We start from the raw sequence: 72,089 nt of genomic DNA, 5'->3' as shown, positions 1-72,089 counted from the left end.
AAACCCCAAGGAATGGAGGGTCCAGGAGGATAGTATGGTCAAAGGTATCAAAAGCCGCAGAGATCTAAGAGAATGAACATAGTCACACTTCCCTTGTCCATGAGGACAAGTAAGGCCAATTATATCCCCAAACTAGGATGGAAATGGTTAGAGATAATCAGTTTAATCCAAAGGTGTCTGCTCCTGAACTGCTACCACCCCTCTTGCTCATCCAAATGACTATGCTATTTGACAGAAACCTTTGGCAGCTGTGTGTGTGTGTGTGTGTGTGTGTGTGTGTGTGTGTGTGTGTAATAGCCACACTACTGCCTCCTTTAAGACAGCAGGGACCACCCCATCCCATGATAAAAACAAGTCACTATATCCAGTCAACGCTCAGTGGCTGCCATGAACCAGCAAGGATGCGCCTAGGTGAAGAGAATATATAGCTCTTCGCAGCCACAAGAGTCTTCTCAACATCCTCAGGCATCAATAGTTGGAAGATCCCACAGAATCAAATGTGATGGTGCACACAACACATCAGCAGACTTTGTATCAATGGTGGCACTGAAGTTTTGAGGGCTCCAAAACTGAGTTTACTGGGGTAGATGAAAGCAGCCTTTGTGCCACTGAGAAAAGCTCCACTGGACAGCTGCACCAGTGGGCAATGGGAGGGACCAAGGAGGCCTTCAGCCCCTTCACTGCCACACAGGGGGCACAATCTCATGCTCTTTGGTACATTTGCTTGGCCACCCACGAAATGTGCAGACAGCAAGAGCACAGCTGGCATGCATGGTGGATGGGCAATAGTTTGCAGGCATCATGATGGTGATGGTGATGATGATTTATCTTGCCCAGGGCAACCCAAGGGGACTTACAGCCTCTCCCTCCTCGGTATGTAAGTGGTGTACCCTTGGACTGTCTCTCCCCTTCATCTCACCTCAGCTGTGAAATGTCAGGGATCTCTTATATGTTTTGAAGGACTGATTAACCATTAAATTGTACTTTGCAATCACAATTCTTCTAGTAGTCTTATTGCTGAAGGTTTTGATTAAGCGCAAGAGAAAGGAGCACGCAAAGGCAGTGGTGCTGCTCACCCAGGATCCGAGTCCAGATTCTCCACTCAGGCACACGAATATCAATCTGGGACACCTCCATCTCTGTCAACTGCAACCCTAGTATTACAGATTTATATCACCTCAACTAAGCAATGAATTTTGGCAAGCTACTCCACTGTACAAGAGATTAATGTGCTTATTTCACACTATCCTTGAACTCTGCAAAAAACAACAACCCCTAATGCAAAAGAAACAAAAGAAGAAAGATGAATAGTGTGAAAGAAAATATACAAAAGGAGAATGAGAGAAAAGAACAAAGGAATAAACGTGCGAGATTCCCTCCTTTTGGGCTTAGGTCACAAACTCCATTTTCTTCTAAGCTTCAGATATGCTTTAACTTTCAGGAAGTCTCCCTAGATATTATGAAACTTTGTCAAATTAGCATCACATTGAAATATTAGCTCAGCAGGGATAGCCCCGTCTTCCTGTCAATGCTATAGCCATTGTTTAATCATGAAGAATTCATTTTTCACTGTTGCCTCAACAGTGTTTTTCCATGCATGGATAGGGATTGTCCTCATGGAAATGCTTCCACAGGCTGGCAGGCCAGTCTCTGCCATTTTTATGTGCTGCAAGGATTCACACTGAAATGATAATTGATGTTAGCATGCTCTCACCTCAGCAGCCATTGGAGAGGGGATATTACAGAACAGAAAGAGGCAGGGTTCACAGGGCCTTTGCTTCAAAAGCTCAGATGCTCAAGGAGGCAAGTGGGAGCTTGGGGCTCATTGACAAGCATTTTCCTCTGCACTTTCTAGGCACAGGTCCACACTTTGCCTGTGTTCTCCCCACCCCCGTTTTCCCCACAAATCCCCACTCTTTCACACTCTCAGCAGTCTGCAAGAAACTTGGGTTGCCATTTGTTCTAATTCAGTGCTAAAGAGTGGTTTTTCCTAGTGAGAGTGGCGGGGAAAACAAAGTGTTTGGACCCAGACTGGGAAAGCTCAGGGGCAAAAGGTAAGTGTGGATGAGCCCTTAGTGAAGAGAAAGAAAGTATTAGAAAAGTAATGTGATGATAAAGTACTAACTTCCAAAACTAAAAGGATTCCATGCTTAATGGTGGAAATGAAAGCTCAGTTAACTCAGAAAAGGGTGGTTCCTATGCAGTTTGGAATCAGGATAAGTCTTGCCCTGCCCTGCCCTACCTCCAGAATGCCCCTTTTGAGGGACAGGGCTCTGCTGAGCACCAACCAGAGATTAAGCTATTCCACTCCACCCTTATCCCCATGGATCTTGGGTTTGGATTGCCCTCTGAGTGGCCCAGTATTCCAAGCGTTCCTAAGTGTTTCTCTTTTCAGATATATATTTAATTTTGGATTAGAACACAGAGCTAGATCAACACACAACTAATGAACTGGGGAAAAAAATGCTATACAAATAGAAATAGGTTGGTGTCCTTTTGTTATAGGAATGATGAACTTTTAATATTTTCACACCTTTTTTGGATGCAGCTGGAGTGCTCAGATTTAGTAATAGCATGATTAGCTGGCACAGCAAAACTTCCCCCTTCAGAGAATTTGAATTAAAAGTGAAGTGGCTAAATAATATTTCAATATTTTATTTATGAGGGGAGGACAAAAAAGATTTAATACGTTTCTTCACAAGTGGTATTTTAACAGGGCTAGGGAATCTAAATGGTATTAGATTTGTGAACATGAAGACTCTGACACGGATTTGTGGAGATAGTCTGGTAGCTTGGAATATTCAGCAGCTGAAAGGACAAATCTATATGCAGCCCAAGTTCTCAGGGGGAAGGGAAGCTGCCCCTTTGGCTTGGATTAAAGTCTCATATAAGGAATGGTGGAGGACTGGGAAGAGACTCAAAAGATAAGAAAAGATAAGAGGGACAGAATGTCAAGAGGGGAAAAGGTTGAAGGAAGAAGACCTGTATTGTGTGACTTGCTTTCCTTTCTTCTCTCCCCCCCCCCCCATGTTGGCCTTGCTGCCAACCTCAAGAAAGAAGAGGGTTCATCTCAGTAAAAATGGTGTTTAACTGAAAAACATCAACATACTTAAGTGAACCAGACTAAATGTGGTGTTAGGCTTCTTTCAACTCTGGATGATAATTTCATTCATTCCTGAAGATCAACCCAGGAACACAATTGGGCATTTTGCTCAGGACCCTCCTCTCTTCGTATTCCCTCTTAGACCAAATACTGGAAAGTGGATCTATTTGTTCTGTACAGGAACAAATCTTGGAACAGGAACAAAGAAAAGGAGGTTAAGGGGTGATATGATAGCCATGTTCAAATATATAAAAGGATGTCACATAGAGGAGGGAGAAAGGTTGTTTTCTGCTGCTCCAGAGAAGCGGACACGGAGCAATGGTTCCAATCTACAAGAAAGAAGATTCCACCTAAACATTAGAAAGAACTTCCTGACAGTAAGAGCTGTTTGCGTGGACAGGCGGAGTCCCCAGATCCCGAGTGGTCCCCCCGTCATGTGGAATAACGACTCTAGACAACGTGCTATGGGATTAAATTGGCCACAACTTTATTAAATTTCAAATGTGGGTAGACCTTGGCTCAGGCATTGGGCGTTCTCCCTCCCTAGTCCCCAGCCGGGGACCTAGGGAGCATCAGGGTTATCCAGTGTGTGGGGGGGGGATGGGCCGGCTCTGGAGAACATATGTTCAAGCAGAGATAGCCGCCCCCGTTACGCCGCCGCAGGGGAGAGCAATGACGACCTTTCAGCGTACGGCCAAAGCCTCCCTTCAAAAACCCCTTTAACGGGGAACCCTGGTATCGCCGCCGCAAAGAGGAAGATGGACTAAAGGATTCCGCCCAAGGCCTGATACCGCCAAAGTTGTGACGTTTTGCTACGGGAAAGGCGAAACCTGCCAATGCAGGGAAATTCCTTTCCGGCCCTTTAACAGCGACCTTATCGTAGCAGCGCCCGCATACCTGTGGAGACAGGTTAACCTGCAAAACCTATGAAGAAAAGTTAACCTGCAAAAGAAGACATTAACTGAGGGTGGGTAGGGTGGGAGAAGCTCTGGAGCCAAGTGAGGATTAACAATTAAGATCCACCCTCTATTGTGTGGGCAGGTAATCCCTCCCCTTACCTGGCCTGGTTTCCCTGGCAACACTTCCCCCAGGTGGGATTGGACAACTCGCTGGGGTAGGCGGGGACCTCCAGGTATCCCACCTGAGGGAAGGCAAAGCCTATGCTGATGGGGCCACTCCAGATCCAGGGCTGCACGCGTCCACGCAAAAGGCGCCCCCCGTTTTAAGTGGGGAGCGGTCATTGACAGTGGAATTTGCTGTCAAGGAGTGTGGTGGAGTCTCCTTCTTTGGAGGTCTTTAAGCAGAGGCTTGACAACCATATGTCAGGAGTGCTCTGATGGTGTTTTCTGCTTGGCAGGGGGTTGGACTCGATGGCCCTTGTGGTCTCTTCCAACTCTATGATTCTATGATTCTAGGAGATGTTAATGCCTGCATGTATATTTTGCATAACAGTGAGCTATTATTTCTAGCACTATGAATGAAAATGGGATAAACGGCCCCTAGCCTTTATGAAATGATTAAAAAGTATCTTCCAAGGATAGTGGACTTAATAAAACTACATCTACTTCCAAGAATACTATTTTATCTCATTTGCTGTTATGACCAACACTGGGTATGTAGTCAATGCTTTCTTAAGAAATAGAGTACCTATTTCCTTTGGTGTAAGATAGCTGTTTTCAGCGAGACTACAGCATAATATTAGAGCATGGAATTGTTTCTGAAACTGTTTCTCTTAAAAATCCCCAATATCAACTGGATAATCTGTACTTATTTTCCAGTCTCTTTCTGGGGGTACACAGCTGCACAAATTATATTTTGTCTCTGGTTCTGTGAACTGCTGGGCTCTTTTCTCTCTCATTAATTGGTCTTTTGTACAATAGAAGATAAACCAAAGAGCATAGATGTGGATGTTTTCATTTCTTTTACAAAGGCCAAAAAAGAAGTATTTGTTCTTCTGCTATATGTATCATGATTTGACTTATTATTTTATACCACTGTACTTATAGAGACAAGAAGAAACATTAGGGTGGCCAGGGAAGAACACATCCCAGATGCCTCACTGTCACGAGAGGCCCAAGTCATCTCTGTGGCAAGGAGAGCTGTTTACCAGCCTCATCAGGTTCACCAACTGCGGGATAGCCTAACCCCTGCAGTCCATGAGGCTGGATTACTGCAACACACTCTATGTGGGGCTACCCTTGGGCCTAGTCTGGAAGCTCCAGATGTTGCAGTGGCTAGGCTGCAACATCGTTCAGCAGGCACCTTCTGCCTTTAATTGCTTGCTGAAAACTTCTTTTGCCACCAAGCTTAAATGGGCAATTATGGGGGGGGGGGACACATTGCGTAAGAGTCAGTAGATGACTTCCGATTTGTGGTTTTATTGCACAGTATATAGATAGCTATGGCTGTTGGAAACCATTCTTTTTTATGATATAGTGGCAAACAATCCAACAGCAATACTCTTATGTGGAGTGAATACTCTTATGTGGATCATAATCAGTTAATCAAATGGACCTCCACCCACAGCAGTCTAGGCCCTCATGCAGATGTTTTCCTATGCGTAGGCTGACTGGTACAATAACCAGATAAAAGCCAAAATTACATCTGAAGCCTTTGGGCTTAAGTCCTTCCAGCACAATACTGTACCTAATAATTTATAATTAAGTGCAATGGGGATAGAGAGCAAACCAGGAAGCTCGCCTTTTCCACAAGAGCTTCAGGAAATGATATTCGGATGGAACCCATGAGAGCAGCCCAAGAAGGAGTGTTGTACTGACCTTTTGCAGTGGCTGATGATGAAGTGCTGGAAGGGAATGTAAAATCCAGGTGCTTTCAATACCATGATGATAGATATTCTTTTCCTCCAGTGGGGGAGCAAAGCAAGTGGTTCCAGGTGGTTCTGCCTATTCCTAACTAGGCCACTGGGGCATTCTGTGTTTCCAGGTAGACTTCATCAGGCATCTGGTGACCGTTCTTTTGACCTTGTACACAGCCAAGCACCAACAGAGAGAGAGTTAAGAGGAGGCACAAGGCTCAGGTGAGCAGGCTTAGTTAGGTAATCCAAGTACTGGAGAAACCGTAGGAGCAGTACTGCACGGCATTTCTCCTTTAACTTGATGCCTCCTTTCTGCATTGCTATACACAAGGTGGTTAACAAGCTGGAGAAATAACAAAATATACAACATTCACACATCTTGTAACAATCCAATCCAAATAAGTCACAATAAAAGATTCAACTTAAAATAATCAACTTATATCAATTAAAGAGATATTCAATAATCCATTAGAATATAATAGTACACTATAAAATTAACTCAAAATATCATTAAATAAACAGAAATTCACTCTCAATGATTGTAATAATTAATTGTTGTTGTTGTTGTTTTGTCATTTAGTCATGTCCAACTCTTCGTTACCCCATAGGCCAGAGCACGCCAGGCACTCCTGTCTTCCAAACTCCATAGACAAAAACAATAGGAATATAAAATAAATTATAATCAATATAAATAACAGCAAAGTTATAGTACACAAAATATCACAATGAAAAACCCTGTAGAAAGATCAAACTGAGCTATAAGGTCACATAACTGATACATTTATTAAAAGAACCCCCCCCAAAAAAAAAACCCTCCTCTTCTCCCTTCTCAGCTACTTTTGCTACTCTTAAAGCCCATGGCCTGAGAGAGGCTGTGGCTCAGCTGGAGTTGACTGCAGGCTCATCCACAGTTCCTCTTGTTCCTGTTGCTTCCCGTTGGGGAAATTGCTCTTTGGTACTCAACGGAGCAAACAGCAATTCAGGTTTTTTTCTGGATTGGTGTTTGCTCTGATTTAGCACTAAAGGGCGGGCTTTCCCTGGGAAAGGAGCGGGAAAAAGAGGAAACAGCTCAGACCCATGCCTAGAAAGCGCGAGTCAAGTGGGAGTGTGGATGAGCAATGAAGTGTGTGTGTGGGGGGGGAATACTCTTCCCAACTGGGGGAGCTGGCAGGTCGCAGAGGCAGTTGTTGCTGTCCAAGAGAGATGGAATAGCAAGGTTGCTATGGCTACTCACATCTCTGTCCCATTGGCTTATTTCCTTTCACTTACAGACTACATCTATAATCAGGTCTTAATTCCTAATGAGGCAGATGTTCAAAATAAAAATATGCATTATTTTGAAAATATACATTTAAGCCCAAAGTCCTTCTCAGCAGCCTAGCTAGTTGCTCCTATTGTGTATTGGTATTTCTTCTGTAAAGTGATTAGGACTGTGACCTTTAAAGAGCCTAATTGCTCAATCAACCAAACCTTTAGTTGACTCAATCAGCAGAGGTCATCTAATTGGTGAGGTGGAGAGCGAAGCACACACTTGCTTAGTTTTGAGGATGTGTTATTGGAAGAAGGAATTAAAAAGTAAATTATCAAAGATGTTGTTTTCACCCTAATAATGATTACTATGGGTTCCATACAGCATTTGTGTATTAAATTGTCTGTTATTTTCCATTTCCTTCCACATATTTAGCTGACCAAGAAGTCACAGAATAAAAGAGAGTAAATTAAAACATCATATAAAATGTCACTCAAAAATAATTTCAAAAGTGAACTCATGCACATATTTAGAGATGGGTATTGAAGTTATTTTGTGCTGCAGTGGGTTAAAGAGAGTTAGGTGCTTTAGCTAGACAAGTTTACTGAAAAAGCAGATTATTTTTAACTGTATTCTGTTTCTTAAATTGAAATTAATCTTCTGCAGGAGCAGCAAGTAAGTGGGAAATTGGTGTGCTGCAGGTACCCAGAAGAGCCAGTCCGTCACTCCTTCTAGTGCATCTGCATCATGCTGACCACCCCACCCAGTAAGCCACAGCTACACCCATGCCGGGAGGTGAGGGAAGTGCCACCGCTTCTCCCCATTGGCTGCTCATCTCCCAGGATCTCTTTACCCAAGAACATGTTGGGAAAGCATTGTGCCTCATATCCAACTTGGTCAATAATCAATCAACTTGACTGAGAGGCCTGGAAGACTTGCTCCCCTGCCTTGCAGGTTCCTTTCCACCTGGCCTTGGAGGGCCGGACTGACTCCAGCTACAAAAGCTGAGGCTGCTGAACAGACTTTGGGGCTGTGGTATTGCTCAGGGGGTTTTCCTGGTGGGGTTGTTTTTTGTTTGTTTGTTTTTGGGTTTTTTGCTGGTTTTGACATTATTTTTTATCTTTATTTTAGATTTTATTATGATTTATGTGGAAATTGTTTAATTTGGTTGTGTACTTTTCAAAGTTTTATTTATTGTTTATGACTTTTGTTGTAATTACGTATTTTTTCATGTTGTAAGCCACTGTGAGCATGGTTTTAACTATGGAAAGGCAGAATACAAATAAAATTATGATAGAGAATAAATCTGGATCATATTCCATTCTTTCCTTGCTCACCAGTGCATGGAACAATAGACGCATGGAGTTCTCCTTCCACAAAGGCAGAACTTTAGGTAGACCATAAATTCTGGACATACTTCTAGCTAGCTAGCTCTTTGGTTGAGGTCAGCTTACTTAACATTACTTTCATACTTCCTTACTTGCTCCTTCACTTATTCTACCTCTTTCTTAGTCTCCTTACGGCATATATCTTTGAATTCCTTGACAGTTTTTAAATAGAAAAAGAAATTGTAAGCAAGTGCCCTTATTCTCACTCACTTTTCTCTTGTGCGTATGAACATACACACACACAAACCAGCAAGCAACCTTCCAACTCTCTCATCCAATTTTCAGTCAAGAGTACCCACAACTGCTCCCCTCACTTTTTCATGTCTCTGTTTCACAAAATGGCAGATAGTCATGTTAGCACCAGAAATGGCCAGGAAAGCAGGAAGAGAGGTGAGCCTCATAGTTGTCTCACCTCCTATAAAGGAGAAACCCAAATTTGCCACTGAGCACACTCATGCATTGCAGAGGGTTGGACTAGATGACCCTTGGGGTCCCTTCCAACTCTAATATTCTATGATATGCTGCAGCTCACCACGTGTCTGTGACAAGTTCTTCTGTATTATTGTACATAGATACTGAAGTTTGAATACTAAACTTGATTAGTGAACTGCCAACCCCACTGGACGAAGCAGATATTCAGTTCAGGTGGCATTAAGTCCCCAAGCCCAGTTCAGCTGAAGATACACCTGATCAATCAGCTGAACTGAGGCCAGTGTAAGTCCAAAAGGGGACAGGGCAGGACCGGGGGCGGGGGGATTAAGCCTGTTCTGCTCAGTCACGTGACTTGGCAGCCCACCATTGAACACTATTTCAAAGGCTTGCTGGCCAAGCTTTAGGCACAGTAGCAGCCCTGCAGCTGAATGGGGTTTGAATCTGTTTTAACCTTACACTGTTGTAGATTACACCAGCTTTTGTGCATGGGATTGCTTTTTAGGAGGACGTTAACATTCATTCTTCTGCTAAGAGTGGTTCATGGGCAACACTCTGCAGAAGCCTTTTTTTATTTAAACAGATGTTTGGCTTGCTGGACTGTCTCATTTTGTTTTGTGCTACTGCTTTGTGCTTTAATCTGTATGGGGATTCCATAATATGTGTATATTCATATTTTTATGCTTATTTATATCAATAGTAATTCATTTCTCATAGAACTCTAGGTTCTGCCCTAGCTTTATCTCTTACCTGCTGTTTCTCCATATGAGGTTATGTCCATATGACGACCCTGGAACATGCGAGTCACATGAGTCAAAATATGTTTATCATGTCGATGATAACCAGGCATCATTAAATATTTCAGTTCCCAGGGGTGCCACAGTTTAAACCCACGATACCCAGTCCCAGTGGTGCTATTTCACCACAGCTAATCAAACAAATGCTAGCATTAGACAAAAGCAGCCCATGTAGCAATGTTTTTTGTGACTGCACCACTCCCAATACGGGAGGTTAATAATAGTCAAGTGAAATACCATCCATTTACTGTGTCAACATCCATCACCTAAAGTTATTAAATCTACATCTATCATTTGACATAATAGAAATAAAGTCATTGTAATAAAATGTTGTCAGAAGATCAATATCTTTGAAAATAAATGCCTTTGGCTCCTTGTAAGTGTTTACAGTACTTTCCAGTAAGATATAATTTTCTTTCTAGAGTGACCAACAGTGGTCTGAAGTTAGAATTAAAGGAAACAGCAAATGTCGGTTCCTATTACAGTACTACTTGCAGAGAGTCCCTTCACAAATTCACTATTTGTTAGTTATGGAGATGTGTCCTGGATTTTATTTTGTTTTCCTTAGCTATGACCTACCCACCCAACTTTTTATTAGTACTTGCCCAGATATTTCCTTGCCATCTATTTTCTACTTCACCTTTCCCACCAGTAGTTATGGATAAGCAAAGGACAAAAGAACAGAGAGATACAAAAGTCAAGTAAAAACAGAGCAGGTTATATTATTTAAAATTATTGTTAATGTAAGCAGGTGATGTTGTCCTGTATTGCTATTTAGGTTTGAATGGGGAAATAAACTGGAACTTGTCTATCACCTTAGAGTGACAGGAATTCAATATGGTATTTGCTATATCATTGTTTCAGTCCTCAGTTGTCTCCAGACCAACACTGGAGCAACAGTCCAGGCTGCTGGTTTGCTGACTGAGACTGCAGCTGTTTCCACTGGTCATTCTTGTTTAGAACAGCACCAGGCAACTGTGAAAACCTAGACAGGCTTTTCTTATCCCAGCCAATGGAATTTGCATCAATCCCAACTAACTTGTTCCGTTAGTTTCCATGGGACTTCAGGACAGCTACTCAGAGCTGAAATGAGATGTCTATGCATAGAGAAAAAACAGGTACCACTATTCAATCAAGAATATTCTACTCCCATGGTACAATGTGGGGAAACATTAATTCTTAACTCTGCAGCTATAATAAACTGCCCCTTTATCATCTCCAGTGGCTTTGAAGATCATTTCTGCAACATGGAGCAAAGCTTTTGTTTTTTAAAAAGTGCAGTGCACAAAGCACATGAGCTGTAAAACTGTAATCACACCTGATTAGTTAGCTGAGCGCCAGCTATTTTACATGGTAACTACCATACAATGGGAGAACAATTATGTGATTAGTTTTCCATTCTAAGCTAAAGAGTTACCAAGAGATTGAAAAGTGCAGTTTATGTGCTAATTGTTCTTGGAATTTTCAGCTGACTTCATATATCATCAGCAAATGATTGCGATCTCATTACCACCTCGTTCTTCTGGGGTGATATGAATGATAGTTATCATTATAAATGGCTTTGTTTCCTAAAGTTGGCCTGCATGTTTTGTGCATTATCATTTCACAAATTTCCTTTTTTGGCTTTAATTGGTGGGACACAGTGAAGAAAATGATAAAAGCTGTAGTCTATCCACAGGGCTCTTGCTCCCCTTAATACATGCTCTGAATGAGCCAGGAGTCACTTTCCCGATGTGCCAATTGGATGCAGGGGCGGGGATGATGACGACGACAACAACAACAATGTGATTGCATGAAATTAAGCATTTATGTGTATGGAGCAGGGCAAGGTCTTCAGGTACCCTGGGGGGGGGGGGGAGGCTGATGGTGGTCAGGAGCTGGCCTGTGTTGCATTTACTTGTAAAGAGAGTTTCATGTGCTAAATAACCCTCCCTTAGTATCCTCTTCACACTGCTTACAGATTTAAATACATTATTTACATCATTACCATTGCCTAGTTCATTTATGCATCTTCTCATTACAGGACTGCTGAAGGACAGGGATTTTATTGGGGTTTTGCTTCATGCATTGCCTACCCCCAAGTTTCATATCCTCATTCCTACGAAAACTAGATAGAAATGGCTACCTGTTCAAACATGTAGATGCATTTCTGCATCGTTCATAACTTGATGATTGTATGCCTGATGACTTACAGCTAAGAAGCATTGGGATGGAGCCAAGCTAAATTACACACAGGTAGGCCTCATTGGAATAAGTGGGACTGGAATTAATGACACAATTTCAGACTTCCAACGTAAGAAGCTAGTCTCGACTAGGAATGATGGAGAAATTCAGTACAGTTAGCATTAAAAGGTGCATCTATCAAAATTGCTCTTTCTGGAACAATATGAAAGCTGAAACAAAACTATCCTTTGCAGTTCCCATTTATTCAAAGTTTGTAATCGAGTTCTCAGGTCAACCCATATTTATAGAACATTGCACATATTTGTTGTTGTTCTTTAGTCATTTAGTCATGTCCAACTCTTTGTGACTCCATGGACCAGAGCATGCCAGGCACGCCTGTCTTCCACTGCCTCCCGCAGTTTGGTCAAACTCATGCTGGTAGCTTCGAGAACACTGTCCAACCATCTCATCCTCTGTCGTCCCCTTCTCCTTGTGCCCTCCATCTTTCCCAACATCAGGGTCTTTTCCAGGAACTCTTCTCTTCTCATGAGGTGGCCAAAGTATTGGAGCCTCAGCTTCAGGATCTGTCTTTCCAATGAGCACTAGAAAGGGCTGATTTCCTTAAGAATGGATAGGTTTGATCTTCTTGAGGTCCATGGGACTCTCAAGAGTCTCCTCCAGCACCATAATTAAAAAGCATCAATTCTTCGGCGATCAGCCTTCTTTATGGTCCAGCTCTCACTTCCATACATCGCTACTGGGAAAACCATAGCTTTATCTATACAGACCTTTGTTGGCAAGGTGATGTCTCTGCTTTTTAAGATGCTGTCTAGGTTTGTCATTGCTTTTCTCCCATGAAGCAGGAGTCTTTTAATTTCGAGACTGCTCTCACCATCTGCAGTGATCATGGAACCCAGGAAAGTAAAATCTCTCACTGCCTCCATTTCTTCCCCTTCTATTTGCCAGGAGGTGATTGGACCAGTGGCCATGATCTTACTTTTTTTTATGTTGAGCTTCAGACCATATTTTTGCTCTCCTCTTTCACCCTCATTAAAAGGTTCTTTAATTCCTCCTCACTTTCTGCCATCAAGGTTGTGTCATCTGCATATCTGAGGTTGTTGATATTTCTTCCAGCAATCTTAATTCCAGTTTGGGATTCATCCAATCCACCCTTTCTCATGATGAATTCTGCATATAAGTTAAATAAGCAGGGAGACAATATACAGCCTTGTCGTACTCCTTTCCCATTTTTGAACCAATCAGTTGTTCCATATCCCGTTCTAACTGTAGCTTCTTGTCCTACATAGAGATTTCTCAGGAGACAGATGAGGTGATCAGGCACTCCCATTTCTTTAAGAACTTGCCATAGTTTGCTGTGGTCGACACAGTCAAAGGCTTTTGCATAGTCAATGAAACAGAAGTAGATGTCTTTCTGGAACTCTCTAACTTTCTCCATAATCCAGCGCATGTTTGCAATTTGGTCTCTGGTTCCTCTGCCCCTTCAAAATCCAGCTTGCACTTCTGGGAGTTCTCAGTCCACATACTGCTTAAGCCTGCCTTGTAGAATGTCAAGCATAACCTTGCTAGCGTGTGAAACGAGCGCAATTGTGCGGTAGTTGGAGCATTCTTTGGCACTGCCCTCTTTGGGATTGGGATGTAGACTGATCTTCTCCAATCCTCTGGCCACTGCTGAGTTTTCCAAACTTGCTGGCAACCTTAACAGCATCATCTTTTAAAATTTTAAATAGTTCAGCCGGAATATCATCACTTCCACTGGCCTTGTTATTAGCAGTGCTTTCTAGGGCCCATTGGACTTCACTCTCCAGGAGGTCTGGCTCAAGGTCAGCAACAAAACTGCCTGGGGTGTACGAGACATCCATTTCTTTCTGGTATAATTCCTCTGTGTGTTCTTGCCACCTTTTCTTGATGTCTTCTGCTTCTGTTAGGTCCTTACCACTTTTGTCCTTTATTAGGGTAATCTTTGTACAAAATGCTCCTTTCATATCTCCAATTTTCTTGAACAGATCTCTGATTTTTCCCATTCTATTGTTTTCCTCTATTTCTTTGCATTGCTCGTTTCTTTGGAAAACTGCATTCAATTTCCTGTATCTTTCACTATCTCCCCCGCATTTTGCTTGCTTTCTCTCCCCCACTATTTGTAAGGCCTCGTTGGACAGCCACTTTGCTTTCTTGCATTTCCTTTTCATTGGGATGGTTTTCGTTGCTGCCTCCTGTATAATGTTATGAGCCTCCATCCATAGTTCTTCAGGCACTCTGACCACCAAATCTAAATCCCTAAACCTGTTTCTCACTTTCACTGTGTATTCATAAGGGATTTGATTTAGATTGTATGTTACTGGCCCAGTGGTTTTTCCTACTTTCTTCAGTTTAGGCTTTAATTTAGCTATAAGAAGCTGATGATCTGAGCCACAGTCAGTTCCAGGTCTTGTTTTTGCTGACTCTATAGAGTTTCTCCATCTTTGGCTGCAGAATATAATCAATCTGACTTCGATGCTGCTCATCTGGTGATGTCCATGTGTAGAGTCATCTCTTGTGTTGTTGGAAAAGAGTGTTTGTGATGACCAGCTTGTTTTCTTGGCTGAACTCTATTAGCCTTTGCCCTGCTTCGTTTTGAACTCCAAGGCCAAATTGCACATATTAGTGGAAACAATATACAAAAATTCATTATATTAGAGGAAATGGTTTGGAAAAATGTGTACATTAGTCAAAATTGCCTACAAAGATGTGTTTGTTAGGATAAATTCACACTAAAATGCTGATGAATTTTCATGAGAATTCTTTGTTTTTTACTGTTCTTTAAAAAAAATTAAAAAAGAAAACACACACACACACACACAATAAATATAATTATAAAGAAAAACCCAGTGAAAGCGCATTAACATCTAATTGTAAGGAAAAGAATAAGGGGGGAAATAGACAAACCAAGTAAGTTATGGGTGAGGAAAACAAATGGGGAAAATGCTGATTAAAGCTACTTCTGGATGAATTCATTCTTTGCAGGGGCTATACTGAGATAGGGGCACTTATTATGATGTGCCCTAAAGGTGCAGCCAATTCCCACAGAATCCTTGGGCTCTTGCGTTCCCTGCAGCACACACTGTTTTTCCATGACTGCAATATGTACAACATTTTGAGCAACCTACTGATTCTTGACTGTGAGTCCTGGAAGACCTGTCCCCTGCATTGCACACCTTTTCCTACCTGGCCTGGGAGGCAGGGCCCTGACTGACTCCAGCTACAAAAACTGAAGATGCTGAACAAACTCCTTCCTTCCTTCCTCCCTCCCTCCCTCCCTATTCAGTCTCCTCTTTTCCTTATTTCTATTTAGATTAGTTTGGTTTTTATTTTATTGTATGCTGGAAAATTTCAATAAAATTATATATATACTAATATATATAATTACTAATAATCTCTGCAGAAATGTGGACAACTAAATTTAAGATTGGAAAACTAAGAAATGGAGAGAACTGAAAGTGACAGATCCTTCCAACCTTAGTCATGGCTCACTTTTCAGGCTGATTTCTAAGGGACTGTCTTAAAGCCATATTGGTATGATATAAATATTTTGTGTTGATTCATCTGTAGTGACTCATTCACAAATGTATAAGAACCCAGTAGAGTGATGAAAGTACAAGTCTTTAATTGTAAATTGTATTTGGAACTCTCTGTGATAAAATTTTCATGGTTAAATAAAAGACCATTTTTGTGGGTGACCTTAAGGATAGAACGGTGGTTTGCTTCTTTTGTTGGAAGGAAGGCCACTGTCATTCTCTTTCATAGTACTGGAAGTTGCATGCTTTTTGGGGGGGAAGCTTGTTCCCCCCATTTAATTCTCAGCTTAGCATTTTGATTGTCCTGTTGCTATACAGGAAAACACTTTCCCTGGTTTTTATAAATTGCTCTTATCTGTCAATATGGAAATGATTCCAGTACAGTAAACACCACTTGTAACATGCTGCCCTGCATTCATTTTTTTTTTTTTTACCCACTCTACTCTATATTAAAATTGTTGTCATTAACTATTTCATTAGTAAATGTTTGGTACTTATTCATGAATATTGTTGGTAGAATGAGGAAATAACTCATGCAGAATAAGAGATGTAAGAGAGGCAAACCATTTATTTTCAGAGAGTAATTTGCTGCTTTTTAAATGCTCACTGCACAATGCAAGGTGGACACATTTCTCAACAGGCAATTCTTTTAGCCACAGAAAAGCAAAATAATGGAACAGCTTTAGCAATGAGCAGAAATGCACTGAATATTCTCCCATTTCAATATTTGTCATAGAATCATAGAACTGTAGAGTTGGAAGTGTTCTCGTATTGCTTCAGGTAGTACAAATTGAAACAGTTTCGGACTTCCGGAGGCGGCGCGAAGGGTAATGGCTGCCCTTTCCTAACGGGAAGGGAAGCTCCGCACGAGAAAGGGTCGTCCGCTACGGCGCAGCGGAGACCCAGAAACGGAAAACCGCAGGCAGCAGAAGCCTGCGGTCCCGGGACCCGGCGGGTGCCAGAAGCGGCCACCGAAACGTTGAGGGAGCCTCGTAAGGGGCTCCGGATCGCGGAGGAGGCTGCGGCGCTGTGGGTCGTTCCGCAATCGGCGGAGTGAAGCCGCGTAGCTGTTGCCAGTGAGCGCTGACCTTTCTTCCTGAAATTTATGCTTTAAAAACAACAACCCGTGAGTAAACAACGGACTGTATGTAATTCGGGACTTTAAAACATTAAATTTGGCTGAAAGCGGATTGACGAAAAACAGGAAGTCCGTCTTCCGCTCCCATTGAACTTGAACGCAAAGAGCGTGGAAGAGTGGAGGCAAAGAGAGACCTTTTAAACTATTCGATCTGAGCACCCATTGAACTTTATTTTAAGTGGAATAAATAACCTCATGTGCTGGACTTTTATGAATTTTAGTTATATTTTAACCTTTCTCCCTTTGGAGCTATATTTTAACTAAAAACCCCAGGCGCTGGAACTGCCTGAGAAACTGAGCTGTCAGCTTGCAGTTTGCAGCTTGGATACTTTGAATCTGAACTTTGAAACAATCTGAGAGAGTCTGAACTTGTAACTTTGAAGCATTTGGATTACCAGCTTACACCATCAGAAATACTGTTGTTGCACTAAACCTTAACTCTGCTGAAAAATCTTTTTATTGAAGGTTCTTGGACTTAGAAATTTGACTTTATTTTAACTGAAATTGATTTCTTCCCTGAAATATTTTAAACTCCCCCTAGAGGATTTGGGACTTATAACAGTGACTTTTACTTTACTTTCTTTTTCCCGGCCCCTTATTGACTGTGACCATCTGTGCTGGGGCTTTCTCATGGGAACAACTCAGCTTGACCTTGAATTTTAGATAACTTTGGAATGAGTGGTACAAGAAGGAGAGGAAGAACTAAACAAACAACTTTGACAACTTTAACCGCAGCCTCACAGGCACGTAGATCATCTGTGCCTACTTTGCCCTCTGAGGTCGAAACTGTTTCTCTGCCACGGGCAGGGGAGGGAGAAACTGAGGAATTACAACTGGAAGATATGGCCTCAGGGGCAAGCACTACTATTTTAGAGAAAATTTTTGAAAAATTAGAATCTTTGGATAAGAAAGTAGAATCTCTGGACAAGAAAGCTGATGAGCAAACATACAAAATTGAGCAGAACATAGAATGTTTAAATAAATTATCTGGACAAGTCGCACAGAATACTCAAGCAATCGGAGAATTGAAGGAGGCTGCAGGGGAAAATCGGAAATTGGCTGAAGATACCAGCCAAAAACTTGAAAATTTAGAACAAGAGGTAAGACCACTCTGCAAGCAAGTAGGCGAACATCAGACCTATTTGTCCATGCTTGAACTGCGGAACAGGGAGAGCAATTTAAGGATAAGAGCAATACCAGAAGTGGAAGAAGGCAACCTAGCTGAGTTTCTGACTAAAGAATTTTCCAAATTTTGGAGTTTAGAGGAAAAGGACTTTAAAATTGTTTCAGCTTTTAGGCTCGGAAGACTTCTAAAGAAAAAGAAGCCCAGAGATTGTTTGATAATATTGAGGTCAAAGGAGGAAAGGGATAAGATTTTGGGCCTACACTACGGAAAGTCACTGGACATTTTGGACAAAAGAATTGAGATCTACAAGGATATTCCTAAACAACTGCTAGATCTTAGATCTGACTATTTGGAGTTGACAAGACTATTAAGGAAGAATTCAATCATCTTTAGGTGGGAATTTCCTCAAGGACTATCTTTTACCTTTAGAGGGAAGAAGATCAAAATCAGAACATCGGAAGACAGAGATAAATTTCTGAACGTATACGGAGAGGACCTTCACAAAGGAATTGATCAACTTCCAGGGCCTGAAACACCAGAGGCATCTGCACCCTTGGACTCTGAAGATTCTCTGAATAAGATACCACCCCTTGAAAAATAACCAGATTTATTCAGGATGTCTCTGCAACTTTTGAGTTGGAACATTAATGGCTGCAATATCCCGGAAAAAAGGAGGAAAATTTTTCATATATTAAAAAAAGAACAATTGGATATTATCTGCTTACAAGAAACACACGTGACTAGGCTCCATAGAAAGGTGTTAATAAACAAAAGACTTGGCCAAGAATTTATATCTTCGGACAGAGTAAAGAAGCGAGGAGTGGTGATATATGCAAAAGAGAGCCTGTCACCTAAATTCTTATTCAAAGATGAACATGGAAGAATATTAGGAATTGAGATACAACACCAAGGAGAAAAGATTCTGATATTAGGAATTTATGCACCAAATGACGGGAAATCGGAATTTTACAAGAAGTTGCATGAGACTATGCTGGACTATCTGGACTACAACAACATCATTATGATGGGAGATATGAATGGGGTCGTATCGACAAACATGGATAAGTCACAAAATCAAAACGTTACAAAAGACGGCAGACTACCAAAGACCTTTTTTGAAATGGCTGACAATATGGACTGGATTGATATTTGGAGAACTAAGAACCCCCTGGGAAGAGAGGGAACATTCTTCTCTGAAGCCCAACTGACTTGGACAAGAATCGACCAAATATGGATATCTAGAGGTCTGGCACCCAAGGTCAGAAAAGTGGAAATCTGCCCAAAGACCTGCTCCGACCATAATGCGCTGAAGATGGATATGACACTATTGCCAACCGGCTCCTTTAGATGGAAGATGAATGATAGCTTGTTTAGAGATCAGGAGATTCTCAAAAAGGCCCAAAAAACCTTGAAGGATTATTTTGAAATAAATATGAACACTACGGTGGAAAAAAGAACTATCTGGGACGCAAGCAAAGCTGTGATGAGGGGGTTCTTGATACAACAGAACACTGTAAAGAAAAGAACACAAAATGAAAGGAAAGATAAGATTTTGCAGAAAATTAAAGAATTGGAGAAGAAATTAAGATCAAACCCGAAGTCACAGCCGATTCTGAGAGAAATTAAACTATATCAAGCCCAATATTCTAAATTGATAAACCAAGAAATAGAATGGAAGATTAAATTAATGAAACAAAAAACTTTTGAATCGGCAAATAAATGTGGAAAACTGCTAGCTTGGCAGTTGAAGAAGAGACAGAAATTAAATACAGTTACAAACCTAGAAATTGAAGGAAGAAATATCCAGAACCCCATGGAAATTAGAAAGTGCTTCCAGAGATACTTTAAAAAATTATACACTCAAGGGCCGCAAGATGAGGTTGAGATTAAACAATTTCTGGAAAGAAATGGATTAACAAAGTTGTCACAAAAAAACAGATTAATCCTGAACAACAAAATAACACAACAAGAGATTGAACAAGCTATCCAGAACATGCAACTGGGCAAATCTCCAGGGCCAGACGGTTTGACCTCCAAGTATTACAAGACATTAAAAGACTATCTGACCCAACCAATGATGGAGGTCTGTAATGAAATTATGGAAGGGAAGAAGGCGCCGGAATCGTGGAAGGAAGCCTTTATCACATTGATACCAAAATCTGAAGCTGAAAAGACACAACTCAAAAACTATCGTCCCATCTCCCTTTTGAATGTGGATTACAAAATATTTGCAGACATTTTGGCAAGTAGATTCAAAAGAGTGCTTAATGAAGTAATTCATAAAGACCAGGCAGGCTTTCTCCCAGGTAGACATATGTTTGCAAATACTAGGAACATTATTGACGTTTTGGAACTTTTGCAAACAGACATAAATACAAAAGCAGTGTTAATTTTCATAGATGCGGAGAAGGCCTTTGACAATATTTCTTGGAAATTTATGAAGGGAAATTTGAATGAAATGGGAGTGGGACGGGGGTTTGAGAATGGGATTGACGCAATATATTCAGAACAAAAGGCCAAACTGATAGTTAACAATGTGGTTACAGAAGAGTTCAAAATTGAAAAAGGAACACGACAAGGCTGCCCGATTTCCCCTTTGTTATTCATTTCGGTTCTGGAGGTGCTCTTGAACTTGATCAGAGGGGACCGGTTGGTGGAAGGGATTCAGGTCGGAGCGAAACAATACAAATTGAAAGCTTTTGCAGATGACCTAGTTTTGACTCTGCAGGAGCCAGAATCTAGTACGAAAAGAGTATTACAACTGATACAGGATTTTGGTCGGGTGGCAGGATTTAAATTAAATAAACAGAAAACTAAAGTGTTGGGGAAAAATTTGACAGATACAGAGTCGGAAAGGTTTCAGAGAGAAACAGAACTAACTATGGTTAAAAAAGTAAAATACCTAGGGGTAAACATAACAGCAAAAAACCTGAGTCTATTTAAGGACAATTATGAAAAATGTTGGTCTGAAATTAAGAGAGACTTGGATAGTTGGACAAAATTGAAGCTTTCTTTGTTAGGCCGAATTGCTGCTATTAAGATGAATGTATTGCCAAAAATGTTGTTTTTGTTTCAAACATTACAGATTGTGGACAAAACGGAGTGCTTCCGGAAGTGGCAGAAAGATATATCTAAATTTGTCTGGCAGGGCAAAAAGCCCAGAATTAAGTTTAAGATATTAACAGATGCGAAAGAAAGAGGTGGCTTTGCCCTGCCAGACTTAAAGTTGTACTATGAAGCCGCAGCTTTCTGTTGGCTAAAAGATTGGCTACTTCTCGAAGACACTGACGTGCTGGACTTGGAAGGTTTTAACAATGCTTTTGGTTGGCATGCATACTTATGGTATGACAAAGTTAAGATCAATAAGGCCTTTAAGAACCATATTGTCAGGAAAGCACTGTTCAATGTCTGGACGAAATATAAAGACTTATTGGAAAACAAAACTCCAAGGTGGCTCTCACCTCTGGAGGCTAAGGCCCTAAAAAGACCCAATATGGAGGCCAAATGGCCAAAATATTGGGAATTATTAGAAAAAGATGGAGACAATTGGAAATTGCAGAGTTTGGAGAAAATGAAGGATAAGGTGCGAGACTGGTTACATTATGCTCAGATTAAAGAAGTTTTTAAAAATGATAAAAAGTTAGGGTTCCAGGTGGAGAAATCGAAGTTAGAAACAGAATTGTTAGAACCCAAAACCAAGGTACTATCTAGAATGTATAACTTGCTGCTAAAATGGAACACACAAGACGAAATGGTTAAATCGGCTATGATAAAATGGGCACAGGATATTGGGCATAACATTATGTTCGAGGACTGGGAAAGGTTGTGGACCACTGGGTTGAACTTCACTGCATGTAATGCTCTGAAGGAAAATGTTATGAAAATGATATACAGATGGTACATGACCCCAGTCAAACTTGCCAAAATATACCATTCGTCTGACAATAAATGTTGGAAATGTAAAGAAAATGAAGGAACATTCTTTCACCTCTGGTGGACATGCCCTAAGGTGAAGGCCTTCTGGGAAATGATATATAATGAGCTGAAAAAGGTATTTAAGTATACCTTCACTAAGAAACCAGAGGCCTTCCTTCTGGGTATTGTCGGCCAGAAGGTGTTAAAGAAGGATCGAACATTTTTCATGTATGCAACAACGGCAGCAAGGATTCTCATCGCAAAAAATTGGAAAACTCAAGATTTACCCACACTGGAAGAGTGGCAGATGCAGCTGATGGACTATATGCAACTGGCCGAGATGACTGGCAGAATCCGAGACCTGGGAGAAGAAAAGATGGAGGAAGACTGGGAGAAATTCAAGATGTATCTACAAAAACATTGTAATTTGTTTGAATGTTAAGAAGGATGCTAGATTATAAAAAACTGGCCACCACTAAACTAGACTTAAATTTGATGATAAGTGAGACTAAAGAAAATATAAAAACTTTATTGGAAAAAGTGTTAAATTATATTGGAATGTGTGGACATGAGATTGTAAACAAGTTGATAATTTGTTTGGAAAAATTCTTTTTTTAATGATGTAAATGGGAGAGGGGGACGTGAGGGAGTCCAAAGAAGTGAAGAATTTGTTGTTATAAAAGTAAGATTGTTTGATGTGTGCATTTATATTTTAAAAAAACCTTAATAAATATTTTTTAAAAAAAAAAAAACAAATTGAAACAGTTTCTCCCCCATTCCTAGATGAGGGCTTGTTGTTGTTGTTGTTAATTTTTAGACGCCCATTGTCCTGTGGTTTCCCCTTCTCCCCGAACAGCAAAGCCCCATGCCATGTTGCAACCTGCTGTTCCAACTTTCCCCAGTTTTCAAAGAGGCTTGCAGCAGCTAAAACTGCAATTGAGGAAAAATGCACATGTCAATCTTCCTTATACCTGCCAAGCAAGTTAATAAATTATTTGAAAGTGGTCAGTGATAACATCGTAACTCATTATTAATTTTAGATAGATTAAGCCAGGAAAAACAACAACACATCAAGCGGAAGGGTTGAAACTAATTGCATTTCACTAGCTGTGTGTTTTTGTGGGGAAATGTTCAAACACATCACCTCCCACTTGAAGTCTGAAGTGGTGCAGTCCAGGAAACATTTTGCCAAGTCCACAAGCCCCATTGTGGTCTGGATATGTCCCCAGTCACATTCCCACAGCCACTGGGTGTGAGGACCTGGTCAGCACACAGCACTACTTCACCTGCTGGCTGGATCATAGCCTGCCTATAAATTGGCCAATCACAGGCAGGCTGAGGCACAGAGCCTCCTCAGGGGCAGGGCCAACCATGCCAGCAGGCGTCACTTGGGTCTGCGCCAGGGGAATAAATAGCGCATCTCACTGTGCCCCCAAACTGTCAGTTTACCTGTTTGGATCTGAAACCCTCCCTCCGTTCATTCAAAGGTTTGCTTTTATGCTAAGACCTTGCTATGGAGTTGATTGGCTGACACATTGGCAGGGCTTTTTCCCCTCATCAAGTTGGCTCTGGCCATGTGGTTTTCACCTACCTCATAGCAATTGTCACAACTTTGCAGAGTTAGGCATTGGTTATGCCTTAATTTTTGGGCAGAGGGGAAGTTGTAGCCTCTGCCTCCCACTTCCTGGGAAAGGGTATCCCGTTGAAGGGATCTGTGAGGAGTTGCTTTTGTCCAGATGCCCAAGTGTGGGCTAGGGCCACCTCCTGGGGGATACCCCTATTTGATTTAGGTCACAGATCGACCCTATGATACACTCCTAGCAGACATGCTGGAGTTAAAATGGTGTGCCTAATGCTTAAGCCAAGCAATAAAGTTGTGGCCTAATTTTGACCCAATCTTCCATTACAACTGGTGTCTTGTCTGGTTATTTATCACATTGGGAGCAAGAGGGTCATGGGGCCTTGGCATGCAAATTGTTGTTTGTGTAACGTAGCCTAAGGAGAAATCATGAACAGCACTGGTGATCCAATATGACAGAAGATTGAAACCCTGATCTCTAGCTTCCTTCAGGACACCACTCTTTGTTAGGACTGAAGTGTTACTGATACTGAGAAACCACATTGGGAGGGGAGGGGAGGGGGGAGAGAGAGAGAGAGAGAGAGAGAGAGAGAGAGAAAGTGCAGTCTAGTTTGGACATTTGTACTTTGGTGTGCTCTGTCATGTCATCTATTAGAAGGACATCACCCCCAGATTGTGATTAGCAGATGTCCGAGGTTTCATGTACAAGGTTTTAGAAGGAGGGGGAGGAGGAAGAGGAGGAGAAATACTTATCATAGGGACTGTTGCATAGCCAAGCGGGACCTGAGAAGTATCCAATTAGTGTTCATTTGTATTCAACAGATGTGAAGCAACAATTCTTATGCTAATAAGCTGCCTTGTTGTTAAGCAACAATATTATTCTGTTGTTCCTTGGTGAGAGAGTACCTATACAACATATGGTTATTGGGGGTTTGATGTTCCCCTTCCTATGGAACTTTATCCAATTCCTGTACTAGATCACTTTCCATGACTACATAATCGCATGAGCACTGTTCCAGAGTATTTTTCATTCTCATGTACATTATATCAATTCGGAAAAAAGATTGGTTAATGAAGAAATTACACATCTTTCTACTTACGAGTGTTTGTTGAATTAATTGGCTGATGAAGAACTGTAGTTGCCATCTGGAAACCCTGTTCAGCAGTTCAGAGTTGGACATCAGAATTGGACATGTGCCGATTAGACAAAGCTTTACAAGCTTGATCTCTGCTGGGTAAAGTCTGGAACCGTGACTTATTCAAGGACTTTCAGAGACTTCAGTTTGATAGTTTTGATGTTTTGCATTATTTCATAAAGTTTTCTATACTCTTATTGTTTCTGGCCATCGTGTTCCTTTCGATATTGCTGAGGACAGGGACAAGCTGCTTGGGAAGGGTGTCTGGCCACATGCCCCCTTTGACCCTTGCCCACCTTGCCTTTGTAGGGCTAGCTGAAGACAGTCGACTAGTTAGGTCCAGGGAGTGAGCCTAACCAGGGACTGAAGCACTGGGGCAGGCATTTTAGTTTAAATATAATTGCAACGCATGTTTGTTTGTCTCCCAAGATTTCCATCAGCTCCAAGGGCTCAAAAATCAGTGGAAAAATCAGCTGAAAGGAACAGGAGGAAGAAAACCAATAATAAAGTTCTTCAAAGTAAGGATTTTATTACTTTACTGCAAGTGTTATCAGATTCTTTTATTTGTTGCATACATTCATTCATTTATTTGTATGCCACATTCCCCAGTTCAACCCATGCTCACGGCAGATTACAAGCATGAAATAAAACATAACTGTAACATAACAAAAGTAGTTACAGATGCGCATAGACACCACCTTATACCGTAAACCTACTAACCGACAAGCATATCTACATGCCTCTAGCTACCATCCCAAACATCCCAAACAGTCCATTGTATATAGCCAGGCACTACATTACAGCCGCATCTGTTCCAATTCTACAGACAGAGACCCTCACCTAAGAGATCTACAGCAAACCTTTTTAGAACTAAAATACCCAGCAGATGAAGTTAGACAACAGATCAACAGAGCCAGACTGATACCCAGAGAGAACTTGCTGCAAGACAGACCCAAAAAAGAAAATAACAGAACACCTCTAGTCATCACATACAGCTCCCAAGTTAAAACAGTACAACGCATCATCAGAGATCTACAACCTCTCCTGGACAATGACAGTTCTCTTTCTCAAGCTCTGGGAAGAAGACCTTTCATTGCCTACAGACAGCCACCCAATCTTAAACAACTCCTAACCCACAATAATACTACAACCAGACTTAACACGGACACTGGCACCAGAGCCTGCAATAAACCCAGATGCCAACTTTGCTGCCACATACACCCGGACAACACCATTACTGGCCCCAACAACATCACACATACCATCTCGGGACTATTTAATTGCTCATCGTCTAACATTGTGTATGCCATCAAATGCCAACAGTGTCCTTCAGCTCTCTATATTGGACAAACAGGCCAAACCTTATGCCAAAGGGTAAACGGACATAAATCTGACATCAGGAATCACAAGACAGAGAAACCAGTAGGAGAACACTTCAATCTTCCAGGACATTCTATACAAGATCTCAAAGTAGCTGTTCTATTACAAAGGAATTTCAGAAATAGACTGGAAAGAGAAGCTGCTGAATTGCAACTTATTACCAAACTTAAAACCATGGAGAGACCTGGTCTGAACAAAGACATTGGATTCTTATCTCATTATACATGACAAAGCCATTTATCACCTTCTCACCCCTTGCTTTTTCCTGTAAGACCTATTGCAGTCGTTAAGAGTCGTCAACAGGCTCATCACTGCTATCTGCCAATCACCCATTCCCACCACCCTTCTGAGTAATACCCCTCCCCACCTTCTCACTATATAGAAGGGTCTGGTGACTTCTGTTTCAGTGTATCTGAAGAAGTGTGCATGCACACGAAAGCTCATACCTAGAACTAACTTAGTTGGTCTTTAAGGTGCTACTTGAAGGAATTTTTTTATTTTGTTGTAACAAAAGTAGTAACGGACAATAAACCAAATATCAAGAAATACACAACCAAACTGAACAATTTCCACATAAATCACAAGAAGTGATAAAACCAACAGCAACTCCCCCAATAGAACCCCTGAAACAACACCCCAGCCCAAGTTACTATTTATTTGTGTTATTTATTTATTGCATTTATATCCCACTGTTTTCTTCAAGGACCTCAAGGTGGCTTAGATGGTTCACCCCTCCTCATTTAATCCCCAGAACAACTCTGTCAGGTAGGTTAGGCTGAGAGATTTGAACCCTGGTCTCCCCGTCCAGCACACTGACCGTTGCACCATGCAGCATCCTTGGCTTCCTTTGTGGAGTCCGTCAGGAACCCGCCCTCCCAGGCCAGCTGGAAAGGGTGCAGGGTAGACACAATGAATGAATGAATGAATGAATGATCCAGGACTGACCTGCTGGGAGCCTGAAGGGCCCTGACCTGCTTCTCTCCTTGCTTGGGGTGGGGCCTGACAGGCTCCATAAAGGAGTGCTCCTGCTGCACAGGGAGGGCTCTGTTTTTGTTTTGTTTTTTAAAATGCTTTAGTTTTTTATCTATGTCATTTTAAATTGTGTTTGATATTAATGATGTATTCTTAGTTTTAGATTTTATGATTTATGTGGAAATTGTTTTCCATTTGGTTGTGTACTTTTTGATGTGTTTTATTTATGGTTTATGACTTTTGTTATGTTGGTAATTATGTAAATCTTGTCACGTTGTAAGACGCCTTGAGCATTGTTTTAACTATGGAAAGGCAGCATACAAATAAATTGATGAATGAATGAATGACTCACAGCCAAGATGGTCTACTATTCCAGTTGAAAATTATCTGGACATTTGCAACCCATAAACCCTAAAGGAAAGTGGGGAAGAGAGTCTGCCGCCCGCCCCCCCGAACTGGTAATCTTTTTCAAGAATTGTCAGCCTTAAAAAAGACAGAGAATATTTAATAACTAAGAATGTCACCATACCCCTGAAAAAAGCTAGGAATTATGTTCTCAATACCCAGCTTGAAAGCCAGGTACACATTAGCCAATCATTTCTTTGATGGCCTGAGATCTCATACCCAACATCTATAGAATAGACAGAACTGTATGATTGGTAGATGACATTCCCATCCTGAAATGCTGAATTGTGCGTGAGTGTGTGGATAACAGCTATGGATGGGACCTCAAAAGGACACTTTAAGAGAAAGGTAATTCATGAGATTGTACTGTCTTCAGTAGCTATGATGGACAGGATTTTAAAATTATGAAGAAGAAACTGAAATTGTAGAAAGTAACTCTTGCCAATCAACATTTTTTCCAGCAATTTTAAATAACATAAATTATTCTTTCTCTCTTAAGACTTCACAGTATAAAAAATCAGGATGACTTTATAGCTTAACATTTTGGGGGGGGACATGTAAAGAACTTGTGCAAATGAATAATATGGAAGAGTGTGCTCCCTCTTTCAGGCTGAGAGCACACTGTGCTTTTAAAGCACATTCAAAGAATTCTGGGCACTGTAGTTTATCCCACACAGTGTTATAATTCCCAGCAACCGTTAGCAAACTACAGAGCCCAGAATTCTTTAGGGGAAAGAATGCCATCTGAATGTGCTTTAAAGGTATCCTGTGCACACAGACTCAGTGACACATTGCACCTCCATATCATGAATGATTGGAGTCAGTTCCACTTTCATGGTCATTTGAAGACTGCATTATTGTGTACACCTGAATTAATGAATGAAGCATCATAGACCAGACTTTTGTATCCCTTCAAACACAATGCTGTCTGTTTCTTTATTCCGATTCGTCATCAAGTTTATAATCAGTGCTTTTTTTCTGGGGGGACGCAGGGGTACACATACCCCTAAACAATTTGTGAATCTAAGTTTGGCCTCATTGGGCAGTATTTCAATACGAGTAGGAAAATGAGGTACCCCTAAACATTTTTTTTAAAGTAAAAAAGCACTGTTTATAATAATGTGTAAACTATCCTATGATGTAGACCAAAGACAACCTGTTACTCAAGAGAGGTACAGTCAGCCTCTTGCTAAAAAGCTATAAAATTTCACCCATCATATCCACTGATTAAGACCTTTCAAACTAAAATGTGCCATAAGCATTATTGAATTCTGGGCTCTGCAGTTTGTTGGCCCATAAGAAACAATCCAAAATTAACAGTTGGGCAATGCCTTTTTCAGGCAACTCAGCATATCACAGAATAGTGTGCAAGCTTTTGCATTCTCCAGAACTTTTCTATGGGTTTAAATGATAAACTTCCGGAGGCGGAGCGAACGGCAATCGCTGCCCTCTTCTAATCGCGAAGAGGGAGCTCCGCGGAAAAGGGTCGTCCGCTACGGCGAAGCGGAGACCCTGCTTGGGAAACCACAGGCAGCAGAAGCCTGTGGCCGTGGGACTCAGCGGGCACCGTTAGCGCCCCCCCCCCGAAACTGGGAAGGAACCCCGTAAGGGGCTCCGGAAAAGTGACGGGGCTGGCGTGGTGCTGAGAGTCGATCGCTCTTTCCGTGGAGTGAAGCTGCGAAGCTGTTGTCGGTGAGCGCTGACCTTTTTCTTGGGACAATCGGCTAAAAAACAACTACCGTGAGTAGGTGAAGTTTAAGAAATTCGGACTTTTGAAAAAATAGGCTTAATTTGGACACCGAAATGGGAGATGCAACCAGGAAGTCCGTCTCCCGGCTCTGCTTAAAGACTCAAAGCAATGACGTTTAATCTGCTCTTGCTTTGAACTATGCTGCAAAAGATTTCTATCTGAGCATCAGACACAGAACCTCACCTTACTTTAAGGTGGAAGAGGAAGAATTTGGCTTTCCCTCTTCTTGTGTGGATTTATAAAAATTTATTGAACTCCTCAAGACCGGGCTGCCAGACTGTTGGAGTTGACAGGCTGTAGGAACTGTCATATTGTAACTCGCACTTTCTGGAGACATTGTTACTTTTTATGATCAACTCTGCAAGTTAAAGGATTTGTAAGGCTCTTTGGACATTTGCAACTGTTATTAATTTGAAGGGACATTTTGTAATTTGAAAAGACTTTGAAAAAGACTTTACAAGTTGGGACTTTTGTGAGAAACATTGTGTCCCTCTAGTGGAAGACTGAAGTTGTGTAACTACTCGGTTTTTTCCCCCATCTTTGGACTTGGGGATTTCCATGGGAATTGCAAACCGTGAGACTGACCTTGGCACATAGACAGCAGTGGAATGAGAGGGAGGACAAGATCAAGCAAAGCCAAAACACAACAACCTAGCATAATTTCACAGCTGCACAGATCATCTGTTCCAACTATTCCTGTGGCACAAGAGGAAGATTTAGAGCAAATAGGGCCTGAAGGAATGGCCACAGGAGGAGATTTTACTACAGTGCTAGACAAAATTTTTGAAAAATTAGAAGGCCTGAGTAAGCAAGTGACTGAACAATCAGCTAAACTTGACCAAAATACAGCCAGTGTCAATAATTTGACCCAGCAAGTTAGGTCAAATGCAGAATCCATTGGGAAATTATTTGAGGCTACTGAAGTAAACCGCAAAACATCTGAGGAGACTAAACAGAAAGTAGAGGCCGTGCAAGAGGAAATTAAACCTTTGCGCAAGCAGATTGGCGAACATCAGGCGTATCTGTCTATGATAGAACTAAAAACTAGGGAAAATAATTTGAGATTGAGGTCAGTTCCAGAACTTGAAAAGGAGGATTTAACTGAGTTTCTGACAAAAGAATTTGCAGAATTTTGGCCTTTGGAAGAGGATAAAGACTTTAAAATTACAAGTGCATTCAGACTTGGAAAGGGAGGGAGGAAGGTCAGGTCAAGGGACTGCCTGATCTCCCTCAGAACGAAGGAAGAAAGAGACAAGATACTGGGTGCGCACTTTCAAAAGATTCTTGAGATTCATGATTTTAGAGTGGAAATCTACAAGGACATTCCGAAACACCTTCTGGAGCTCAGATCTAACTATGGAGACTTGGTGAAACTGCTGAGAGGCAACAGAATCATCTTCAGATGGGAGTTCCCCCAGGGACTATCTTTTAATTTTAGAGGGAAAAAAGTTAAAATCAGAACAGTTGAAGACAAGGAAAAATTCTTGAGTGACTACGGAGAAGTCCTCCAGAAAGAGACTGAAAAAGGACCAGGAGCCCTAGGATCTGGACCATTAAGCTCTTTACCTACACCCTTGGGTCTTGATGAGCCGGAGAAAGTGATACCACCGTCAAAGGGAGAAGAACTTTTGGGAGCCGTAGGAGGAAAATAGACATATCCCAACATGTCTCTGCAACTATTAAGTTGGAACATTCATGGTTGTAACTCCCCTCAGAAGAGGAAGAAGATCTTTCATATATTAAAAAAGGAACAATTAGACTTAATTTGCTTACAGGAAACGCATGTGATTAGGCTTCACAGGAAAGTTTTAATTAACAAAAGATTAGGCCAAGAATTTATCTCATCGGACAGAGTGAAGAAGAGAGGAGTTGTTATATATGCAAAGGAAAGCCTTTCACCAAAATTTCTGTTTAAAGATGAACAAGGGAGAATTATGGCAATTGAAATTCAAATACAAGGAGAAAAATTTTTGATTTTAGGAATCTATGCACCAAATGAGGGGAAGTCAGAATTTTATAAGAAGTTGCATGAGACAATGCTGGACTACATGGACTATAACAACATTATTATGATGGGTGATATGAATGGGGTGGTATCTACAAACATGGACAAAGCACAAAGACAAAACATAACGAAAGATGGTAGGCTACCTAAAACCTTTTTTGACCTAACTGACAATATGGACTTGATTGACATTTGGAGAACCAGAAACCCCTTAGGGAGAGAAGGGACCTTCTTCTCTGAAGCCAAAATGACCTGGACTAGAATTGATCAAATATGGATAACTAGAGGACCGGCACCAAAGACTAGAAAGGTGGAAATCTGCCCCAAAACCTGCTCCAACCATAATGCCGTGAAGATGGAAATGAAGCTAACAGTAACTGGTTCCTTCAGATGGAAGATGAATGACACCCTACTAAGAGATCAAGAGATTGTTAAGAAGGGCCAAAAAGCTCTGAGAGACTATTTTGAAGTAAACCTGAAAACTACAGTTGAAAAAAGAGTAATCTGGGATGCAAGTAAAGCGGTTATGAGGGGGTTTCTGATACAACAGAATGCTATAAAAAAGAGAACTCAAAATGAGAAAAAAGAAAAAATCTTGGAGAAAATAAAAGAAGGAGAGAAAAAATTAAGATCGAAACCAAAGTCACAGGAGATTCTGAGAGAAATTAAATTACAGCAAGTACAATACTCGAAATTGATAAATCAGGAAATTGAGTGGAAAATCAAACAAATGAGACAAAAGACTTTTGAATCAGCAAACAAATGTGGGAAACTGCTTGCGTGGCAGTTGAAAAAAAGACAGAAGTTGAACACGGTTACAAATCTTGAGGTTGAAGGGAAAAGTATCCAGAATCCTGTGGAGATTAGAAAGTGCTTCCAGAGATACTTTAAACAACTCTATACCCAGGGGCCACAGAATGAGACTGAGATAGACCAATTTTTAAGAACAAATGGACTACAAAAAAATATCTCAAGAAAATGAGACAACATTGAACCACAAAATAACAGAACAGGAGATTGAGGGTGCCATTCAAAACATGCAGTTAGGCAAATCTCCAGGACCGGACGGATTAACCTCCAAGTATTATAAGACTTTGAAAGACTATTTAATTCAACCATTAAAGGAGGTGTGCAATGAGATTCTGGAGGGAAAGAAGGCGCCGGAGTCGTGGAAAGAAGCTTTCATCACATTAATACCAAAATTTGAATTTGAAAAGACACAACTTAAAAACTACCGTCCCATATCCCTATTGAATGTGGATTACAAAATTTTTGCAGACATTTTAGCTAACAGACTAAAAAGAGTTCTAAATGAAGTGATACATAAAGATCAGGCAGGCTTTCTCCCAGGCAGACATTTGTCTGATAATACAAGGAACATTATTGACATTTTGGAGTTATTGCAAATGAACATTAATACAAAAGCAGTTTTAATTTTTATTGATGCGGAGAAGGGCTTTGATAATATTTCTTGGAATTTTATGAAGAAAAATCTTAAGGGAATGGGAGTGGGACGGGGGTTTGAAAATGGTATAGAAGCAATTTATTCAGAACAAAAAGCAAAATTGATAGTTAATAATGTGGTGTCAGAAGAGTTCAGAATAGAGAAAGGAACACGACAGGGCTGCCCTATCTCTCCATTGTTATTTATTTCGGTCCTGGAGGTGCTTTTGAACATGATCAGAAGGGATCGGTTGATTCGGGGAATTATGGTCGGAGCTAAACAATATAAACTTAAGGCTTTTGCAGATGACCTAGTTTTGACATTACAGGAGCCAGAATCTAGTACGAAAAGGGTGTTAGAATTGATTCAAGAATTTGGTCATGTGGCAGGATTTAAACTGAATAAACAAAAAACAAAGGTTTTAGAGAAAAATCTGACAATAACGGAAAAAGAAAGGTTTCAGAAGGAGACAGATTTAAATGTGGTTAAGAAAGTGAAATACCTAGGGATCAACATGACGGCTAAAAACTTGAACTTATTTAAAGATAACTATGAGAAATGTTGGTCAGAAGTCAAAAAAGATCTAGAAATTTGGTCAAAATTGAAGCTTTCATTGTTGGGACGAATTGCAGCTATAAAGATGAATGTATTGCCAAAAATGCTATTTTTGTTTCAAACTTTACAGATTGTGGACAAGATGGACTGTTTCAAGAGGTGGCAAAGAGACATTTCTAAATTTGTCTGGCAGGGCAAAAAGCCCAGAATAAAATTCAAAATATTGACTGATGCTAAAGATAGAGGGGGGTTTGCCCTGCCAGACATGAGGCTGTATTATGAATCAGCAGCATTTTGCTGGTTGAAAGATTGGCTACTTCTTGAAAACACTGACATTTTGGACTTCGAAGGGTTCAATAATACTTTTGGGTGGCATGCATATTTGCGGTATGACAAGGTAAAAGCTAATAGAGCATTCAAAAACCATATTGTCAGGAAAGCTGTGTTTAATGTCTGGACAAGATATAAAGATTTATTGGAAAACAAGACTCCAAGGTGGCTATCACCTATGGAGGCTAAGGCTCTGAAAAAACTTAATATGGAGGCCAACTGGCCGAAATATTGGGAGATACTAGAACAAGACCGAGATACATTGAGACTGCAGAGTTTTGAGAAACTAAAAGATAAAGTGCGAGATTGGCTACATTACTATCAAATAAAAGAAGCCTTTAACCTTGATAAAAAAATAGGCTTCCAGGTGGAAAAATCGAAGCTAGAAACAGAATTGTTAGAACCAAAAACTAAGATACTTTCGAGAATGTACAACTTGCTGTTAAAATGGAATACTCAGGATGAAACAGTTAAATCAGCTATGATTAAATGGGCACAGGACATTGGTCATAACATTATGTTTGCTGACTGGGAAAAGTTGTGGACCACCGATATGAAGTTTACGGCATGTAATGCCTTAAGAGAAAATATTATGAAAATGATCTATAGGTGGTACATGACCCCAGTCAAGCTTGCAAAAATTTATCACCTGCCTGATAATAAATGTTGGAAATGTAAAGAAGCGGAGGGAACATTCTTTCACCTTTGGTGGACTTGCCCAAGGGTTAAGGCTTTCTGGGAAATGATATATAATGAACTAAAAAAGGTATTCAAATATACCTTCCCTAAGAAACCAGAGGCCTTCCTTTTGGGCATTGTCGGCCAATTGGTGCCAAAGAAAGATAGAACATTCTTTATGTATGCAACAACTGCAGCAAGAATACTTATCGCAAAGTATTGGAAGACACAAGATTTGCCCACCTTGGAAGAATGGCAGATGCAAGTGATTGACTATATGGAATTGGCAGAAATGACTGGCAGAATCCGAGATCGGGGAGAAGAGTCGGTGGAAGAGGACTGGAAGAAGTTCAAAGAATACCTTCAAAAACATTGCAAAATGTTTGAATGTTAAAATGATGTTTGATATAAAGATAATATGGCATTAGTGTTTTGGTAAAAAGAAATATGTGAAAATGATTTGGGAAAAAAGGGACAAGACCAGAGTATTATTATGTCATGACTAAACAAATGATATAAGGGATTAAGTGATAAAGAATAGGTGATAAATGGCTTAGTAGGAAAGGAAAAGAAACCAAAGACATAATAGGCTGAAATGTATAACAGGGTACAAGTTTGGAAAGAGGGGAGGAAATTGCTGAAATTGATTTTGTAAAGGGGAACACAGAAAAGGGAGATGTGAGGAAGTCAGGAAAGAGGGTTATAAAGATAGTAAGCAAGGAATAATTTTTTCTTTGTCTTTTGTTGTTTCTGTTGTGTTATTTCTGATTGTCTTTTTCTTTGTTTTTTCCTTTCTTTGACTGTGATATTTGTTTCATTATGAAAAACCATTAATAAATATCTATATAAAATAAATAAATAAATAAAAAATGATAAAAAGCCATGCAAATGGGGGATGAGGTAAGCCAGTTACTGGTAAAATCATGGAGTCTGTGTTCTGCCCCAGTCTCCAGACAGAATGTGGGAGGAGGCTGCAGACCTTCAACCTCTGTTAGGTGATATGTGGGTTTCAGGTTGAACACATGGCTTCTGGGAATAAGGAACATGCCACAAACACCCCTTGATACTCACCTGAGAAGAGCCGGTAGCCTGGGCAGCTCATTGCATAGGGCAGACAGATGGGCTCATGGGATGTCAGAAGGGGCAGCAATGAAATAGAAAGCACAAAGAGTTACATTACCCAAACTTCAGGAGCGCAACCATATCACTATCAGAGACTTTCCAAGAATACAAACTCCAAGTCACTGAAAGTGCTGAAGGATGCGGGGAGGGAAGTGAGTCATTCTCATTTTTATTTGTTCTTTTTTGTCACTAGTTAAATTACTTTCAGATAGTAAAACACATCTCTGGATACAATCCCTTATATTGGCAAACTTCAAGTAATAACCAAATGAAACACATTGTTCAAAATCAATACTGCATTTTCTACAGCTTTCGAGCACATGATGAAATGCTCAATGGAATATTCGCATGCAATTGTTGCACCACATTAAGCTTTCATGTTTTATTTAACAGAGAGAGAGAGAGACCTTGTCAAAGGTGTAAAGTGTGTTTCAAGAGAACCTGCAAATATTTTTTATTCAAAAGTCTCTTTAATTTAGAATGTGTGTTAGATAGACAAGTGAAATCCTAGTGTGTCATGCCAGACCCTCTAAGGCTGCATACACAATTAGAACGCTTGATACCCTGATGTCAGAAACAAACATTTTCTCCAGCATTAGTTAATTATGGATCATGTAAGCGGGAATTCCCTGTTGGAGAGAATGGGCACAATTGCTCTTAACAACCAGAAAAAACACACATCTTGTTGCCAATTAAACCATTTGTTTTAAGAACTCTTTGTCGCTCCTTGCCTATGGCCTCCATATCAGTATATCATAATCCCCATCATCATGATCCCATGCTTACAGTCATCCAATAGTTTTTGCTGATCCTATAGGCCTAGACCCCGCTGTGTAGGAATCCCTTGCAGATGACCACAGCACCTGGAGACAGAGAGTCAGGTCGTGCATCCACATCCGTGACCAGAGGAGGAATGACTGCCAGGAAGAGAGCAGAGAGAAGAAATGCCAGGGTGTATGCACCTGTAGCAGCACAACCAAACACCTTCAGCTGCAACAAAACATGTCTCTCCCATATTGGTCTCTACAGCCACAGCAGATACTCTAACTCTGCAACAGTCTGACTTCACCCCTGAATGTGCACTCCTCCTCCATTGTCTCCCGAGACAGATGGATGACAACAACAAAGCCTAGATGAGGATTTCCCCCAGGCAAAGTGACCTCTTACTTCTTTTACAAGATCCAAACTGTCAAAGTTATTGTTGTGAATAACCCAGAAGACGGAGCTAGTTTCTGGCTTTGGCCTCGGGCTTCTAGCTTGTCTGCCATGCTCTTTAATATCTATGTGAAAGCATCCAGAAGTTTGGACAGAATTGTCATCAGTATGCAGATGAGGACAACGTCTCTTCTTTTTACCTACAAATCCCAGGGTGGTGCCTGGAGTTGTGTTTGGGATGGGTGAGGGCAAACAAGCACAATAAGTTAAGACAAGCTAGTGCGACTAAATTATTATTTCTCTCTTAACACTACACAGTATAAAGAACCAGGATGACTTTGTAGCTTAACATTTCAGGGGTAGGGGAGAACATGTGACTGATGGGGGCAGAGATGCCAGTCATGATTAAAGTTGTGCACCCCATGATAAGCAAAGTTTGCAGCTTGGATTTGATGCTATCCGTTCCTGGGTTGGTATGCCAGCAGTCTTCAACAGCCCTTGTCTTGGCCATAATTGACTATCCTAATGCACTCTGTATGGGGCTGCCTTTACAGATCGTTCACAAATTCCGATTGATGCAAAATACACGTGCCTGAATGTCCGTGGGGGGCAGCAGGTTTGAATGAATCACACCCATTTTGTTCCAACTGCACTGGGTACCAGTGCATTTCCAGGCACAATTTAGGAGCTGCTATTAACCTTTGGCTAAATGTTTTGGGCCTAGGTTATCTAAAAAACCACCTTGGCATTTATACATATTCCTGTTTATGAAGATCATCTATAGAGGTCCTTCTTGAGCACTTGCCAGTAAGGTCAATTAGGTTGACAAGCAGAAGGGACAGGGCCTTTGTGAGGATACCCAGAGCTTACAGAGTTAACAGCTCAACGGGAATGACGTCCTGTCACTGGGGGGGTTGCTCGCATACGGGTATTGTACTTTGTTATGTGAACGCTTTTTGGCTGCGACAGGAGAAGCATCATGTCTTCGTGCTCTCCTGGCTGATTTGTTGTTTTGCTGCTGTACAATAAAGCTTCGTAGAATAGAAGAAGCTGTTGTACGAGAGTTTTACTGCATACCTGAGATTCCTTCCACACAGGCACACTGCTGCTCAAGATACTCTGCTGTAGCTGGGAGAAGCAGACGGGTGCAGTGGAAGTGGACTGGATGCCACAACAGTGCTGCTGTTTGCAGCCTTGACGGACGCTCAGTGAAACAGGTTATGGAGGCCCAAGTCACGTGTGTCCAAGTTCTGGTTCCAGACATCAGTGGCGTTGCCTGTGTGTGGAGCAGTAAAGGCCAGCTTGAGGACCTGCCAGTTGAACTCGCTGGTGAACGACCCATCTTTGAGACTGGGTGCAGGAGCTGCTGAAGCATGCGTAAGCTAAGCCCCATGGGAAGATGGCCGAAGTCCAGGAGTCCTACTCCGTTCCTTTTGAGAGACTCCATGGGCAGAATTGGGAGGAATGGTCCCAAAGAGTTAAGGCCTGGCTTACAGCCAAGGGTCTCTGGGAATGCACCCAGAACCCCCTGATCCAAGCTCCAGACGATGCTACCACGGTGGAGATAGCTGCAGCCACTGCTTCCCTGAGGAAAGATCAGAGAGCAATGGGAACTCTAGTGCTGAGCATAGACAGCTCACAGTTGCCCCATGTAGAAGGGTTGGAGATTGTGCAGTCCATCTGGCAGGCTCTTGAACGGGTCCATCACAGGACCACAGCAGGGGCCAAGATACATGTCACCAAAAGCCTGTTTGAGCTGAAGTTAAAACCCGGTGTCAGCATCAGAGAGCATGTTACTAAGATGCTTGCAGTGTTCAATAAGCTGAGACAGTTAAACATCACTTTCCCAGAAGAGTTGAAAGTGTACATTCTTCTGAACTCCCTGGACAACAGCTACGAGAATCTGTGCTTAACTCTGGAAGCCATGCCACAAGCCGACTTAATGATGCAGTTTGTTGCTGGTCGCTTGTGTGATGAAGAGGAAAGACAGTGGAGAGAGTGGGGTCAGGCTTCTGTGGGTGGCTGTTCTGCTTCGAGGAGTGGGGGTGCAGCAAAAGCCGAGGGTATGGTTAGAGCGTTTGCTACGAGGCGTTGCTATTCATGTGGATCTGACACACATCTGAGTAAACAATGCCCCAGAGAAGCTGCACAGAAAGCCACCAAGGTCGTTGCCCCTAGCAACCAGATAAGGGGGACAGGAAGGCTTGGGAACACGAGGAGAAGTCCCAGGGGAAACGACGGAGACACGAGCTTGCACCATTTGGCCACTTCCATATATATATATATGTGTGTGTGTGTGTGTGTGTGTTTTCAAATGTAAATTACACAAATATTTCCAATCAAACAATTTCACATATTATATCTTTTAGACTTCCCTCAGCTTCTCTGACAATCATCCGTATTTAAGATTTTTATACGCATTCCCTGAATTTAGTATCGCCTTTTAGAATACCTTTTCAGTCATATACACATTCTTGCAATATTCCTCATATTTTTCACAAAGCTTCTTTAAATCCCACTAGCGTTGTTTGTTCATCACATATACTTTTCAAATACTCTGTAAATTTTCCCCAGTCCTCGATGAATTTGTGATCTCATTGGTATCTTATTTTTCCAGTTAGTTTATCCAGTTCTGCATAATCCATTAGTTTCATTCTCCATTCTTCAAGTGTCGGTAGTTCTTCCTGTTTCCATTTTTGGGCCATTAATATTCTCGCTGCTGTTATTGCATATTGAAAAAGTTTACAATCCTTTCTGTTTATTTCATTTCTTGTTATTCCTAAGAGAAAGGCTTCTGGTTTCTTTACAAAAGTATATTTCAACATCTTCTTTCACTCATTATATATCATCTCCCAGAACCCCTTCACTTTCCTGCATTCCCACCACATATGAAAAAAGGTTCCTTCTTTTTCTTTACATTTCCAACACATATTACAAGTTTTAAACATTTTTGCTAACTTAACTGGTGTAATATACCATCTGTATACCATTTTCATAACATTTTCCTTTAACGTGGTACATGCTATAAATTTTATATTTTCTTTCCATACCTTAACCCAGTCTTCAAGTTGTATGTTATACCCGAAATCTCTGGCCCAATGTATCATTATCAACTTAACTTCCTCATCTATCATATACCATTCCAACAACATTTTATACATTTTTGACAGTGTCTTACAATCATTATTTACTATTTCTATTTGAAATTTTGAATCTTTTTCTATATAACCAATCTCTTTTAAATCTTTTTAAACATATCATTTATTTGATAATAATGCAACCAATCAAATACATAGTCTTTTATTTGTTCATATGGTTTCATTTTCCATTTCTCTCCTTTAATCACCAATTCTCCATATGTAATCCACCCTCTCATATTAATTTTCTTTACACACATTACCTCTAATGGGGACAACCAGTGTGGGACTTTCGGTTCTAATAGGTTTTTGTACCTATACCATACTTCAATTAACGATTTCCTGAAGATGTGGTTTTCAAAAGCTTTATGACTCTTCTTCTTCTCCAATCATAAATACGCGTGCCACCCAAATCTGTTATCAAATCCTTCTAAATCTAACAATTTTGTATTCTTTAGTTTTATCCATTCTTTTAACCAACAGAGACATGATGCTTCATAGTATAATTTCAAGTCTGGCAGGGCAAAGCCTCCTCTTTTCTTCGCATCTGTTAATAACTTAAATTGAATTCTCGGCTTTTTACCCTGCCAGATATACCTTGAAATCACTCTATGCCACTCTCTAAAAATCATTGTCCCCTTGAGTATTGGGATCATCTGAAATAAAAATAACATCTTTGGGAGTACACACATCTTAATCGTTGAGATTCTTCCCCAAAAGGATAATTTCATCCTTCCCCACACCTCCCGATCTTTCTTAATTCCATTCCACACTGGTGTATAATTATTTTGAAAAAAATCAATATTTTTTGAAGTTAACCATATTCCTAAATACAGATAGGTAGCCGTGTTGGTCTGCCATAGTCAAAAAAAAAAAAAAAAAAAAAAAAAAATTACACACAGAAGCATTTGTGTTGCCAGGGATGAAATGCTGTCTACTGCCTGTGTCATCTCTAGTTAGAGATGGGTTTAAGGTTTGTTTTGAGAATAATGTATGCTCCATTTCCGGGGGGGGGGGGCTGTTAGTCAGTGTTGCATGCCAGAACAAGTTGTTTGTTCTGGAAATGCCCCAAGCCGGTAATGGTACCACTGAGACAGCACAGGCACAGTGTGCAAATGTTCCTACTCACCACATGTGTCATCATTTGTGGCACAGAAAGATGTCCCATTGTAATTGGGGGTATGTGAAGAAGCTACCAGGGTGTGCTGAGGGATGTAAAATGAAGTCATGTTCTAAGTTCCTGGATTGTAGAGCATGCAAGAAAGCAAAGGTTAAGACACACAGTTATCCTAGGTCGGACAGGGTAACCATGAAACCTTTTGAGTTGGTTCACATAGGTATATGTGGTCCCATGCCTGTTGCGAGCCTGGGTGGGGCTTGATATGTGTTAACCCTGATAAACAACCACTCCAGAATGGGTTGGGTGATACCTCTGAAGGAAAAGAGTGAACCCACCAATTTGCTAAGGGAGTAGGTCACTGCAGTGGAACTATAATTCTCTCTGAGGGTTTGCAGTTTCCCATCAGATCTCGGTGGGGAGTTCACTGGGTCTGCGTTGCAGAATTACTTCCGCCAGAAAGGGATATGTCACAGGTTGATGAGTCCTCATTTGCCACAGGAAAACGGGGTGGCAGAAAGGAGGAACAGAACCCTCCAGGAAGCTGTGGAGGCCATGTTGTTCGATTCAGGCTTACCACAACGCTTCTGGGTGGAAGCGTGGAAGATGGCGAATTTCATGCTGAATCGTACCTACAATTCTGTTGTAGGTGACACACCCTATTTTCTGTTGCATGGTAAGAAGCCGAAGGTACATTTCTTCCGTGTTTTTGGGTGTGAGGCTTGGGTTCTTGTGCCAAAGGCCCAACACAGAAAGGGTGGCTCCAGGTCCCGGAAAATGATCTTTTGTGGGTATAAGCCAGGAACAAAGGGGTGGAGATTTGCCTACCCAGAGGGCAATCAGTCATGGGTTCTAGTCAGCAGGAGAGCTGAGTTTTGCAAGCAAAATGGGTGGACACACATCCACGAGAATCCTGACGTTCTCTCAGAGAGTTTGATTGCTGAGGAGGAAGAGTTAGTAACTGCACCTGCTGAGGGTCTCAACCACGTTCAGGTACCCGAACTGGAGCAGGAAAGGGCATCTCCAAAGGCTGTGAAGCAGGAGCCTAGGAGTGCGCCCACATCTCCCAAAGCCAGTCCAGCTGGTTTCAGAAGGTGCAGTAAGTCTGAGGGAAAATCTTCTGATGCCAAGGACACATGGGCTGGTCCCAGTACTTCTGGGTCAGAGGGGGCATCTGACATGGTGCCAAGGTGCTCTGCGCACACCACAAAAGGAAAGCCACCTGAAACGTTTTCAGCCACAAGTGTGTGGGTTGGTTTGGCTCAATGCAAACCAGAGAGTTTTGAGGAGGTTCAACAGTTACCTCAGGCAGAAGCCAGGAAATGGCATGAAGCAATGGAGAAGGAGTTGAACTCAATGAAGTCCCTAGGTGTGTTCTCCATCACGACGCTGCCAGAAAGCAAACAGGCAGTGAGCTGTCGTTGGGTGTACAGGATTAAGCCCATAGCAACTGGAGAACCACAGTACAAAGCAAGACTAGTAGCTAGAGGTTTCACACAGAGAAAAGGGCTGCATTATACTGAAGTGTATGCACCAACTTCTAGAAGTGAAACTCTACGTGTGTTGTTAGCAGTTGCTACTCAAAGGGGTTTTGAGGTCCATCTTTTTGATGTGGACATTGCTTATTTAAACTCGGATCTGAAGGAGGATCTGTATATGCTACCTCCTCCAGGATTCGAAGGAAATAAGCAGGATGTAGTGTGGAAGTTACACAAATCCATCTATGGCCTAAAGCAGTCAGCCAGAAATTGAAACATGTGCCTGAATGATGCTTTGGAAAGCATGGGTTTCTGGAGAAGTCTTGCAGATAGCTGCCTGTACATAAAGGGGTTTGGAGAGACACTGGAGCTAGGGTTGGTGTTTGTTGATGACATCATAAATTTGGCAAAGACAGGGAAACAGATGCAAGCTTTTGCCAAAGAGCTTGGGAGGCACTTTAAGCTCAAAAATATAGGTCCGGTAAGAGTGTACCTAGGTGTCCAGGTGGATAGAACTGAGGACGGCAGTTTCTTGCTCAGTCAGAAAGGCAAGATTGAGCAGTTGCTTGAGAAGTTCAGGATGTCTGGGTGTGCAGGGGTCAGAACACCCATGGAAACGAGCTTAGTGAAAGACAGTCAGCTCGGGGAACATTCTGAGTTCAAGAACCCTGAGGTATTTCAGTCAGCTCTAGGGAGTTTGTTGTATCTTTCCCAATGGAGCAGACCGGACATAGCATTTACTATAAACCTGCTCAGCAGAGAAGCTACAAAGCCAAGTGTGAGTGCCTGGAATGGTGTCAGGACAGTGCTAAGTTATCTGCAGGATACCAAAGATTTCTGCCTCAAACTGTCAGCTGAGGGTGAAGCAGAGCTCACATCCTGAACTGACAGTGATTGGGCAAATCTTGGGGACAGGAAATCTGTGTCTGGTTTGGTAGTGAAGTTTGGAGAATCTCTAGTTGGGTGGAAATGCTGAAAACTTTCCTCTACAGAAGCTGAATTTAGTGTGTTGAATTAAGTGTTTGGTCCAAGACATCTGTGGGGAGTGTTGCTTGCCCATCACCGTTTGGGGAGACAATCAACCCTGTTTGAAGTTGGCAAAGTCTGGACAGTTCAAGTCCAGAATCAAACATTTAGACATACGGTTCCAGAATGTATGTCAGAGTGTTCAGACAGGCTTATTAAAGCTGAAGTACTGTCCAAATCAGATGAACCTAGCGGATGGGTTCACAAAACCTTTGAGCTTCCAAGACATGGGGTTGTGTTTGGGGTAAGTGGTAGTACTTACACTCCCCCCAGTGGTACAGGACGAGAGGGGGTGTGAGGATACCCAGAGCTTACAGAGTTAACAGCTCAAGGGGAATGATGTCCTGTGTTCGCATACGGGTATTGTACTTTGTTATGTGAATGCTTTTACTTTCTGTTTTGGCTGCGACAAGAGAAGCATCATGTCTTTGCTCTCTCCTGGCTGATTTGTTGTTTTGCTGCTGTACAATACAGTGGTACCTCAGGTGCGAACAGGAGCCGTTCCGGAGCCCTGTTTGCATCCTGAAGTGAACACAACCCACGACTGCATATCTGTGCGTGCACGGGTCGTGATTTGCCACTTCCACATATGTGCGTGATGTCATTTTGACTATCTGTGCATGCACAAGCGGCGAAACCCGGAAGTAACACGCGCTGTTACTTCCGGGTCGCCGCAGAGCGCAACCCGAAAGTGCTCATCCTGAAGCATATTCAACCCGAGGTGTGACTGTAAAGCTTCGTATAAAAGAAGAAGCTGTTGTACGAGAGTTTTACTGCATGGCTGAGATTCCTTCCACACAGGCACACCTCTGCTCATGATACTCTGCTGTAGCCGTGAGAAGCAGATGGGCGCAGTGGAAGCGGACTGGATGGCACAACAGTGCCGCTATTCGCAGCCTTGATGGACACTCAGTGGAACAGCCTTCTCAGTGGTTGCCCCACAGTTATGGTACTCCCTTCCTATGAAACGACACCTGGCCCTTTCAGTGTAGACCTTTGAGTGTGCCTTAAGGACTCATTTGTTCCAGACTGCCTATGAGCTTCCTTACTATGCTGTATTCTTATACTTTGATCACTCGTTCTTAATAAATATCCTCTCAATTTGTGAGAGCTATGCCCTAAACCTGAGATGGAGAACTATTTTCAATGTGAGGGCCATGCGTCCTCATGGACAGTCTTGGAGGACGTTGGATAACATTCAGCCCCTAGGCCTCAGGGTCCCCTAAAAGGCAACATACAAATCCTTTAAATAGCTTAACTGTCTTCTCTCCACTAATTGAAAATTCATGAAAACTCCATCCTATTGGAGCAACTCAGCCAGCAACTTCAAAGGCTTCATACTTACAAGTCTATTTAGAAAGTAAGAGTACAGACCTGTCTTACCAATATGGCTTTTCAAATGTGCAGCTAGAAAGTAATAGCTGTTTTCTAATTCAGCTGGAATCAGAAACTGAATTGCTTTGCCTTTGTCCTATTGAGAATAATCTAAATGAGAAATCCATATATTGCCGTTCACACCCAAACACTTTTCTGTTCTTAGATCCTGTCCATGACACAGTATTAATGTGATCAATAGAGATGCATGCAAAGATTGCATTGATTCAATATTTGTTTGAAGTTCCATGTCACTGTAAAAAAGCAGATAAACAAAACCTCTGTATTTATTTTTTACAAAAACCTTTCAAGAGCAACTGAGCAATATCTGGTTAACGTGTGGTACAATTATATTCCTATTTAAAATTTATGTGGATACTTTTCCATTTATTAGATTTTTGTTTTTGGTGGAACATAAATTACATGATTGCCTATGATCATTTTGCTGAATTATTCCACAACCCTTAACAAAAAATATATAGCTGGCACAAAGTTACCAACATAATCAGTGCAACCTGCATAAGGGAAACCCATTTTGCCATTAAAAATGTGGCTTACAGTCCTTTTGTAAACTAAGGATGCTTAAGAAACTCAGCCTTTCTGAATTCCAATATGAATTTCTCTTATTTGCAGCTCCTGGACTAATTTGTGAATGGAATGTGGTTTCCTACTAGCTTTTGTACTTCCTGAATGCCTCATTAAAGTTCTTGACTTTTAAAAATCCATCAAAATGCATATATTTCAGAGGACTCTAAATATTGATTTATGCTGTGCTGCAGGGCTGTCTATAGCAAAGATGCAGCAATATGCTGGAACTGCACTGTATTTATGAAGAAATGCCTTGAACATATTCTTGCAGGTGAGGACTAAAGCCTTACTTGCAGTGGTAAACCTGTGCCTAGAATCAATAGTTTCAGACTGCAGATGGGGGCTCATATTATTGAATTAATTCTCTCTCTCTCACACACACACACACACACAGACACACACACAGACACACACACACACACACACACACACACACACACACACACAATCCCTCCCTCCTTCCCTCCCACCCTTCTTACCTTCTTACACATGCCAGGGCAAAGGGAAAATTGGTCCCTTCTCCCTGACTTGCTAGTTTTCTGTGTGTACAATTATTCTTAAAAAAATTTTTTTTGAAAAAAGTTATGACTAGCAGTCTTTGAAATGAAAATATCTTACTTCCCCATCAATCACTGAAGAGGTTCTGTGGAATATTCTGTCTCACAATCAGAATTATTCAGAATTGTATTACATTTCATTGACTGTGACCATACTTTTTTTAAAAAAAGCCGCAGATGTTACCAGGAATGTTTGCTTTGCTTCCAGGCACATAGGTTATTATATTCAGTCATTTGTTTGGGGAATTTAATATCCCACTCCTCAGGCAAAGTGACTCAGAGCAACTAAGATAAATTTTAGATAGTGAAACAACAATAATCAATCATATAATAATGAAATAGGAGCAGCACCAAACTATAAACGCTTGATTAATAAAAGCTTAGAAACTAACAGGTCTCGGGTGAATAAAAATGTAAACAACCACCACCATTTTAGTGCCAGAACCAGGATGAAAACCCATCTGAAATGGACCCAGATAATCAATGTCATCCAAACGTATCTGGAGGAGGAATTTTGAGGATTTTGATCTTTATGAATTCTGAAACAAAATGACTTGGTCTGTACTATGGCTGTGAGGCCCACCTTCCCCGATTCACCTCAGGATCTGCTTCAGCCCTGTTAGGGCTCTATTTGGGGGCCCATTCGCTTGGGATTGCTTTGAGGGGGGCTTGCCTGGGACCCCAAATCTGAAGCAGTATTTGGAAAATAGACGTTTCAGTCATCCTGCTAATTTTCATTGTGAAACTAAAATGGCCACCACTTTCTGTTTCCCCCCACACTCTCCAATCACATCATTTTGGAGATGGGCTCTCTTGCTTAGATTGCAGTGGGCTAAAAAAGCAAAACACCTCAGAATATCTCCTAAGAGCTTGGTAGGAGGCAGAGGTTATATTTGGGGCAGATGGCACCCAGGGCAGGGATGCCTCACCTTGGAAGAGCCTTGCCTCAGAATGTGGACAAAGTCTATACCTCTTGGACTAATGTGGAAATAAGAATTTAGCTTCCCACCCAATTTTGCAATATGGCGATGCAGTTCTCAGAATATAAAAGCAGACATTTCAGTTTGCATTTTGACAGAAAAAATGAATATTATTGCATTACTATTTTAAATAGTATTTAAATAGTATTTTGAGAATTCTTGTTCTAATATGTGCTGCAAATAGACAGATGTGCAGATCTTTCATCTGGAGTTCCATAGTAACCCATTTCCCCAGACGGTGTATATTGTGTATGGCCAAGCCTCTCTCCCCACCCCCACCTTACACATGTCACGTGTTACACTGTCATGCAACACTTCATTGCTGGGTGGTATGATTAATAAGTGCAAAGTTGACGAACTGCAGGCCATACTCTTTAATTAATTGTGTCCTCCCTAAAAGAGGGCATGTGTTGCGGTGAGACCTGGAGACTGACTCCCTGTGTTATGGGTGGGTTGATTGGTTATAACCACAACACCCGATTGATAGGTCCCTCAATCTTGGGTTCAATCTGGCCAATGGGGCGCAGTCTAAACCGACCGAGGGACCTATATATACCCATGCATGTGACCCAGAGCTTCCTCTTTCGGCTCGTGCATTCAGAATAACCGTCCACCTCTCCCTACTTTTAGGGCATTTTGCAATTGACCTTGTTATGCCGTCGTGTGTCGTCTGTCCTTGGGACAGGGGCATGGCAGGAATTTCCCCACTTGGCTGATTGGCTGTTGCCATTTGGGTTTCGCCGGCCGCGTAGCAAATCATCACACCTTGTAATGTTGCGGATGGGCACTTGTTCATGTGATAGGGATGGGAGAACACTCTCGCCATCCCTATGTGAAGGGTATTCTGTTAAAGGAATCCAGGGACTCAGCTGGTTTGGTCAACCCCTGAGAGGGGGTTGTGCCCGTGCCTGAGTCCAGGGGGACATTTGGGTGGCGGAGTTAGCCTGTTAGCCGCTTATTCAGGTGTTCACCCTTGGCTGACCTATGCTGGTGCCCTGGGTCAGCGCTGCCTGCAAGGGTGCAGGGAGCTAGTTGAACCAGAGCCTATGCAACCACTCACTCTCTGTAATCAATAAAGTTGTCTGCCCAAAAAAACAAAACTAAAATTTGAGTCATGTCTGAATTTATTTAGGGGGGAGGTCTCTGGGTCTGAACACGCAACTGTGTCTACATCATTCAGTCTCTATAACAGAAAGTTCTCACCATGGCCATCTTTAGCATATGTGCCGCCAGGGTGCAAAGATCTGCCCAGCACCCCCAAATTAACTTTTTATTGAACTTTTTTGGGGAGGGGTGAAGCCAAATGACCTTTTTTTAGGGGGGAAATCACTCACCTGTAACAACGATGCAGTGGAAGAAAATTCTTTTGTTTTCTGACTTATTGGGAAATATTTGACACTAAGGAGTCTCAAAGCAGCTAACAATCTACTTTCCCATGAGTGAAGCTGAGAGACTTCAGAGAAGTGTGTGTTAGGAGTCATTCTGCAAAGAAACAGAAAAGATGATTGTAACTTTAAGAACTGTTTCTGTGAGTTCTGGGTGTGGTTTTCTAGGCTGATTAGGTACAGCTGGTGATGAGTACAAAAGGAGGATAAGTCGCAGTTCGAATTTGCCTGCAAAAGAGAACACCCACATGTTTTGTGTTTGTAAGGTTGTAAGGTTGTAAATAAAACACTTACTTGAGTATTTTACACCTGTCTCACAGTTCTGTTGTCTGCTGCCAGGAAGATACAGCTCCAATAGTGTGACTAGTCCAAGGTCACCCAGCAGCTGCATGTGGAAGAGTGGGGAAGCGAACCCAGTTCACCAGATTACGAGTCCACTGCTCTGAACCACTACATAGAGAGATGGAGGAGGGGGGCAGGGATTTTCACTACATTGCTTTTCACTGTTGCAGATTGAGATGGACTGGTATACAGTCCAGAATTCGGTGCCCCAGTGCCCCCCACCCTTTGCACCCCCTGGTCCACACATAATGTCATATTAGTGACCCGGACACTTTCGCTAATGGATGGACTGGCATCTGCATTAGCCTTTGCCTCTAACTCCACATTTGAAGGAAGTGTGCTCTCTATGTCTCTGAAGAGAACCTCAGGAACCTCAGAGGAATTGGGGCCACGGGACGGTGGGAGGCCGTGTACAGCCTTAGCATTTACCTTTCCCCCAGGTAGATAATTATACGCAACCTATGAGAAGTGCATAGGAGAACAAAGATAAGTGATTTATTCTGTTGCTATTGGTTATGGTTGTGTACACTGATTTGTACCACATAGAAGGAACTAGATGATATCTCTGAATTTATAATTAAAGTGTTAATTAATTGCAGCTGTTGTACTTTAATATAGTGAATACAATTAACCAAGCTGGAAAAAACAACTTAGCTAAATTATTAATGCCAGGGGCTGAAAGTTTTCCAATTCTCCCCTCTCCAAATTATTCTGTATCATATAGTGACATGTATCACTATTATATTGGGGTTTCAGCATGACTTTGAGAATTGCGTCTTCCTGCTGTCTACATAAGAATGTCTGAACTAGGGATGTTGGAGAATTCTAATGGTATGGAAATGGGTGTGGCATTTCATAGAATTGTAGAGTTGGAAGGGACCTTGAGGGTCATCTAGTCCAACCCTTTGCAGTGCAGGGATCTCACCTAAAGCATCCATGCCACGGTGTGTGCATTCACTCGTTGTCAGGGCCAGATTTACATCATGTGAATGTAAATGGCATTTGTTTCTACCAGATTTCCCCCCCAAAAGCTGCAAATATTACATAATAATGTTAACCCTGGAGAGGAGGAGACTTGGGCAGCTGTGGGGAGGTGGGGACCTTCAGTCTCAGCAGCTACTTCATGCGCTCATGAGGCCGGACACTCCTGTGCAGATCCTGCTTTTGCTAGTAAACAGTTAACTCCAACTTGCATAGTGTGATTTACTGCTGGCGTACTCCTGACATTAAACACCAAGACCTACTTTCCAATAAATGCAATGGGTCTTACTTCTCCGCTGGGGTACCGCCACACCCCCCAGGAGATATGCAAGGCCTTTCTTTATGCCCCTGAGGTGATCAGGTGCATCTGCCATTGAGGCCAATCCTGCTCCTTCTCATATTGTGTGCATAGGTCCGATCTTTTCAAAGGTCCACCTTTGTCCCATGCGTCTCTTGGTGTCAAGGTTCCCTGTCATCCTTCCTTCTTCCACTGAAAAAGATCTGTGGGGAGAAGGTAATTGATGGGCCATTAGCTACTTCACTTACTTTGAAAAGTCAGTTTGCAAACACACAGAGACACAGGAAACACTTCAAATGCAGCGACGTAGAAGGAATAGAATGCAATCCATTAGTTAAACCCAGTTACAGTGATGACAAAAATGTGAAATTCCACCCATAATGGACAGTGAGGCAAATCATGTGTTTGGCAGAAACCAAACAGAAGTGGAATGAAATCAGCTCTACTTATGGCAAGTATATGGTGGAACAGGTATTACTAACTTCATGCAATTTTAGTCTTTGGCAAGTTGTCTGTGCAACTATGAAACTACTAACATGAGTTTGACCAAACTGTGGGAGGCAGTGGAAGACAGGAGTGACTGGCGTGGTCCATGGGGTCACAAGGGGTCAGACACAAATAAATGACTAAACAACAACAGCAACAGCAAACTGTGCAACTATATAACTGTAAGCATTGAGATCCTGTTTGATGACAGAGAAATAAACAAAAGAAGGCAAATTATATTAGCTTGAAATTTGTTTCATTTGGGGATGAACACAGTATATTGTGGATCCAGTAAAAAGATATAAAATTGTGTGTGTGGCTATCCAATTATTATTATTATATTTGTATATCAAAATCATTACATGTTTACATTACTATAGCTTACATTATAATATATATTATTGTATATTTTTATTTTACTTGTAAGCTGTTTTAAAAGCCTTATTTTTGATAAAATAACATATTATAAAAGCAATATGATTTTACTTGTACATCATACCACTTGTGTAAAAGCAGAATGAGGAGGGGGCACAGGCAAAGGGGTAGGTAAGACTTTGGGGGCGGGGGCAGGAATCAGGTAGCGTGGCTTGACTTCACTTCACAGCAACCAGTTTGTTAGGGTAGGGAGGATTCTTTCCCGTCACCCACATGTCAGGGTGCTCCTTTCAGAGATGCCTTTCACCTTTGACCCTTAAAGCGGTACTGGGTACCAACATTTGCCAGGACTGTTTACAAATTCATTTTTAAACTGCTGTTGTATTAGCTCCTTCAACCATAAATGATGTCAGATTACAGCATTATGACTCTCATGATAATTCCTGGATACAGAATCAAAGTCCTTGGTTTCAAGGGAGAGTTACTGTGACTCACTACTGTGAGTCATTTGGAGCAGTTTGGGCTGCAGCAAAAGGCAGTAAATTTGGGTAGGGGCAGCCATACATAATGAGACTAAGAAAAGATAATAGGGACCATGGCTGATAAATAAGAAGTCAATGAAGAGAGACTAAATAAAACTGACAAGTACAAAATAAAACAAACTCATAAGACCTGGAACTGTTTTAAGGAAAATGGGAATCATCATATTGACTGTGACTAGTAAGAGAACAACCAACAGTTAAACTAATCTTCGCAAACCGGGTTCTCTCCAGGCCTATTGAACTATATTTCCCAGGCAGCATGGATGCCAGGTGATGGCTCCAGTTAGACAGACTCGAAAAACAAACAGCAGCAAGAATAAATCAAAATGGGGGGGGGGATGAAGGGGAGTGTGGATAAAAAAGAACTGGGTGTATGAAGATTGGAATGAGGTAAAGAAAGCTGGTACCAGTTAGTGGGGCTGCATAGATGATTTGGTCAAATCAGGATGATTACATCAGCTTTCTATGTTTTTTCTAATATTTTAAATTAATTCATTGGTCAATCAATCAATCACTATTTAATTACAATTGCTGCCATATTTACTGTGGCCTGTTGTTTTTCATGTCATTAGGCGAACTTCTGGCAAGGGAAAAAGGAGAAAAATATTAATACTTTCCAATTTGTCTCTGCTCTTTTGGAATACATACTTCCAGAGCTTGGATGAGTTCTAAGTACAAAGACTTCGGGCTGTGTGGGACATCTCATTAAGCCTATTATCTTTTGCATATATTTTTTGCAAAGCCTGCAAGTTAATTTTTCCCTTAGCAAATATGTTTTCCCCTATTTATTTACTCAGTATATTATAAGCTCACCTTAAGGCTCGAGAAATGCAGTGCATTTGAATTTCACTGTGGAAATTCAGAATTTTGATGAGATTAGTTGATTCTTATTTGCAATTTGACACTTATTATTCATTAGCAAATTATTTTAGAGGGGACAGTGGTATATGGATATTATTGGAAGTTCGTAAACATAATGCCATGACACATACACACGCAAAGCAGTTTAGAAAATAATTCCTGAGGGGGTTTACCAAGTTAATAGGGTACAACAAAAACAACATACAAGACAAACTGTTGCCCCAATCCCAGGATAAGAAGCTTAGTATGTAGAGGATCTTCACTTCTGCTGGCTGACTCCTGGCTCAACCAGGCTCAGTGAAAACCTGAAGAATTCAACCCCGGCTCAGCTGAAAATATTCCACCGTAACTTACTCAGATAGCGGAGTCAAAGTTGGTACAAGTCTCCAAAAAGACCCTTGCCCTCCAACATTTCTCCAATGAAAATGGGATGTTACATTCTATAATGATAATTTTACTATTTATACCTGACCCATCTGATTGGGTTGCCCCAGCCACTCTAGACAGCTTCCAACATATATAAAAATGTAATAGAACATTAAGCATTAAAAAACTTCCCTATACAGGATTGCCTTCAGATGGCTCAGGGGTTGAATAACTCCATACCCTCCAACATTTCTCCAATGAAAATAAGGACATCCTAAGGAAAAGTGGGAGATTCCAAGATCAAATCAGAAACCGGGACAGCTTCTCTAAATCAGGGAAGTCCCTGGAAAATAGGGACACTTGGAGGGTCTGAGGACCAGAGAGTGGGGGACTTTGGCTGAAGCCTAAGCCCATTCAGTGCAGCTATGTGATCTGGCAGCCCAGCCTAAAAAACTATTTAAAAGCTCCCCACTGCTGAACAGGGTTTGGATCTGGTGACTTCATGCTGGCTTAATTTGCACCAACTTGCTTTATCCCAGTTTCTTGTGCATAGGATTGTTCCCTAAATCTGTTAAAATGTAAGGTGCTATATTACTCCCTGTGGTAAAAATATATGAACAACTACAGCAATTGGAATCCATACAATACTTTTAAAAAATGCATATCCTGACTTGGTGTGTGTGTGAAGTTATAGATATTGAGACTTTCTGCATGGAAGGCAGACCTTCTGCCCCTAAGCTACAGCCGTTTCCCTATAATACTGAGACCAAGTCTCTTTGAAAGACAGGCTCAAGTTAAAACAGATTTTATTGAACTTGCTGCTCAAATTCATGGTGGAAGTGACAGGGTAGTTGTTATGCAGGTATCAGAAAGGATGAGCATAACAAACATTCCTTTGTCCTCCAAATCTATGATATTAGGTATGCTACAGGGATCAATATCAGCCTCTCTGACAGAATTCTCTTATTAAAAGCACATGTGCAGTCCAAATCTTTGCATGTTTACTAAGAAGTAAGGTATGGGTGGGGTTAACGCTCGATAATATTACTATTCCTGTTTTCCCATGAATGTTCATGCGGGGAACAAGTGGGCTGCTGCCCCACCCATCTTTGTTTTGTTTTGGAGTTGTTGTTTTAATTAAACCCTTTAAAAATTGTTTTGAATTCTAAGGCTAGACACAGCACTGAGAGGAAAGGCAAGGCTCCCATGCTAAGGCAGTTATACCCAGGTTACAGCCTAGCCTTGGAAGCCTCACTAGGATGCTGAGGGCTCCTGAAGTCTTACCTCTAATAGGGGAACAAATTCTCATTTACCTCACTGCCAGCAAAGCCATCTGTTCCTCCAGACAAGTATTCTTTAAAGAAATCCATCTTGGTTATACCTATGTAAGGATCCATTTTGTAAAACTGATGACCTCAATATGTAGTCAAAAACTGTGAGAGAGAAATTCTATGGAACCATTTACTTGCCTCGTCAATCTGATCGCCTGCTGGGAATGAGAAACTTGGGATTTATTCAAGGCATGGCCTCCTGTACTTTGAGGTGATATAGTCTCGGCACTATAGAAACAGTGCGCTCAATGCCCAGCAGTGAGGAAATGTCTTATCCTCTTCAAGATTTGTCTGTCCAGATTATTAGTACTGACAGGCTGTAAAGGAAATGTGCCCTGCTCTTCAGCAAAAATGGGGGTGCTTTTGAGGTGGCCTGGCATCTCCTAGAGAGAAGACTTGAACTTACCATCAGGACCCCAAAAGGAGAGAAGTTCTTCCAGATTCCAGATTCCACCACCTCTTACTTAGACCGATAACAATGCTATTGTTGAAATCTCTAAAAGCTGGACTAGTGTTAACAAAAATTGCTCTGGCAGCTAGCGAGAAAATGCCAGAATGAGAATCCTTTGCAGCTGGGAGGGGCAAAGAGGTGTGATGCCACAATGCCACAAATCAAATAGCAGTGGGGAGGGGGAGGAAGCAGCAGGCTATATAAGCCTGTGTGCCTCCCCTCTGGTCTCTTTGGCTGCAGGGGAGTCAGACTGAGCAGCCAATCTGCTGCTGCGTGTGCAAGGAAGAGGTTTCTTTTTGGCAGACCTTGCGGCTTACTGTGTTTTGTTTGGTTTTCCAGTATCTTTGCAGCCTTGTTGGTTCTTGTTGCTTTCCTTATCCTTTTTCTTTTCTCTCTTTCTTTTTTGGGGGGCAGGACTATGGTGCCAGTCTTTGCAGCCTGGCAGCCTCTCAGTCTGGGCTTTGAGGTCCTTTCAGCCTTCTTGAACTTTGTAGTCTTATGATTTTGACTGATCTCTCCCTGAGTCATGCTTCTACTTTGGTCAGAGCTGCTTTCGTTTGGGCTTGGCAGCATTGTGGCTTGGTGGCTGTTCCCTTTGCCACACATGTCCAAGGTCTTGGCTCTGCCTTAGCAGGTTTGGCACTGCCCTGCAGACTTGTTGCAATGCCCATTTGCCCCTCACCACAGGGTTAAGAGCTGCTGATTTTTTTGCTTTGCTTTTCAGCTGCGCTTATGGCTGCCTCTTGTACCCCACTGACTGTTTTTGCCCCACTTGCTGACTTTGCTCATTGATTTGGATCACGGCTGGTTAGTTGCCCATTGCAGATGACTTAACATGCAGCTTACCAGGGGCTGGTTGTCCTCCTGTGGGTCACTTGACTCTGGGTTGCAGTGAACTAATGTTTTCAGGAGGGGACTTTAAGGAACCAAGGAAAATAGTAATGGCAATGAGACACAAAGTAACTATGTCTTATTGATAAAACAAAAAATGGCAAATCAGTTGCTGAAGCAAGAGCTGAGTAGAATAGGAAATCAGAGGAGGAGGAGTGATGGACATGGAAATGGAAGAAAGTGAACCGAGAAGACATTAATGAGAGGAGGCTAAGAAATGTCCAAATTGCAGGAGCAACATAGTCTGCAGGCACTCAGGAAGAGCAAGAAAGAAGGTCATAAAGGAAGTGATAAAACAACAACAACAACAAATGCCCGAAGACTCAGTAAATGCTGGATATAAGCTTTAAGGAGGAAGGAGGATGGAATCAGAGGTCTTAAGGGCACAGGAGATTCTGTGGACAATGGAATGTCTGGAGGGTTCAGACATGTGGACTAGGAAGTCTAGGCCAGGGGATATAAGTTAGAGGCTTCTGTTGCATGTAATACTAAACTAGGAATTAGCATTATATGAACAAGTCTCAGGCTCAAGGGATCTCATTCAACATGACTGCAAGGAGTAAACTTGAAGTTTTTGCTTTCCTTTTCAGTAAGCATCTGATTAGTGTTATATTCAGTTAGCCAGAGCTTAGCATTAAGCAGTTTAGTGCTACATTTAATTAACCACAGTTTAGCATTAAATGGCTTTGTTACAGTTAAATGGTGGTTTATCTTAACCTCAGTTTATTGAAACAAGCCATTTCATAAACTACTGCTTGAAGTTTGCTGGTTATAATAAATTATGGCTAAGGGAAAAAAAATCCAGGTTTAGCTATAACAATAAAAAGCAATTATAATTAGTTTCCAATTTCCTCACAACTTTGCCAGAGGAAAGGGGGCAAGGGGAGCCCATGTAATTTTGAGTCTCTTTCACATAGCACTGAACTGCAGTCTAGTGTTACATATGGATGAGGTCATGGTGTCCATCCTTTTAAGAGAAGAGGTTAGAAGAGGAATTCTATCATGTCTGGCTTCCACTGTCACTTCAGCATTATGGCTTCAAGGAGCTGTTGAGGGCTGAGAAGCAGAAGGGGCTGGATTTCACATATAGATTTAACAAAGAAACTAAACCTTTGATTACAGGCTTCTAATATGAGAATGAGTGCTTCTGCCATTTTAAAAAATCATTCTCAAGGAAAAGGATCTGTTCTGAAAGGCTGTCATGTCACGTAGTTCTGCTGTCATACCATTCTTCCTTAAGCACAGCTCTTCATCTGGTAGAACAAAGGGACCATTCTCTCTTAAGTCTTAAAAATCAAGATTTGCTTTGAATCTCACTTCTCCTCCATGCATGACTCACTGACAACTCACTGCCTTGTTCTCTGCTTCCTACTGCCATGTGTTGCTTCATTCATGGAACCAGCTATCAGGAGTAATCTTCCAGATGAAGGAAATCAGCAATTGTTTCAAGCTGCAGGTGCAATGATAGAAAAGATCTCATTCACTCCTGCAGGTATATGAGTTATTCATCCAAAAATAGCCATGGTCTTCTCTTGTGCAGCATAAGTGAGACTTGGTTCAGATGCTCAGAGTCCTGCATATGAATACCCAGGCTACAGTAAATCTGGTTTTTAAGAGGCCATGGGATTCTCTTCAACTTTGCTGCAAGAAACCAAGTGCCGCACCAGAAGGCAGTGAGAGAGAACCCTTTTCAAATTTCTATCTTTCTGCTTTTTAAATTTAGTCTGATGAAAACTAAACAATATAAACATGGAATTAAACAAAAATAAAAACATAGCATCTAACCACTAAAACAGTTCAGCGGTGAACTTGAAAAAGCTAGTTTTACACTCCTCCCTTTGAGTGCTTATGCTCCACATGCAAGGTGCTACCATGAAAGAAGGCCCCATCTCACCTCACTGCCCAGGGGGCCACAGCCACAGATGGAACCATGAAAAGGGTCTGGGCAGCAGATATGGGGAGATGCACTGCTTCACAGAATTGAGTCCTATGTCATTCAGGGCTTTATACATTAAAGTCAACACAAACAATTGGGCCCACTAGCAAATAGGCAGCCACATGGAGTCATATCTCACCAGAAAGGAACATATTCTTATGTGGGAACAAGATGCTGTTATATTTTCCCTGTAACTTGGCTTCTCGCAGTGAGGGACCCGCCAGATGGCCCTCAGAAGAGGACCTTAGTGTCCGGGCAGAACGATGGGGGTGGAGACGCTCCTTCAGGTATATTGGACCAAGGCCGTTTAAGGGCTTTAAAGGTCAGCACCAACATTTTGAATTGTGCTCGGAAATCAAACATGACATGGTAGTGTGTAGAGACAAAGCATGAGTCTTTCTCTCCCACAGGTTCTGGAGATTGTCTGAAGCAGCCTCAACAAGGCAACCCTTATAAAACTTCCAGGACTTTTAAAATAAGGGGTCCACCATTCTTTCAGTCCTTATTTCTTCTGCACTGTCTGAAGTGGACTGAGCAGCTTGGGGGCAAGTGCAGTGTTTTTGATTCCATGCTTCTCCTGGTAACACTGCAAATCCACAGTCATGGGGCGGCAGTTATGTGCATCCTTCCCACTTCAATGTCACATCTCCTGCAAATCTGAACTAAACCATTATGGGAGCAAGCTGTCTCATGGATTCTCACTTTCTTATTGTACTATCAGAGTGGTGTGGGAAGAAGACCTCTTGGAAGTGGCCCTTAGAGCTCGGGTACACATTACCTTTCCTCAGTGTTAAACATTGACACAATACACCTTTGGTTTGAGGCATTTGGAGCAGTGGCTTAGCTACATGCCCCAGCACCCGGAGTGGTGAACATGCAGGGGTGTGGCTGGCGTGCGGCCCGCCACCTGCAGCAGGTGTAGTGTGCATTCCGGGGGTGCGCGGCAGGCGGCACACATCCCAAGGGGGCGGCTGTGATGTCACACACACACACACACACCGATGGCACCGGGGGTGGGTCGCTTCCCCTGCCCTACCTTTGTTCGCCAGTGATTTGGAGGTATCAGAACCAGTGGTTTGAAGCCCCTGGTTGTTGTGCTTGGTGTAAAGGCTGTTGCCTTCCTCTGTGCTGTGAAGCAGACAAGATGAGATCCAGGTTTCTACCAACATGACAAGTCTGCAAAATGTGAGCTTAAATGTACAAGCCACCCAAGAGATTTTTTTCAGCAAAGAACAGAGAGCTAGCTGTCACTCCTTCCTTGTACGTTTTGTCTCTTAGAAACTGGAATGAACCACCTTCTCACTGTTACTCTATTTTCCCATTAGGGTTGACAACTCAATTTTATATGTGAACATCCACAGGACATTGTGCTGTTCACTCCAAACAGTTCCAGCAAATCAATGCTGACCGTTCTGTGCTATCTGACATAAAACATCAGAGGTATTAAGAACGGTTGCTATGCTAGTGATTAACTCAAACAATAGCTGAGCAAATAAGGCCCAGGTAACCTAGATCTGCCACCTATACATTTTAGCTGCCAATATATGGCCTCATTTTTGTATTTCAATAGGATACCAGTGTAACTACCAGTGGATTTATTGAATTGCTTAGTGAATGAAGCTGTTTTCTCTGCTAATGTCAATGACAGTGATATTAATGTTGGCATTTGCATCATTCATAGCTGTCAACCTTCCCTTTTTTGGTGGGAAATTCCCTTATTCCAGTGCCTTTTCCCACTGCTTCCCACTGCTATCCCAGATTGTTAGATATCCCGTAGACTGTCCCCGGGACAGGTGAGGCTGCTGATCCCTTATTTTGAGGCTCCCGGGATAGGTGAGGCTGCTGAGCCCTTATTTTCAAGGCTGCTGATCCCTTATTTTCAAATCTGAAAGTTGACAGCTATGGCATCATTTCCTGGTCCAGACTTAAAGAGTAGGAAATGAAAGCTTGGATGAGTTGTGGGGGTCTTCTATAAGGCCTCAGAGTAATCTCTTATAATTTCAACACTAAGTAAACATTAAATTATCCTAGGAAGAGTGGAACTGAACATTTATGTTTTTAAAAGTTTTGATATTCCATTCTGTTCAAATTCCTGACTGATATGGATTCTGCAGTTCATTCTTCCATCACCCACTCTTCCATTGTACAGAGAAGCATGGTGTGTCTCTACCTCTCTATAAATGATCCATGGCCTTTGCATGTCAAACCCCCACATCCCTCTGGGCATCCACAGTAAGGCCTGGCATGCCCTGGAGATAGTGGCCGTTTCAACAGACTGGGCTGAATCCCAGGTTCATTCTAGAAATGTTTCTACCATTCCAGTCTATAGTCTATATAGTCAGGAATTTGTACTCTTCTGACTGGCCTATCACTACAACTTTTCCTCACTCCTATGTAAACGTCAGTAGATGTATGTGAGCTAATGCAATTAAATGCTGCAACCTGAAATGCTTATTAAATTTTCAGGTATACCTGCATTAGTGATGGGCCATTTTCCCTTCCTCTGAGTTATTTGATATGATGGCCTAGCTCTTCTTTCCCTCTTCTAGTCACATACCAATGAAACTGCCATTGTGTTGCAAACCTTTCATCCTTGTATGTTCCACAAAATCTTTGTGGCAATAGTAACAGCAGATAAATTGTGACAGCCATCTCCCAGCCACCCTGGGTGCTATGCCATCTGAGGAGAGAGTATTCCCAGCTAACACAAAGTGTATCCCTCAGCTCAGTCAGCTCTCTTCCATTTCACACAAAAGTCCAAAAGGGGTTCCCAATTAATAACATTGATAAATGTCAGTGATGCGCCAAATCTTCCTGAAGCGACACATGTGGGAGACGTTGCCCAAGACTCATAAAGCAGCATGCTCAACACACAAACCTGGTAGACCTTCATCTTCGTATTGGTTGTTCCCATCCAATGCTATGCTATGCTATGCTATGAATTCTCCCATATCCTCTTGGAGAGGCAAGACAGCACCATAGCTACCTTGCTAATACGCTTGTCCAGCTCAGCATTGATGGAAAGGTTGCTGGTTATGATGGAGCCCAAGTAGACAAAATCTTATCAAACAGCTTCCAAATTAGCCTGGGGTCTCCCTGAAGCCTCTTAAGGTGATGTGGTATTACAGTTTGTAAGCACAAGGATGTAAAAAAAAATAATCTGAAACCAAACAGGGTTATGAGGCCGGGGGCCAGCGCTGTCCGGAGACACTTCCGGGTCATGTGGCCAGCGTGACGAAGCTGCTCTGGCGAGCCAGCACCAGAGCAGCTTACCTCCCAGCTATCTACCTATTTATATAGAGACATCTTAGACTCATAGAATCATATTAACATAGAATTGTAGAGTTGGAATGGACCCCCAGAGGTCATCTAGTCCAGGGAATGCAGGACCCAGGAAATCCTGTAGCCCCTTAGTCAAGAGTTGTGGCATCTCAACCACACTTAATGTTCAGTATTTCAGCCTCAGTGTTTGCGAGGTTTCCAAGTTAACCCTATGAACTCTATAACCAAACTTGATTCTGGCCACACATACACAGGCACATAGAGACAGATACGCACATACATTGATGCACATGGCATGGGCCAATAAATTATCCCATTATTTTTTCTTATTTTCTGCACTTTAATAGATAATGTATGGTCTGAAATAATGTCTTTCTTGAGCTTTATTTGAATTTCAGAAGGGGGAGGTTTCCAATGAGCCATGCATGTAAAAATAACCAACGTACAAGTTTATCAAAATACATTTCTGTACCTTCAAAATGAGCACACCACAGCATCGATCGTTTAATGAAAAAATGCAAAATGGAAGTTTTTGCCAAAGATCATATTAATTTGCTAGTTTCTTGTTCAGAACGAGAATGCTTGTGTGAACTTTAAAAATCAATGCAGCTATATATAAGGAAAAATCAATGCCATGCGTCAGGGTGCATACATTATAGCTAAGATTATTGTGGAAGTCCTGTTTGCTGCATCTGAAGCATGCTGACTTTTATTTAAAACATTGTACAATCTAAGGCAGCATCACTGCATAAAATATTAATGCTATATTTAACTATAGTTCAGCCTTAGAAACAAGCCCACAATTATGTTTCCTGATAAATTCTGAGCAGCATTATTTTTAACTGCCCACCATCTATATTGATTTACATGCTAAAGTACAATAAAGTAATGAAGACAGTAATTTGGATAGTGTATAACATATAAGTCTTTAAAATAAAAATCATACACAAATGCTTTATTGGTGACTACAGTCCATTTGTTGGTTCTTACTTCATCCTGTGTTGACAAAACTAGAACGGCTTCTGTAGCCCAGTTGCACTGAGGGAGATCTAGCTCTATCCAGCCCCACATTCCAGTGTCCCTGAGATCCAGTGACCTCTGGCAAACGTTCTATGCTGGGATGATGGAGTTTTCATCTTGCCATATCCAAAGACTTCCAGTCTTGCATGAGAAATGTGCTAATTTCATCTCAATGAATGTAAAAAGCTTTCCTTCTGGGAGAAAGATGTAATTTGCCTGTGCTGTACCACTCACATACATACATATATACATACACACCTTACATACCACAAGGCATTCTTTCTCAAGCTCAGGTCCCCAGGTGTTGTTGGACTACAACTTCCATCATCCTAGGTAGCACAACTAGTGGTCAGGGTTGATGGGAGTTGTAGTCCAACAACACCTGGGCACCTGAGCTTAAGAAAGGCTTCCCCAACACCTGGCCTTCCCTGCTCTAGAGGACTCCTTTTATTCTGAAGTGGGCTCAGAACCCACCAGAAAGCTATGTCCTGGACCTGTTACAAAAGTGCTTCCACACCTGCCAGAAGTGGTCGATTACTATTTCAGTATGGGAGAAACCCCGTGCTCTCTCAGTTGAAACAGCCCTTTGTGTCATCCAGCAGTCAAATTGGCAGGCAGTTGTTAAGTGTACAATCCAAAGCGTGTTTTCATACTATCTGTGACAGACGAGCACATCAGCCGCTGCCACCAGAATATTCTTATATGCTGTTTGATGTTTTTGGTGTGAAATTATATCAGGACCAATATAAACTTGTCTAATTGGTCGTCTTCTTTTTAGTCAATGAGGAAAAAGAAACAAAGCAAGAAAGTGAGTAAACAGATTGTTTTGCCCATATAACATTTGTGGGGGTTTTTAGTATTGCCATCTAAAAGGAGGAGGCAGACAAGAAGTTCATACAAAATAGCCTTGAATTGTGAGGAAAAACATGTCAAGCTGGGAAAGCTTTGAATAAAATCAGATTGCTCAACAGAGGCTTAAATAGCAAGCATGTACATGCTATTGTTTATGAGCTAATTATACTCAAAATGTTTGTTAGACACACACAAAATTTAGCAGAGTAACAGCAGCCAAGAGGGAGCTTATAAATAACCAGTTTAAGAATCATTTGGGACTATTAAATGCTCAAATTAAAAAAGCTGATAATGAGCATGCCAAATAAGGAAACTGGTTCCTATGTTTTGGAGAAGGAGAGGGTGATTTCATAATACAGAGGAGGGAAACATGGAAGAGTGGAATGGAATGATGGGCTGGGCAAGAAGGGGACTCGGCCTCATCCTTAAGGAGGCACCTGGTTACCAAGTAATATCTGGGCTCCAAAGTGTTGGATTTATGTACCAGAAACTAAAATGGTTTGGTGTTGTCCTGAATACCGGGAGGAATGTCCTCTTCTGTATCCTCCTAACCCTGGTCTTAGAATCTTCTTCGAAGGCTCCTGCCTAAAGAAGTCCTGCAGGCAGTATTGCTCTCCATGTGAATTTACTTGCCTAGGGTGGTAAGCATTTGTTGCTTTCAGCAAGAGGTGGCCAACTCACTTGTGTACTTCAGAGGAACAGTAATGACATTTTTCTGTTTAAAAAAGAATTTGCCATGCTTGTGTGTATGTGAGAGAAGAAAGCAGACAATGTGTTGAAGCAGTGCTGGGGCTGATTTTGCTTTCTGAGGTTTAGTGCTCCCTCATAAGTATGACTGAATAATTAAAAATACAACAACAACAAAACATTTGGGACAGTAATAAATGTATGCATTTCTTTCTTACAAAAGGATGGGTAGCGGACATCTATAATCAGAGACCTGGCAGTTGCCAAGAAACACATATAAGCAGGCATTAGCAAAAAAAGTACCACCACACATTTCATCACATTCACCAGGTGTGCACAGCAGCCCTATGGATATGATTGGTCATTTGCATATCCCTTTTTTGCATTTTACAATAATGTAATATAATGTAGGTAGTAAATAATGTAGGTAGTCAAACAGTATCCTGTAAGTTCGTGTCCAATGTAGCCAATAGTGTTTTTTCTTTAGCTCTTCTGTAATATGATATGCTAGCCTTCCACAATTGCATGTGTAATGTTTATGGCAGATGCATATGCTGATCCAGACCAGAATTCCAGAATGCTCTTCAGCACAGAGAAGTCCATGCCAGGACTTACAGAGAATGCTGGAAGAAAGAAGACCAGCCCATATGAAACTGTGAGCAAGGACAGCATAGCCTCTCCCTGTACAAGTGTCTGCTGCCCTATTCTCTTCACATGTGGAACAGAGCCAGCGGCAGGTTTAGGGGAGGGCACCCACACACGAGGCACAGAGCCTCCAGGGCATTTCCAAGGATGCTGCAACTATGGTTGACCATGGAGTGTGAGAGGCAAAGGGGCTCTGAATTTTGGTGTTGCACACGGCACCACTGAAATTTGAGACCCCAAGATCTGCCACTGACAGAGTTTATATCTCTCAGCCATGTACACACTAACTATCAAGTGTAATTTCCACCTGATCTACATAATTTTATGGATTTTATTCCGAGTAGCTGCTGATCTCCATACAAAGCAGGACCAATTTTCATCCATAGGGTCCATGTTTTTGCTTGGCTGTGCCTAATGGTGCAGCTAGTCATGGACTAATATAGCAGCTTGCAGATCCACCCCAGTCTTCAATTCTGCCCCAGCCAATCCAATCTACTTTCTATGACTTAGGTTTTTTTAAAAAATAATAATAATAATAATTTTTATTAAGTTTTCCATTTTTTCCAGAATATCATTATAACAAATATCATAATTCATCAATCCCAAATTATCCCTCTCCACACACCCCCCCCCCCGGACTTCCCTCAACCTCCCTCTCTGGTTTATTTTAACATAATATCAACTCCTGCATATTACCTTCTATTCCCTTTTTTTAAAAAAAATAATCATATAATTTATATACATTTTGTTACTTGTAAATGTTTACTCAAAACCTGCTAATGCGTTCAGATCTTTGCATTGTTTCTGTAGATAAGCTGAAAATGGTTTCCAATCTTCTTTAAAGGATTTTTGTCCTTATTTCGTAGTCTGTCAGTTAGTTCTGCCATACTGGCATATTCTGTAAGTTTTTCTTGCCACTCTTCTTTAGTTGGTATTCTATCGCTTTTCCATCTTTATGCCAATAGCACCCTTGCCGCGGTTGTTGCATACATAAAGAGTCTGTGTTTTTCCTTTGGGAAATCTTGACCTAAAATCCCTAACAAAAGAGCTTCTGGGGTTTTAACAAAAGTTATCTTAAACTTTTTTTTATTTCATTATATATCATTTCCCAATAATTTTTAACTATTTTACAATTCCACCATAGATGATAAAAAGTACCTTCCTTCTCTTTACACTTCCAACACTTATTGGAGCTTGCTCTATACATTTTGGCCATTTTCATTGGTGTGATATACCAATGGTACATCATTTTCATATACAGTAGTGCCGCGCAAGACGAATGCCTCGCAAGACAAAAAACTCGCTAGACGAAAGGTTTTTTCGCCCGCGATTTGCCTCGCAAGACGAATTCCCCTATGGGCTTGCTTCGCAAAACGAAAACGTCTCGCGACTTTGTTTCCTTTGTGTAAAAACCGTTAAAACCAAGGGTGCTTAGCTTGAGCAGCTGCAGTTGCGACTTGACTTCGAGGAGCAACTGTTAGCACGTGGTTTGGTAGCCTTTTCTCAGACTTTGCTCACTTTTGAAGATTTTCCAAAACTTTTCCAGAACTTTTCCAGAACTTCTCTTTCATCCATTTGGTAAGTTAAACTTTTAAAACTTTTTTGGGAGGTTTTGGATTTTGGGTTGGGGTGTTTGGGATTCAAGGACTTGGTGTTGGGAAGGGGTTTGCGATAATCTGGGGGCTTGTGGGCCTTTTTTGGGAATTTTTATGATTTTCTGTGACCACTGGGCCAGGTTGATTTTTTTTGAAAAATTTTCTGAGTTTGAATTTCTGAGTGCTGGCCATGTTGTTATTTTTTGAAATTTTTTTTTTGTCTGGGTGGGGAAGCAGTTGGGGAGGGGTTTGCAGCAGTTGGGGAGGGGCTGGGGGAGCAGTTGGGGAGGGGTTTGCAATTTCTGTGTTGTGGGTGGGTTGGTGCGTGTCTGTGGGAGCAGTTGAGGTTTTTGAAGACATTGGTGATTTTTGAAGCTTTTCCTAAACTTATTTTGCAGCCATTTGAGGTTTCTGAGGACGTCGGTGGTTGATTGTTGAAGCTTTTCCAGAACTTCTCTTTCATCCATTTGGTAAGCTAAACTTTTAAAACTTTTTGGCGGGGGTTTTGGATTTTGGATTTGGGGTTGGGGTGCTTGGGATTCAAGGCCTTGGTTCTGGGTTTTAATTTCTGTGTGGTGGGTGGCTGGCTGCTTTTGTATTTTTTGGGTTTGAAGCACATCACTGATTTTTTTTTCTGTTTCTGAGTTTACGAAGGTAGGAGCTGTGCTGCCATGGGACCCAAGAAGACTGCTGCTGCGGTGGCCGGCGAGAGGAAGAAGGAGAAGGTGACGCTGGAAATGAAGAAGGAGATCATCTGGAAGCACGACGGCGGAATGCGTGTGACGGACATCGCCAGGGAGTACGGCAGGAACCCATCGACCATCGGGACCATCCTGAAGATGAGGGAGAAGATCCTGGCGACTGATGCAGCCAAGGGAGTCACCAGGATCGTGAAGAACCGCCCAGCTGTCCTGGAGGAGGTCGAGAAGTTGCTGCTCATCTGGATAGAAGAGAAGCAGCGTGCAGGGGACACAGTGTCTGAGGCCGTCATTTGTGAGAAGGCCAAGGCCTTGCACGCTGACCTCATCCGGGAACAGCCAGGAACCTCAGCCGAGCCAGAAGTCTTCAAGGCTAGCAGAGGTTGGTTTGACCGGTTCAAGACAAGATCTGGCATCCACAGTGTGGTCAGGCATGGAGAGGCTGCCAGTTCTGATGTTCCTGCGGCTGAAGACTTTGCAGCGGAGTTCCTGGAGGTTGTGACGACGGAGGGCTACGTTCTGCAGGCAGAGGCTGCGCAGGAGCAGGCCTCACTGGAAGAGGAGAAAGCAACTGAGGAACGGCTGTCCTCCGAAAGACTGAGGGACATTTGCCAGAAGTGGAAGGAGGTGCAGACTTTTGCAGATCTACACCACCATGAGAAGCACGTGGCACATGACGCTGGGAACTTTTATGATACGAGGGTCATGTCGTCTTTCAGGGAGCTGCTGAAAAGGCGGATAAAGCAGCAGACTATGGACAGGTTCTTGACCAAGAAGCAAAGAGTGGAAGAGGAGCCTTCTTCGAGTGGTCCCCCAGAGTCTTAGAAAATGTACTGTACACTTTGTTGATTTTTAAATGTTTTTCTGTCATGTTTATAAAGTTAATTTATTTTCCCTTCAATTTTTGAACTGCTCTTTACAGTATGTGTGACTTTAAAGAGCAGTTAATAAACTGTTGTTGTACCAAATTTGGCTTTGTTTGGACTTTTTTTGACCATAGGAACGCATTAATTGATTTTCAATGCATTCCTATGGGATTTCGTGCTTCGCAAGACGAAAAATTCGCTAGACGACAAAAATTGCGGAACGAATTAATTTCGTCTTGTGGGGCACCACTGTAATTCTCTTTTAATAACATACAATCGGTATATTTCAAATTTACTCTCCATAATTTCTCCCAGTCCTCTAATTGTTATTTGAAGAACTTTTTTCATAAATTCCCAAGAGACATTGTTGAAGGCTTTTTCTGTATCTATAAGCATAATTGCTGCTTGTTTTTCATTTCTCACTTCCAGGTATTCTATAATATCAATAATATTTCTCATATTATCTTTCATTTGTCTCCCTGGAGGAAATCCTGCTTGGTCATGATGAATGTATTCCTTCAAGATTATTTTCATCTTGTTAGCCATTATATATGTGTCAGGGGTTCAGGGAGAGAGGCGCAGATGAGGGAGGAGACAGAGAGTGAGGGGGAAGGATTCCAGAGTGACGAGGAAGAGGATGACAATGACCCAAGATTGTCCATGAGTCCGTCCAGTGAATCGGAGGACTCCCAAAAGGGAGCCCCTCTGGTCAAGCCAAGGGGAGCTAGAGAGGGAAGCAGTCAGGAGCAGGGAAACGAAGGGGGAACCCCCAGTGGGAGTTGGAGAGCGAGACCGGCTGCTCCGCTGGAACGGAGTGAGGGGGGAGGAGTGACCAGTGTGTCAGAAGGAGCAGAACAGGAAGCAGAGAGGGGAAGGAGATCAGGGCAAAACGTCCTGCCGGAAGGGGAGGAAAGTAGTATCGAGGGCAGTGTAACTGTCAAAGGGAAGGTCAGGGGCAACGTACGCGCGCCAAGTTCAAAATGGGAGGCGCGCGGAAATGAAGAGAGTCCTGGGGAGGAGCCTGGTCCCAAAGCCCGAAGGAGGGGGGAGGAGGCGCCAGAGGATTCAGCCTCTGGGGAGTCCCGAAGGGAGAGAACACAGGGGGGCAGAAAGACCCTGCGGAAAAGGAAAGAGAGAAAGAGGTGGACCAGTACAAGCCTCTTAAACTGGTGTAGAGGGGGGACCGACTCAGAGGGGACTTCAGCGGTCTAAGGGTAACAGACGTAGAGTCACGGAGCTCGGATGTGAAGCTAATAATATTCTTCAATAAAAGCTTTTGTACATAAGCTGGAGTGGACTTTGGTCTCTTGTGAGCTGGGACCACGGGTGACTCTGACAGTAAGTCCCCTCCCACAGAACGCAAAATTTTTTTTTGCAAAGCTCACGAACGGTAGCGGCCATGAGTGCGGAGGAGCAACTAGCAACGCTGCGCAACGCAGTTACAGAACTCACCGCTGCAGTCATTGCATCTCAGAAGAAGAGTGATGAAGCGGAGAAGCGCTGCCAGGACCTGCAAATAAGGTGGGAGCGTGCAAGCAAGGAAGGGTTCCCAGGGTCCAGATCAGAGGGAATTGGACTTGGAAGGCGGGGGGGCAATCTAGTCACCCACTTCGATGGGAACCTAAAGCACTACCCAAGTTTCAGAGCAGACGTCTTGTATGCACTGCATTTGCTTCGTAATGACTTTAAAGATGAAGAGGAGAAAGTGGGGTTTATTGTGTCTCATTTGCATGGGGAGGCAAGAGCTTGGTTGCGCAATTTGTGGCGCGAAGACGGCCCTGCCCGCCGCGATTCTGATGAATTTATTAAAGCGATGGACGCTTGTTTCCAGTCAACCGTGGATCTTGATCTTGCACGCAGGGAAATGCACGGGTTGCGGCAAGGCAGAGCCACTGTACGTCAGTATCATTCACGATTTTTCGCCTTACTGTCTTAGGCTGGGAGAAGGACTGCAAACCAGTGAGAGATTTGTTCTGGGAGGGTCTCAGCGCCCCCATAAAAGATGAACTTGCCAGGGGAGACAGACCTCAGACCCTGGAGGACGTCGTGCAGAGGGCTCTAGCAATAGGGGTACGGCACGAAGAACGTCCTTGGCACAATGAGGAGGGACGCCAGGCGCGTGCACCGGCAAGGACGCCTCCTTTTCTACCCAGAGACTTCAGCCAGGCACATCCCTCGCCTCTGGCGCGGCAGGGGGAGGAACCGATGGAAATTGGTGGTGCTAAGGCTCAAGCAACAGCCAGAGTCCCAGCATCCGGTGCAGTAAAGGCGAAGCCTCCTAGAGGGAACAGGAAATGTTACATCTGTGACAGTGCACAGCACATGGCGAAAGAGTGCCCCCAGAGGCCCCAGAAGCACACTGCAGCCTTAGCAACAGTGGCAGCAGAAGTGATGCAAGAAGAGCAACCTCAGGGAAACGACAGTGCCTGGCTGGAAGCAGAGCTGCTGGGGCTCAGCCAGGCGAATCTGTAGAGCAATCCACAGTGCCTTTGCAACGTACAGACCCTTTACCACCCAAGCCAACGGTGCAGCTCACTGCAACACTCCAGTTGCCGAACGGAACCACCCTGGAAGTCCCCATCACGATCGATTCTGGGAGCAACGCGGACTTTGTGGGGGTGCATTTCGTCAAGCAGCATCGCATAGCGCTTCTGCCCACGACAACGCCTCTAAACATAGTCACGGTTGATGGCAGGAAATTGCTGGGAGGACAAGTTGTGCAACAGACGCCTCCCATGGAGATGCGGATTGGACATCATAGAGAAGTCATCAGCTTCAATGTCACCCGCCTGTCGGACACGCCTATAGTACTAGGCATGAGTTGGCTGGAGAGACACAGTCCTGCGATAGCGTGGTACCAACGGCAGATCACCTTTTGCTCATCGTACTGTGCTCAACATTGTATCCAGTCCAGCCAGGAGGAGGGGGCGGAGCAGCAGCTGCAACTTGGCATGGCGCAGGCAGTTCCTCGCAAGTACGAGAGTTTCCTGGAGGTTTTCTGCGAGAAGGAAGCTGACCAGCTGCCGCCCCACAGACCTTACGATTGCGCGATCGACCTGTTGCCGGGGGCGCAGCTGCCGACTGCGAAGCTGTATTCCATGTCTGAGGACGAGATGCAAGAACTTAGGGAGTTCATAGAGAATAATTTGAAGCGTGGATTCATCCGGGAGTCCAAAGCAGTGGGGGGCAGTCCTGTGTTTTTTGTAAAGAAGAAGGACACGCCCCAGAAAAGACTCATTGTGGATTACAGGGCCGTAAATTCCATGACCAAGCCCAAGGCCTTCCCCATGCCCAAGATTGATGACCTCCTAGCGACCGTGCGGAAGGGGAAGATCTTCACCAAGTTGGATCTGCGTGGAGCGTATAACCTCATCCGTATCCGGGAGGGCGATGAGTGGAAGACGGCCATGTTCACGCCTCTGGGCACGTATGAATACAGAGTTATGCCGTTTGGTCTCCAAAATGGATCTCACGTCTTCCAAGCCTTTATGCATCACGTGCTGGCGGGGCTCCTCTACAAGAAGTGTGTGTGTTTCCTCGACGACATCCTGATCTTTTCGGAATCGCAGGAGGCTCATGAAAGAGACGTGAAGGAGGTCCTGCAGAGACTGCGAGAACACAGGCTCTACGCCAAGTTGGAGAAATGCCAGTTTGATGTGACGGAGGTGGATTTCCTCGGCTACAAGCTGTCTGACAAGGGGCTGGCCATGGACAGCGTCAAGGTCCGCGCCGTGTTAGACTGGAAGAGCCCACGCAATCGGAAGGAGGTCCAGAGATTTGTCGGGTTCGCCAATTTCTACCGCAAATTCATCAGGGGTTTTGCAAAGGAGACGGCAGCAATCACGGACACCCTCAGTTCCAAGAAGAAGAAGTTCGCTTGGACGGAACAGGCGGAGCGCTCTTTTAGGAAGCTTAAAAGCCTCTTCGCTTCCGAGGAGCAGCTGATGCACGTGAATCCGGGCAGACCCATGCGAGTAGAGACCGACGCCTCAGACAGAGCGGTGGGAGCCGTACTCCTGCAAGAAGATTCCCAAGGAAATTGGAGACCCTGTGCCTTTTACTCCCGAAAGCTCAGCAAGGCGGAGCAAAACTACACCATATGGGACAGAGAGCTGTTGGCCATCCACGCTGCCTTCAAAGCGTGGCGACACTTCCTCATAGGTGCCAAGCACACAGTGCAGGTCCGCACAGATCACAAGAACTTAGAGTATTGGCGCACGGCGAAGCTCCAGAGCCAAAGACACATGCGCTGGGCTGAATTCTTCGCGGATTTCGACTTCAGGATAGAATATATCCCGGGAGATTCCAACGTTATAGCCGACGCGCTCTCCAGGAAACCGCAATATCTCGAGGAAGCAGCGCCAGTGGCAGCCAAGCACATTTTCGCACCGCAGGCGTGGACGTGCGCTACCATCGCAGTCGACCTGGACGCGGTGCGACATGCGTTGCAAGTAGATCGATTTGCACAATCCAAGTTGGAGGCGCTGCGCAGGGGTTCGCAGAGAGACGATGAGTTCCAATTACGTGACGGGCTGTTAACTCACAAAGGTGCCCTCTACGTACCGGGCGAAGAGCTCCGCGTGAGGGTTCTGCAGCAGTTGCACGACGCCCCCAGTGCGGGCCACTTCGGCAAGGAGAAGACAATAGAACTGGTGGCCAGGGACTTTTGGTGGCCCCAGATGCGGGGAGAGATAGCGGATTACGTCGCCAGGTGTGACACTTGTCAGAGGTCCAAGCCAGTGCACCAGAAGCTAGCGGGGTTACTGGAACCGCTGGAGACGCCACAGCAACCGTGGGAGAGGGTGGCGCTGGACTTCGTCACTGACCTGCCCAGCTCCAGAGGCAAGACGGCGGTGCTGGTGGTGGTGGACCTGTTCACCAAGATGGCGCACTTCATTCCTTGCGCGAAGGTGGCGACGGCGGAACAGACCGCCAAACTCTTCATCGATCACGTGTTCAAGGTGCATGGGCTGCCACAATCCATCCTGTCCGACAGGGGGCGCCAATTTGTTTCTACTTTTTGGCGGAAGCTTCTAGGTATCCTGCATGTCAAGATCAACCTAACGTCGGCAAGGCATCCGCAGACCAACGGCCAAGCAGAGAGAGTCAACGCGATCATGCAGCAGTACCTGAGATGTTACGCCAATCAGCGCCCGGCGGCGTGGGTGGACTACCTGCCGATGGCGGAGTTTGCCTACAACAACACAAAGCACGCGTCGACGGGGGTGACGCCGTTCTTCGCGAACAATGGTCGTCATCCCAGAACCTTCCCGGGGTTCGTAACACCGGGAGAGGGGGTGACGCAAGAAGCCGACCAGTTCGCAGCAGAGCTGCAAGAGGTGCACGAGGAGCTGCGGAGACATTTGGAGCTAGCCAAACAAGCATATAAGGTGCAGGCAGACAAAAACAGGAGAGTGGGAGAGGACATCCAGGTGGGGAACTGGGTATGGTTAGCGGCCCAAGCGATGCCAGCCAGGTCGTTGGCTAAGAAGAAGCTGGGACACAGGCAGCTAGGGCCATACCAGGTGGAGGCTAGGATCAACCCTGTAGCTTTTCGACTGGCCCTCCCCGAAGGTTCCAGAGTGCACCCGGTCTTTCATAGGTCGGTGCTCACTCCCTACAAGACCCCGCACAGGTTTCAGGAGTCTGAAACAGTACCGCACGCACGCACTCAGTCACCCGAGAGGGAGGGGGCGCCCAGGGCCGAACCGCTCAACGAGGTCACTGAGATCCTGG

The 72,089-nt window shown here is 42.7% G+C and overlaps 1 protein-coding gene and 2 long non-coding RNA genes across 3 annotated transcripts; 1 reads left to right on the top strand and 2 right to left on the bottom strand.

The window, feature by feature from the left end:
* Positions 1-22,452: 22,452 nt before the first annotated feature.
* LOC309339926 lies at positions 22,453-35,963 on the bottom strand. The gene is made up of 3 exons (XR_014155665.1): positions 35,001-35,963; positions 24,375-24,883; positions 22,453-22,666 (listed from the first exon to the last, which is right to left on the bottom strand). It is a non-coding gene; the product is annotated as an uncharacterized lncRNA (long non-coding RNA).
* Positions 35,964-44,475: 8,512 nt separating this feature from the next.
* LOC309339873 lies at positions 44,476-53,978 on the bottom strand. Its single transcript, XR_014155589.1, has 4 exons — positions 53,837-53,978; positions 49,461-49,672; positions 47,798-47,945; positions 44,476-44,592 (listed from the first exon to the last, which is right to left on the bottom strand). It is a non-coding gene; the product is annotated as an uncharacterized lncRNA (long non-coding RNA).
* An 11,262-nt stretch (positions 53,979-65,240) lies between these two features.
* LOC309339836 (putative CENPB DNA-binding domain-containing protein 1) lies at positions 65,241-66,573 on the top strand. Its single transcript, XM_081858339.1, has 2 exons — positions 65,241-65,943; positions 66,019-66,573. The coding sequence occupies exons 1-2, from the start codon at positions 65,461-65,463 to the stop codon at positions 66,310-66,312; spliced, it is 777 nt and encodes a 258-aa protein (XP_081714465.1). The 5' UTR covers positions 65,241-65,460; the 3' UTR covers positions 66,313-66,573.
* The last annotated feature ends 5,516 nt before the right edge of the window (positions 66,574-72,089 follow it).

The sequence above is a fragment of the Podarcis erhardii genome (genome assembly GCF_964252035.2).
Source record: "Podarcis erhardii genome assembly, chromosome: 4".
Classification (NCBI taxonomy): Eukaryota; Metazoa; Chordata; class Lepidosauria; order Squamata; family Lacertidae; genus Podarcis; species Podarcis erhardii.
This window is presented reverse-complemented; position numbering and strand designations above follow the sequence as displayed.

Bases quoted from the DNA above. Each gene is read 5' to 3' on its own strand.
- LOC309339836 (XM_081858339.1), top strand. From the start codon at position 65,461: ATGGGACCCAAGAAGACTGCTGCTGCGGTGGCCGGCGAGAGGAAGAAG. The intron at 65,944-66,018 runs GTTCCTGCGGCT...CTGCAGGCAGAG, and splicing joins GAGAGGCTGCCAGTTCTGAT to GCTGCGCAGGAGCAGGCCTC.